The sequence below is a fragment of the Pararge aegeria genome, chromosome 20 (genome assembly GCF_905163445.1).
Source record: "Pararge aegeria chromosome 20, ilParAegt1.1, whole genome shotgun sequence".
NCBI lineage: Eukaryota > Metazoa > Arthropoda > Insecta > Lepidoptera > Nymphalidae > Pararge > Pararge aegeria.
Window position 1 is genome coordinate 13,524,359 of NC_053199.1, and position 60,948 is coordinate 13,585,306.

Sequence of the window (60,948 nt, forward strand, 5' to 3'; positions counted from 1 at the left end):
GGTCGGTGGGAAAACAGGGCCATAGCTAGGAGCTGTCCACGGGTCGGGCTGCCAAGGTCAAGGTGGAACGTTCCTTTTTTTTAGCCCGCTCCGTCAAAACAAGTAATAGCGTAGAACAGAATCAATTTTAGTTTTTTTTTTTTATACCTATATACTATAAAATAAATTGTAGTGAAACCTGTGCTAGGTGACAACCATTTTTATTCAAATAGAAAAACAGCTTCATGTTTTCATAAGATATAATATCTTTATCAAGCTTTATAAAGAATCATATTTAACATACAAAGATCTACAGATGAGATACATAGAAACATGTTAAGCTTCTCTTAGGTTATTTTACATTAACATTGGGTCAATAAATATTAATTAGAACTATAAAAAAATACATATCGAACTCAAAATCCGCAAAGGATTCTTTTTTGTGGACACTCACAACATGAATCTTAATTTACTTAGTAGATGCCGGTTTTATATTTAATATATTTTAATGAAACTCCCCTTTTGGACTGAGTGAAGAGGTAAGAAGTTCCCCCAGAAAACTCAATGCCAATGACGTGTTTGTATACCTTAGGCAGCGGATGAAGTACCGCTAGCAAGGTAAGTGAGTCAATACTATCGGTTCCAGAGTTAAATCTCCCTGTAAAATAATCAAGATTTTGTCAACCCCGAGTTTAAGTTCCAAATCCCTCTCTCATAATATTATAAAGCAGGTTTGTGCAGAGCAGGTTTGTAAAGAATATTAAAAGATTACTTTACTATCAACCTATAATACTATCCTCAGAGTATAAAGGATAAAGTTATCGGATGATAGAAACATTTGAGGCCAAAAGAGCATTCCAGATCTATGCGGTGCGGTGGGGGAGTTTATAAACGACAGGCTTTTTGGCGAACACACATTGGGGGGGTAGCTCGTGCCCTTGCCCAGGACCCTAGCTACGTCACCGGGGAAACGAAATATAATTGGGGCGGAAATAAAATTAAAACTCCCAAGGAAGATTTCCGACTCGCCAAGATAATTGGTCGGGAAAGCAGAAAAACAAGATAAAATTAATGTGCTGCCATCAAAACACTTCAACGGTTCTTAATTAAGATCCTGCTTGGAACGCTTTGTTTCGCCTCCCTACAAAGAAACGGTCATTTCTGTACTTTGTAAGTGTAAGGAAAGTGTAGAGGCGGACCGAGTGGCGAGTACTCGCTTAATACTTGGTGTAAGTACTCTGCAAATTTTAATTACTCTTACTCGACTGAATAAATCAGTTCAATTGCGGAATTAACAAATCCAGATGAAAAGTAATAAAAGCGTAGATATAATTGCATTTTATTTGTTTAAATTACTGAACTACCTGAAAAAGTTTGTAAATCAAAATTCTAAAATTCAAAATTCATTTATTTCGAGTAGGCCCAGTTTATAAGCACTTTTGAAACGTCAAGTGAGTCTGTTTGTTGTGACTTTACCACCGGTTCGGACGGCAGATACCGCCGAGAAGAGCCGGCAAGAAACTCAGCAGATTGCTCTTTTTCAACATCATTTTACTGTTAACAATGAAAAATATATTTAATAATGAATAAATAAATATACTACGACGATACACACATCGCCATCTAGTCCCAAAGTAAGCTTAGCTTGTGTTATGGGTACTAAGATAACTGATGAATAATTTTTAGGAATAATATACACAAATACTTATAGATAAACACCTAGACACTGAAAAACATTCAAGTTCATCACACAAATATTGTCCAGTTGTGGAAATCGAACCCACAGCCTTGGACTCAGAAAGCCGGGTCGCTGAACACTGCGCCAATCGGTAGTCCTAATAAATTTTCTATCTTCTGAGAGATGAGAGCGGAGCCTGCTTCCAAGCAGCCTGGTCATTTAATCATATTTAAATGAATATGAAAATTTCGGAACCGGCATGACTTCAACCTCTTTTTTTGTAAAGGTGGCAACACCTATAAACTAAGAAGCATTTAGTTCATGCAAGGAATACGTCCTACAGTCGACCTACAAAGTGCCGCCTGTGCCCATCAACCGCATATCAATTAAGGCGTAGGTGTTAAACCTAGTCACATGTTAACAGGTACTCAATAGGCACCCGACGGACGTGACGTAGTTGGCACATGATTATTACAAGATACTGTTTTATGTTCATTTAATTATTTGATTGATATTCCAATAAATAATTGGTTATTTATGTAATCATGAATTATTACACTAAATATTAAATGTTGATTTGATACATTGATGAAAATACTTTAATTAATAGGGTAGTAGAATAAATAAGCGGACATTATAAGTGTGAGATTGAACCAGGGTGTTACTCTGCCCGAAGTTTTTGAAATTGTGAGATGGTGATAACAAAAAAAAAACACTTGTGGGCTTCTTAGACCAGGACGCGTTTGGAACCCTCGTAGCTTTAGTTTTAAGTTTACGAATGTGGTTATCGCCATCATCTCACTACCGTGTAATTCTTATGTACGCATCAAAAGTGCCACCTGTGGGCCTACTTGAATAAAGATATTTTTTGACTTTGACTTAGTTATATTTGTTTTATTTTGCGGAAATCCTAGTCCTGCGTAATACACATCAACCCATTACTACATAGCACGGGTCTTCGACCCCCCCTACAATGAGGGGGTTAGGTTATACCTCATGTAGCTGTAATTACCCTTCAGCAATGCGGCTTGGCGACAGAAATCTGACGACCTCCCTAGCGCAACGGTAAGCGCTGTTAATTTATGCAGGAGGTCCCGGATTCGAATTTATAATTTCTTAATATTCTCTGGCCTGGTCTGCAGTGCCGTGCATAGGTATGCACAGGGTATTCAGATGATATAAAATTATGAATAACTCCAGTACAAGTTGTAAAAAACTTAAGGATAGGCATTGTAACTGTTATACAAAGCTTATCCATGAGTTTTATTAATTTTTAAATGCATATAAAAATTTCGGAACCGACAGGATTTGAACCTGCGACTCTCTGGCAATCGCGGCCTGAGCGAGCTATAAAATTGATAACTTATCCTTGAGTATTTATATATCGTACTGCAGATTTTCTTCATTTTATATCATCTGCATACCCTGTGCATACCCTCTATGCACGCCACTGCTGGTCTGATCGGAGGCTTTGGCAGTGGCTAGTTACCACCCTACCGATAAACACGTGCCGCTAAGCGATTTAGTGTTCCGGTGCGATGTCGCGTGGAAACCGATTAGTGGTACGACAATCAAACTCCCTAACATTAGCCCGCTACCGTCTTAGATTGCATCATCACTTATCAGAGAGAGTGAGATTGCAGTCAAGGGCCAACTTGTAGGGGAATAATAAAAATGCTACTTTGCGGTAGAAATAAGCACAGCGGTAGTACTTCCGTGGACGAGCTCTGTCACGAAAAGCACTAAAAAAGATACCTTGAGATTAACGCCAGATTAGTAAAATTCCTTACTTATGCGGTGCGGTAAATAAGGACTTTTTCCGTTGTATACACGAGTTTTTCTGCAGAAGTGTTTTCTCCAGTGTGTATCTACCCTTAAGATATGCTGTAAGAATTATGAAATACTTGGGCATCTCCTTTGTCCGCCCATTATCTTGTACATAACGAATTCGGATTTGATTTGGAAGTAAAAGCTTTTAAGAAGTTTTGCATTCAAGATTCTTTTATGAAATTAATGAATTCCCGTATCCTGAACATTTCGTTAATGTACTTAGCGATGTTAACGCTAATCAAAACGTTGGTTATTTATATGATTTTTGAAATATTAAATAAATTGACATGAAATGACAATCAAACGAATTAAATTAATGAGTTTAAAAATTATCTATGGGCTCGATAAGAAGGCTCAAGTTCACTAAGCGGGCGTTGAAGATTATTATTATTTAACTCTTTATTTGCATACCACATAATTAACATATCCAAAAATAAAATAAAAACAGAAACATAAAGAAAGAACTAGAAAACAAGAGGCGGGATTATCGATTAATATCTTATATAAATAAACATTTACCTATTTGCCAGAATGTTTGTACTAAAGGGATGGTTATAACAATTTTTCATAAATAGATATCATTTAACTAAATTAAAAGTGAACAAAACATTAAAGATAAAAGGATTCTATTTTAAGAATTGGCAAATCACGCACTATGTCAAAATAAATATGTCAAAGATAAATACAACTTTAAATTTCGAAAAAATATATATTAATATTCATTTAGATCGTAGTAACATTTGTCTAAGAGGCTGATGAGAGTCTCTACGTGATCAAACAAGAAATGGGGAGATCCAATGATAGAAGTATTCATGAAAAAATGAATGAATGAATGAATATACTTTTATTGCACACCACCAAAAGTACATAAAAAAAGAAAACAAGTTGTTAGAAATACCAATTTAGCTCAACAGGTTGCGATGCCGAAGTGGCAAATCCGAAGTCTAAATATTACACAGACACAATGGCGATTCGAGTATTTTTTAAAGTAACTTGAGCATTTGCCATCGAAAAGCAACATTTGGGCAAGTGAACCTGATGATGAAGGCGAACGGACGAAGTAATGCACGGGTTGTGGTTCGTAAGCAATTTACGCTCACGCTCACGCTTTACGTCACAATAAAGATGCTGATGGTGAAGTGCCGAGAGAACTCCTCTACTATTAACGCCCTAGGTTTGGGAAAAGAAATATTTTGTGAAAAGTTATGAGCGGTTTACATTTAGCTATCCAAACTTAGGTACTTGCAATTCTAGCCTAAATTTTTTTGAAAACAATACGACTTTGCTATACAACTAAACAGCATGAAATAAATATTTTCTAGGTACCTAGTAATTCTCTAAAAAGGATGGAAGAAATCGGTAAAGTCGTTCTCAAGTTAAGGCGTGATCAGTAGGAGTTAATTTTTATATACATACTAGAGGTCCCTCGCGACGTTGTCCGCGTATAACTCAACCTTAAAAGATAGACATATTATGATGTCGCGGACTTTTTTTTTAATTTTTAAACAGGAACAACTTTGTCACACATGATTTATCGAAACTTTAACTGTTTACGCAGTGGAAATTCTCACAAGGAAAAGTTTTGAAATACACATATTTTTGATGCTTTTCTTTTATTGGTCTCAACTTTGACGGCCGATTGGCGCAGTTTGCAGCGACCCTGCTTTCTGAGTCCAAGGCCATGGGTTCGATTCCCACAACTGGAAAATATTTGTGTGATGAGCATGAATGTTTTTCAGTGTCTGGGTGTTTATATGTATACTCTAAGTATTTATGTATATTATTCATAAAAATATTCATCAGTCATCTTAGCACCCCTAACACAAGCTATGCTCACTTTGGGGATAGGTGGCGATGTGTGTATTGTCGTAGTATATTTATTTATTTATAAAAAAAAAAAAATCAAATCGGACCAGTAGTTCCTGAGATCATTGCGTTCAAGTAAACAAACTCTTCAGCTTTATATATTAAAAGTATAAGATAAGTATAAGATAAGGTATAAGATATAGATTTATAAACTTTATCCGGAATCAAAGAGTTTGTTTTTGTTAAAAACATAAGGTAGCTTTCCATTTACAGATGCATTTATTATGAGTTTAGAGGTCACAGTTTTTGAAGGTCTGTGTTAAATTGTGCAATAAAAACTTTTAAGGCAATATTGAGGTTACAGTTGACTCACAGACAGTTGAGTAGAAAACAAAATTTGCAAGGATTATTTCTGTGGCTTCTTGTACTTATTAATACTCTTATACACACTGCCTTACAATGAGCCGCTTAAACCAGTGGGGCTTAAATGCGCGTTGATATAATCAAAATAAATAAATAAATATACTACGACACACATCGCCATCTAGACCCAAAGTAGCCAAATATACTAGCTTAAAGGTTAAGGCGCGGGCGCTGTTACAAATTTCTTAACTTGTAAGTGCGCCGCGCCGCGCATCTGGCTTAATAAGGTTGGGAGCCCCTGTCCTAGGCGATTCTTCAGTAAGTAAGTAGGTATGAACGAGTACTGAATAAATACAAATTTGTTGCAAACACAAAAAACACCAAACTAAATCACAAAAAAGAAAAGAAAAAAAACACAACAAAGCGTTAACATTTTATCTGTCTTAGCTACAGACCGATCTCTACCAGGCGTAGACGGCCGTCTGGCGCAGGGGCGCAGCGACCCTGCTTTCTGAGTCCAAGGCGGTGGGTTTGATTCCCACAACTGGAAAATGTTTGTGTGATGAACATGAATGTTTTTCAGTGTCTGGGTGTTTATCTGTTTATTATAAGTATTTATGTATATTATTCATAAAAATATTCATCAGTCATCTTAGTACCCATAACACACGCTACGCTTACTTTGGGGCTAGATGGCGATGTGTGTATTGTCGTAGTATTTTTATTTATTATTATTATTACCAGGCGTGAAAAACACATCAGTAGTGGTAGAGCTTTTGATGTGAAACATCTATAGGCGGAGGGTAAACCTGATTTTTGGCGTGGCGACGCAGGCCGTGGCGACGCATCGCCACGCTATATGATTGAAGTTTTGTATTTCGTATGTAAGAAAATTGAATATTAATTTTGTAATAAAACATTCATTATTAACCGACTTACAAAAAGGAGTGGTTATCCATTTGGTTGTATTTTTTTTAATTTGTGGAACAAATATGTAATACTTTATCTTTTCATTATTTTATATTGAAATAACCGTTTTTTACTACATGTACATGAATATCTATACTATACGGTCCATACACATACACAAAATAACATTCTCTGTATGTCTGTTTGTTCCGGCTAATCTCTGAAATGGCTCGACCGATTCTGCTGGGTATTATTTATTTAGTATTTATTGGCAGGTAACTGATGTAATAAGGAGTAACTTAGGCTATGTTTATTTTAGAAAAAATATATTTTATATAATCGTGAGATTAGAAAAATTAAGGAAACCTAAACAAAACTTAATTGGAAAGTTCTATTTAAAAACTACACCAGATTTTTTTTTACAAGAATACACAACTTTAAAACCTGATTTGAAAATAAAAACAAATGTGAACGAAACCGTGGGCAACATATAATTATAAAAAAAAACACATTTACAGAAAGAAGTACAAGTGAAGAGTACAAAAGAGTGGTAAGTATGAGTATCTGATAACTTAATGGAATTCGTTTAAAGATAAAGCTAAAAGCCTCTGTACGTAAGAGCAGCCTCTAGGGCTATATGACCATGTCAAGGGCGCCGAGCTGGCTGCAAAGGGTTTTCCCGTAACCACTGGTTCGAAAGTATATTATCATTGACCAACCCAAAATGAATCAACGCGTTAACATTACATATGGACGCAATACTTAATACTAACTTTTAATGAATACTAACCTAACTAACTATTGTTTGTTTTGTGTTATTTGTTTTCCTATCCCTATCCCTATTAATATTATAAATGTGAATGTAAGTTTGTTTTTTACGCTTTCACGCAAAAACTACTAAACCGATAATCACGAAACTTTGTACACATATTCCTGAAGGTATTGGAAATAATATAGGGTGCTTTCATCCTGAAATTAAGCTCAGTTCTCTTGGGAGAGGGGGCGAAAGTGTTTGTCGATTTTACACCAAGCTTAGATTTCCTAAATACATAAAGTGCAGCCACATTTATGGGGCATATGTTTTTCGAAAAACAAAAACAAAAGCGGATGAAGTTGCGGGCAACAGCTAGTCTTATATATATTTCTTGTGAGCGTGTGTATGTCACTGAACATCTCCTAAACGGCTGGACCGATTTGAATGAATTTTTTGGTATGCGTTTGGGTGTTACCCTTGATGGTTAAGATTCACAAATCAGCCCGACAGATGGCGCTGGGGTCCGCTAGTAATATACCTATATATTTCTTCTGTGCGTGTGTATGCCACTGAACTCCTTCTAAACGGCTGGACTGATTTGAATGAATTTGTTGGTATGCGTTTGGGTGACTGCCTGGATGGTTTAGATTCACAAATCAGCCCGCTAGGGTCCGCTAGTAATATATATATTTCTTGTGTGCGTGTGTATGTCACAGAACTCCTTATAAACGGCTGGGCCGATTTGAAGGAATTTGTTGGTATGCGGTTGGCTGCGTGCGGGTCATCTCCAAGCGACCAATAGACCGGTCGTGGGTATGGGCCCCGAGGCAACGCCTCCTTATTCGCATATTCGCAGGTCAGCTATGCTGCCCTGGTATTTGTTGTTTTAGCCGCTTTCTAGGGGCAAGGGCCCGCCATCATTGGCTTTGAGCCTGTTAGTTTGTTGTGTCCGTGAAATTACCCCACTGTCAGCGTTTGGGTGGCACAGTGTATAGTTTAGATTCACAAATCAGCCCGACAGATGGCGCTGGGGTCCGCTAGTAACATGATAAATAAATTAATATACTATGACAATACACACATCGCCATCTAGCCCCAAAGTAAGTACTAAATCGCTTTGCGGCACGTCTTTGTCGGTAGGGTGGTAACCAGCCACTGCCAAAACCTCTCACCAGACCAGAAAATTCAGAAATTAGAAATTCACAAATGGCCCCTGCCGGGAATCGAACCAGGGACCTCGTACTCAATTTCACAGCGCTCACCGTTGCGCCAGGGAGGTCGACAAAACTAACGTAACTTAATACTAATGTTATAAAGTTTGCGAGTTTGTGAGGTTGTAGGGGTTAAACTCTGGTTCTACTAAACCAATTTAGGAAATACCTTTTCTAATAGAAAGCCACATTATTTGAAAGTGTCATATTAACCCGAAAAACTTAAAATGCCTTAACGGAATGATGTCACGTAGGAACCGATTAGCGGTACAGTTGCCTTACTCCTAACATGTTAGCCCGTAGTTATGACTGCATCATCAATTGAAATTGCAGTCAAGACTGTTGTGACAAAAAAAAAATCGGGCGTTAACCGATTACATCGAACCCGGTAAAACCGAAAACCAAAAACAAATAAACAAACAAATATACTACGACATTACACACATCGCTACCTAGTCCCAACGTAAGCGTAGCTTGTGTTATGGGTACTGAGATAGCTGATGAATATTTCTATGAATACACAGAGATACTTATAAATATACAGATAAACACCCATACACTGAAAATCATTCATGTTGATCACACAAACATTTTCCAGTTGTAGGAATCGAACGCACGGCCACAACTCAGAAAGCAGGTTCGCTGCCCACTGCGCCAATCGGCCGTCCAGTATATCTACATAACAATTATTTGGTATACATATTGTATATTCTATACCATTGTTTCGGTGTTCATTTCCCGTGATTATCTTGGAGCAATAGTCAGTAAAATTTGTGAGTACACGTATGCATTAATTTTATGTATTTTTTTTAGTGCATTTGGATGACCTCTCGTGAACACCGGTAGAGGAGTTTCCGTGTTAGCAAATTGAGTAACGGTATTTCCTTACATAAACTGAGTATTGTTTCGATAGTTGAATTAATGTTTGTTGACGGCCGACTGGCGCAGTGGGCAGCGACCCCGTTTTCTGAGTCCATGGCCGAGGGTTCGATTCCACAACTGGAACATGTTTGTGTGTTGAGCACGAATATTTATCAGTTTCTGGGTGTTTATCTGTATATTATAAATAATAAGTATGTATATTATTCATAAAAATATTCATCAGTCATCTTAGTACCCATAACATAACATAATGTGGCTTTCTATTAGAAGAGGAATTTTTAAAATTGGGTCAGTATAACCGGAGCCAGAGCAGAACCCCCACAACCTCTCAAACTCGCAAACTTTATAATATTAGTATAGTTTAGTCGAGCTCCTTGACGCAACGGTGAGCGCTGTGAAATTGAGTAGGAGTATTGGAGGGCCCGTGTTCGATTTCTGTCAGGGGCAATTAGTGAATTTATAATTTCTGAATTTAGTCTTGTCTGGTTTGGTAAGAGGCTTTGGCCGTCAAAGACGTGCCGCAAAGCGAGTAAGTATTCCTATCATATATGGGGTATGACTACCATACTCCCTAACAGGTTAGCCCGCTACCATCTAAGGCTGCATCATCACTTACCACCAGATTCCCGTTTAGGGCTAACTTAGAGCAAAATAAAAAAAAAGTTAGTATTAAGTATTGCGTCCAAATGTAACACAAGCTACGCTTACTTTGGGGAAAAATAAGAAAAGAACCTGCACAGCGCCCCTGGTGGCCATGTAATGCAATAAAGATCTTCACAATCGGTCTAGTAATATTTCTAACACCTATGACGTAATACTTCAAATCTGTACGTGAACCTTCTGTTGATATGTAAATAATATTCTCCATGGAATTTAGATAAAAGTGGGTAAGTATCTTGTTTCGGATTTCTTCACAAGCGCACAAAATTCATACGTTCGTTCTCTCTAAAAGTTGAGCCCTAAGGATAAATTACAAGAAGACCTTTGACTTCTAACCATCCCTTGGTGACGCTGTTACAACCTCTGTTCCTAGTTCCACTAAACAATTAAACGAATAAAATTTAGACCACCCACAACTTCGATTCAAATGATACTTCGGCATGTAAATAATAAACAAATTAATGGACCTGTGACAGAGTATGATAATATTCCATGCTTCGTTCGTATTCACTATAAGTGTTGGCCATTATCCTTGTCGGATTTAGACTTGCGGACACTATACAACGTAAGAATGGCGACTGGTGCTTCCGTGACATATTACGATTAAATGATCAAACCGAACCGAACCGAATAGAATTGAATACTACTAATGTTCCACAACACTATTATTCTGTCAGTACTTACAGAGTTGAACAGCACAGCACAGCACAGTACAGGACAGGACAGCACAGCTGTCACAGCACAGCTGTCACAGCACAGCACAGAACAGGACAGCACAGCACAGGACAGGGACAGCACAGCACAGCACAGGATAGCACTGCACTGCACAGCACAGGACAGCACAGCACAGCACAGGACAGCACAGCACAGCACAGCACAACACAGCCCAGAACAGCACAAGACAGGACAGGACAGCAAGCCAGGACAGCAAAGGACAGCACAGCACAGCACAGAAAAGTACAGCACAGCACAGGACAGCACAGGACAGGACAGCACAGGACAGCACAGCACAGTACAGCACAGGACAGCACAGGTCAGCACAAAACGGGAACCGAACGGAACGGAACGGAACAGAACTTTAAGTATGTTAGTTAGAAACCTTTTTGTTACTGAGCTCGGCCGGGGGAGTACCTTGTTTATTTCTGCCGCTAAGCAGCATTTTTGCTGTGTTCCGGTCTGAAGGGCGTGGGTGCTGCTGTAAATACAAGCACATGAGGCTTTAACACCTACGCCTTCGGTTGATGGACACAGCGGCACGTTGCAGGACGTGTTACTTGCATGCCTTGCGAAGTTTTGTTCTGTTTACAGGCGATCCTTTTGTTCTTACCATCAGGGCCACCTACTTTGATCCATCAATTATTATTATAAAAAACCTCAACTCTTGACGTCCACAGCTGGATATAGGTGTTTTGCTGGGAGTTCCAACATCCACGGTCGTGGGCCAATTTCCATTGGCGCCAAGAAACTCGCTTGATGTCTTATGTCATCTGTCCTACCCATTGGGGGTCGAACTACGCTGCGCATACCAGTCCGGGAAATTCTGTGCGTTATCGAGATTTAAAAAAATTGTACTTCGTGGGTAAATACTATCTATCCATCATCAAGTGCAAACGGGTGGAAAATTCTATTTCGAGTATTTTATACAGCTTACTAGGAAAAAAAAGTTATGAACTCCAATTCTTAAACCCCGACGCAAAAACGACGGAGTTTTTTAAGTTGGAGGTGTCTGTGCATATGTGTGTGTGTGTGTGTGTGTGTGTGTGTGTGTGTGTGTGTGTGTGTGTGTGTGTGTGTGTGTGTGTTTGTGTGTGTCTGTGGCATCGTTGCGCCCAAACGGGTGAACCGATTTTTATTTTGTTTTTTTATTAGTTATGTTTAAAATCTGTCCAAGATGGCCGCCCACGATTCCTCAACATGGGAATCAAATGAAAGGGCTTGACTAGCAGAGTAATGGAAACGATATAGAAAGTCGGGAGTTTTTTATTTTTTATTTTATATTTAAATATTATGCTAATGACGAAAACATGGGATTCCATAAGTGAATAGCTGATAAAAATGAACTACGGCGATTAAGAGCGTGAGTGCGTAAAAACCAACATATGATCTTGAACAGTATTTCTATAGTCATATAAATGCGGACGTCTTGTACGGTCGCATTCATAACTGAGGTGACTTTACACAGTGCGTACCGTGTCATTGGACTGTTATATTTTATTCTGATATAAATCAATTTAATTAATATTACGCTTTCAAAATTAGAATAGTTTAAGTGTTTACAAGAACTGTTATTTTCTGCTATTTTAATAATTATTGTTTTTGTGTATAAGGAAAAATGTATTTTCTGGTAAGTGAAGTGTTTACTTTTAAACGTTTAGGGGATCTTACTATTCATATTACTAGTAGATTTCATATCGTCATTATTTCTATAAAGTCGGTTAAACACAAAATAAATATCGCATATTTAAACTCAGTTTTTATTCATAAAATATCGTTTTTTAAATGACAACTTAAAATCAATTTTAGAAGTACATGCGTATCCTTTTTACACGCTTTATATTAGCTTCACCTGTTAGTATGTTTGTAACCGACTCCTTTTAGACTTGATTTTGACCCTCTTCAAACAGTCTGATTTCGTTCAAACTTTGTAGATATATTGAGAACCGATGAAAATACACTAATTTGAAAAGATTACTCTATTATTCGATTTGCAAATTTAATAAAATTTTCATCTAAATTCGATAAGGCAGGAATGATGTTAATTTTAATTTTCAACCATTATCTTTAGCAATCTTAGTTTTTTAAAATTATTGTTTATTTTTATTTTGCCATAGTATCAAATCCGTGATCCAATTAAACCTGAAATGTAAACACTGCTAATATTTTGGTTGTCATTGCGTATATTTATGTCAACTTTAGACTACTATGGATATTAATTGACAGCCGGTTGGCGCAGTGGGCTGTGCCCCTGCTTTTTGCGTCCAAGGCCGTGGGTTCGATTCCCACAACTGGTAAAATGTTCGTGTGATGAATGTTTTTCAGTGTCTGGGTGTTTATCTGTGTATTATAAGTATTTATGTACTTATATGATATTCATAAAAAACATTCATCAGCTATCATAGTACCCTTAACACAAGCTAAACTTACTTTGGGGCTAGATGGCGCTGTGTGTATTGTCGTAGTATATTTGTTTCTGCATTAATTGCATTAACTTTTTATTTTTACGATTGCTGTAACACCCCATCGGCTTAATAGAACGGGGGCACCCCTTTCTATCTAGCCTACATAAGGCCAGATAGAAAGGGGGCTATCCAGTATTTTTGATTATATTTATTCTATTCAATATTTAAAAAAAATGATTATGATAAAATTATAATAGATTTTTAAAAAAATATAACACTTAATAGTAAGTATTACATTATATTCGTCTTAGAGTAGTTAAAAAGAACTTTGCTAAGTTAATTAATGTAATACCAACTAAAAGGAAATTTGGTCTTTTTTTATGGAAAAAAATTTTTTCGCCCTTGTCACTGGCTAGGTTTGCAATTGCTCATAACCTTTTTAAATATTGTTTTTCCGGGGACGGTAGTTGTCGAGGAGTTCTCCCGGTGACGAACGAAAATTTCTTACCATCCAAACACTATAATTAAATAAATGACGGACTTCCAAGGTAAAAAAACATATAAAAACAACCGAATTACGAACCTCCTAGTTTAAAAACAATAAAGACGAGATGTTACACATTAGTTAAGTAAATATACCCACCAATCCGCACTGGGCCAGCGTGGTGGACTACAGCCTTAACCGCTTTTCATTGTTGGAGGAAACCCGTGCCCTGTAGTGGGCCCTCATTGGGTTATATGATGATGATGGCCCAAACATTACAACTAATCCTATATACAGGTCAAGGCCTGTTTTATTTATCTATCCTACTAGTTTATCTTTCTTATCTGTCTTTGCTTCCCTATCCTACTTATCAATTCAAAATTCAAAAATTCAAAATTCAAAATTCATTTATTTCAAGTAGGCCTAATATAAGCACTTTTGAAACGTCAAGTATGCATGTTTGTGTGACTCTACCACCGGTTCGGAAAGCAGATTCTACCGAGAAGAGCCGGCAAGAAACTCAGTAGTTGCTCTTTTCCAACATCAACATTTACAATCATTTTGCTATCTTGCGGGAGATGAGAGCGAGGCTGGCTGCTTCCATTCTACCTTGTCATTGAGGAATTCATCAAATGTATAGTAACCTCGCTGTACTAGATGCGTTTTTACACATTTTTTAAATGTATGCATTGGTAGGTCAAGAATTATACATCTATATTGACGGCCGACTGGCGCAGTCGGCAACGACCCTGCTTTTTGAGTCCAGCATAAATGTTTACAGTGTTGGGGTGTTTACCTATACTTATAATAAAAATTAAAACTGTAACTTGAAGATTTCTGTACATTTAATATTTTCTGAAAATTTTGACCGGGGGTTGCTTTATAATCGATACTGAGTCCAAAACAGATTTTTATTTAATTTTTGTCTGTCTGTCTGTCTGTCTGTCTGTCCGGGCATCGCGATATATAAAATTTGGTATCGTGGTAGCTGATATTCCGGGTCAACATATAGGATACTTTCCTACTCGAAATAGGATGAAATTTTTTATCAATTTTACTTCATACCATATATAATAATTTTAACTGATTTGAATAATTCTTTTTTTTTTTTGAAAGTGTATACTAACAAGCATGTATTGTCTAATTTTAATGAAGATCTGATAACTATTGTCGGAAATAAATGTCATAACTCTTCACAGATAGCAAGTCGCAAGGTATATGGGACAACGATCGAATGGATGCTACTAATATTATAAATGCGAAAGTTTGTGAGTATGGATGACTTGGCAAATGGCGCCGCAATTAGTTTCTAGGTTTTTTTTAAGATATCAAAACATGTAATTGATATCATTTGGTGCAGACGAAGTTGCGCGGGTCAGCTAGTCTGTATAATATAAGTATTTAAGTTTTTTTTTCATAAAAATATTCATCAGTCATCTTAGTACCCATAATACTATGCTTACTTTGGGACTAGATTGCGATGTGTGTATTGTCGTAGTATATGAATTTATTCATCTATACATAATTTTTTTTTTTTATTAACAGCACATAATAACACTGCTGTGCTTAATCAACGTGGCAGTGTGTCTCGTGGACAATGACCTCTACACCTCGAGCAGGCGCGGAGGTGGTTACGGGTTGTTGAAACCCGGTTACGAAGGCTCCGGAGGCTATGGAGGGGGGTACGGCGGAGGGTACGGCAGTCCCGGCTACGGGGGCAACTATCCTGGTCAATCTCAGACTGGTTACGGAGGTAAGGTTATCCTATGACTAGCTCTGTGGAATCTGCCTTCCGAACCGATGGTAGAGTCCCTACAAACAGACTGACTTGACGTTCCAACAGTGCTTATGAATTAGGCCTACTTGAAAGAATTTTAAATGTTGAATTTTTGAATTTTAGAGGGGTTTTATAAAAACCCGTGAATGTGCTTAACAAAATTAAAATCTGTATAGGACTACTATAAAATATATACTATAAAATGAGTATTCAATGTTTCTTTATGTAAGGAATTTATAATATAACTCTCTTTAACGGTGAAGGAAAACATCGTAAGGAAACTTGCATGCTTGAGACGTTCTCAAAGGTGTGTGAAGTTTACCGTTCCGCACTTGGCCAGAAAAAAAAGATTACTAACTCACATACAGAACCCTCATTCAGCCATTATTGCATCCAGTGCATTGTGTCCAAAAACAAAACGCCCGGCGCACTTCACACCCGCGAAATGTTGCTAGCTCACAAACGTTTCCATTTTCCCCATTTTATAGTTAACATAAGAGGTACAATTATTAATGTCAACTGCTAAATATAATGTAGTGACTAACCGCCTGTTCGCGAAACAGTACCAAAGTAAAGTGGTTTTAGATGCTTCAATATTAGTCGGGTTTCTGTATGTTCTTAGTTCTGTGGTGGTGGAATACTTGAGGCCGTATCCTTTTTTGAGAGGAGACCCGTGCCTCATAGTGCCACAAGAATTACATCTGTATATGTAAAAATCAACATTAGTACAAGTTACGCTTAAGTTTAACGTACCCTTAAATTCAAATTAAGGCGGCGTTTTTCATCAACAAAGAAAATACATTAGCAACTCGAACCATCATACGAGCTATAACATCTTCTAATTCCAGGCGGATATAACGGATATCCGGGCGGATATGGCGGATATGGACAGAACAATGCCGGATACGGAGGTAAATAAGTATATCTTTCTAAGTCAAAATATTTATTGTTTAACATCAAACATAATCTTGATTTTTGTTACATGCACAATATCTACTTCTTAATTTCTTATTTTATGTTTCTGCTGTTTTTTGTTATTTTTTTTTAAAGTAATAATTAACGTACCAAACAGATGGCCCACCTAATGGTAAGTGGAAATTCATCGCCTATAAACAGGGCAACATTTCACAAGTTAGGCTGCCCGTCCACCGGAGCGGAGCGAGGCAGCGGAGCCGAGAAACGGACTAATGCGGAGCGCGGAACTGTGTCTGGTTCACTTAAGAGCAGCGGAGATTTTGTGCAATCCTATTGGTTAATATTTCTCCGTTTCTCTGCTACGCTGCCTCGCTCCGCTCCGGTGGACTGGCAGCCTTAGGCAAGGGGCACGTTCTGCAAAGTGCCACCTTGTGTAACCAGAGGCGAATAAGCAACCAGAGGTTAAGCCTCATGTGTCTGATTACATCGGCAACCACGCCCTTTAGACTGGAAAACACCAATGCTGCTTGGCAACAGCAATGATGCTGATATAAATGAGCTGGCGTAAGTACTACCGTATGAGCTCTGTCAAAAGAACTAAGAATTTTAAAGATCTTTAGAAGTTGCTATGATGAAATTAAACCAGCTCACGAACAAAGTAGTTACTTTATTATTTCATTATTATGTATTACTAGATTACTTTAAACACCAATATATCGGTCAACCTTCCTCCGCCAAACCACTCTCAGAATGCCCTATCTTTTGCTTTCCCCCCGTTTACGACTTTCCCGCCGCGCCAACTCACGTTGACCAATCGGAATAGAGCTAGGAATTGGCGGTTAACTGACTTGACTAAAATTATACAAAAATACTAAAATAATTTCTTTTTTAAGTCAATAATAATAGTATGGTGTATACTATTATTTACAAAATAATTACGAAATTAAGGATATCATTACATTACATTCTATGCTAGTAGAAGGAGAGCCTTTTGCGACAGAGCTTGTTCGGGGAAGTACGGCCGCCATGCTTACTCCTGCCACCAAGCAATATTGCTTTTCTGTAGGCTAGATTCTCACAACAGGTTTGCGACAGACGTCAAACGTCATTTTTGCATACTCAAGAATTACAAAAGTGACGTTTTACAGCAAAGATTGCAAGATTTTCGCCGGTAGCAAACCTGGCGTGAGAACGTAATAACCCAGCCGATCTGAAGGCCGTTGCTGGTCTAATTACAGGCACATTCGGCTAAAAAAAAACCAGTCTCCTATACAAGATGAGATAACACTAGGTACATCTCCAAGACAAAAGAAGATGGTATCTTCCTACTTTTATCCCTACATCTGGTCAAGATTCTGTATACGCCGTTGCATATTTATTCTTAAATTATGTATTCTTGAATGATTTGATTTATTTGTGTACAGGTTATCGCCCCGGCTACGACAACCGTCCTGGGTACAACTATCCTGGATCAGCCGGTTACCCGGGATCTGTAGGTTACCCTGGATCCACCGGTTACCCTGGATCTACCAGTTACCCCGGATCAATTGGTTACCCTAGCTCAGCGGGATACCCGGGCTACAGGCCCAGTTACCAAAGACCCGGCTACGACAGACCCTACGGCAACAATTACGGTGGCTACAGCGGTTTTGGTGACAGCTTTAGATCTCTAAATGCAAGAGCGGGGGACTCCAAAAAACCTCTCTAAAAGTTTATTTTAAGTTTGTATAAGATTTGTAAAAAAAATATGACTTCTCTGTTAATTTTTGTAGAATTATATTAATTTATGGAACCATTTTTTTTTTTGTTTGTTTTGCATTTCTCATGCAATGCTTTCCGATGACTTGAAAAGATTGGCTGATCACTGAATACAGAGTACAAAAAATAAATAAAAGCATTAAATTATAAAGTTATATCTCTATCGTCTCGAGGTTAATTTGCTACGCTTCGGGAAAAGAAGGAGAATATGTACGGTGTTATACATAATTCCTTCTATCTTTATACCCCACCCCAAACAGATGTTCGGCAATGTACTCTATACGCAGGTTTCGCATAATAACTTTTCGAACAAATATGAATAATTCTTAACAATTATTCTTTGTAAAGTCAACATCTCCTCAGGATACTCCGGTGTCGGAGCGAAACGTGCGTAGAGAGCACATTGCCGAAGATCTGTTTGATTGGAATATAAAGATTGAAAAATTTATTTATTTATTTACAGCAACAATTTACACACACTGTTTATCAATTAATCTTACTAAAACAAGTAGTTACTGTATGTTTGAGAATTACAGGTGTAGGTAACATATGAGATGAATAAAAATATTACAATTGATACAAAAGTAAGTATAGTTATGAATTACACCGTACAGATTCTCCTGCATTTCGCGAGTATAACAAATTAAGCTGAATTTTTATTGTATTTATATAGAATTCCGCAACATAAGTAGATTATCGTAAAATAAATATTATTTGTATTACATTCATAAAAATATTCAACAGCTATCTTAGTATCCATAACACAAGTTACGCTTACTTTAGGGCTACACAGCGATGTGGGTATTGTCGTGGTATATTTATTTATTTATTTATATAATAACTAGCTGTTGCCCGCGACTTCGTCTGCGTTTGATTTTATTTTTTGTTGTGGCATTCAATTTAGTTAGCTGGTGTCCGCTGAGGAGACATACTTCCAAGAATATGTGTACAGAGTTTCATGAGGATCGGTTTAGTAGTTTTTGCGTGAAAGCGTAACAAACAAACTTACATTTAAATTTATAATATTAGTAGGGATAGTAGGGATAGCGATAGGGATTGGTAATGAGGCACTGATAGGGTAAGGCTTCGGATTTACTTTCGTGGAGACAGAGTTCGAGCCCAAGCATTCACCACTGACTTTTCAGAGTTATGTGCGTTTTTAATTTAAGCAATTTAAACATCACTTGCTTTAAACGGTGAAGTAAAACATTGAGAGGGAACCTGCATGCCTGAGAGTTCTCCACAATGTTCTCAATTGTGTGTTAAGTCTACGAATCCGCTTGAGAAGGGTTTGGGCCGTGAACTACGGTCTAAAAACTTCTCCTCCTGAGAGGAGACACGTGCCTTGTAGTGGGCCGGTAATGTGTTGATAATGGAGAATTGGTAGAAGGACTATAGACTATCTATAGTCTATAGTCCTGATCTATCCTACTCTACAGGTATATAAAAAGACAAAGTAATACGACAAATGTAAAGATTGATGATTAGGTCCCCTTAAACACCTATCCCGAGGTTTTTATAAATACTAAGTACAGCTTTTTGTGACAGCACGTCCTAGGAAGTATGCCATGCTTATTTCTGCCACATAGCAATATTGCTGTGGTCTTTGTTAACTGAAAAAAAAAATTAGTTCTATAAGTGGAGAAGCTCTATTTTGAAAATTGAAATTAGATCAAGTTGCCATTTCTAAAAAAAGGATAATCCTTTATAAATGGGGTTTAAATCCATTACATATAATGTGCCATATTAGAAATTACTTAAAATAGGTAGTTGCCGCTGTAATTATAGGAAATAAGGCTTAATATCTGCGTATTGGATAGAAGCAGGCGTTACTTTGCGGATATCCAGGATATATTATGAATGCAGTATTCATTTCGCGTTGTATACCAAATAAAGCTAAATTTTCATACCTATGTGTAATAAAATTATTCCTATATATTGATTGTTATTTAAAACTAAATAAAATCTAAAACGTCCTCGAAACCACCGCAGCGAGGCACAGTTCCTAAGATCCTGGCAGCATTGCCCCTTTGGATGGCAAAACTAATTCGTTGGCCAAGGTAACTGCCCGCTGTGGGATCACCGGTTGACTCGATAACCCTTTTCGATAATTCTTTGAAAAGGATACCTATGTTACAGTAATTTTATAAATTGGGTAAATAACCAAACTTTTGATAACTATAAATTCATATTTGCCTCATATTATATTAAACTAATTAGTTAAAAGATAGGTATCAAGAAACAATTAAAATTATATTTAATTCATAACCAATGTTCATGACATTGAGTTGGTGGGTATTTTGATATAAATACGACTGCATTATCGATAACTCCAGTCCTACATGGACTCGAACGATGCAAAGATACCTCCCGGTGTCTTATTCGTTTATCACTTAATATCTGCGTCTTAGATTTATCGGGGTGTACCTTACATGACCTGCGATCTCTTGCGAGGACTTGAGGACTCTCTCAGGAGAGATGGTTTTCGAGCATAACCCACTACACTGCTGCCAATGGCGTGCACTTCATACATGCACAAAAGCTCTGCCTGCCCTAAAATTTTTGTATAACTCATAAATGCAAAGGATTTTCCATTTTATGACATCGTTCTTCTTTATGCATACCTAGCTGCTGCAATGCGGTCTGGTGGGCTAAAATGATGCTAGTGGGCTAAGCTCGTGTGTCTGTAGTTACACCTTGGTAATAAAACAAACCGTTGATAAATTAATATCTAATAAATAAAAAAAAACACGAGTATATATTATTGCTTCAAATTCTATTTTACACAAATATCTAAAACAAACTGTTAATGCAGTATAAACATAACTAATTAGAATTTTATTTTTAAATAAGCGATCAGCAATTAATGACTAAATAAATTACTATTATTTTATTAAAATATGAAATCATAATGACTCTGGACCTAATAATAACAGTAATTAAGTTTTTAGTCATTTAGTTTCCTTTTACAAACGTATTACGTCACGGATACATCCAACGCACATTAAGGAAGTTTTCGAACATTCTAACAAAAAGTTAATTTTTTTAAAACATTGTTGCAGTAGTTGTGCTCTGAAATTTAAAAGCTGTTGCCTGTGATGGACTGCGACTTTATGCCACGCCATATTTATTTGTAAGGCCCTGTATGTCTGAAATCTACTCGTACTAATCAGATAACTTACGGCTAAGAAAGTTGTATTAGTTACACCATTTATAACTCAAGAACGGCTTGACCAATTTTTATGATATTTGATTTTTTGGATTCCTCTTAGGATAATATCCTCTAGGATAATAGCATTAAAATATAACATTAATAAAAAAAAATTATCCGCGGTACGACGTTCGCCGGGACAGCTAGTTTCTTATACAAGTAAACACTTAGAATTTTTTTAAATAGTTTGTATGGAAAAATAAATATGCTTCTTTATATTTTTGCGGGGTGATCTCTTATGAAATATACTTATGCACCCTTCAACAATTCGTATATGGAGGGTAGAGGTAAGGAGAGTCATCTGTGTATATGAAAAAGTGTCGTCAAAATGTCAAAATGTATTAAATTAGGATGGCGCCACATTTGCATCAGGGTAACTCTTAAAAGAAGCGCCAAATATAAATATTGTTAGAGTAGGCTTGAAAAATAAACAAGAAAGTATGGAGATACAAGGAAGTAAGGTTATATTTACCACAATATTTTGTACAACGTAAGTTGTTGAAATTCTCAATAATTAACTACTTTAGTCGATAATGACATTAATTTTTTTAACTCTGCATACTTCAATTCATCTACGAATGCTACATTCATACCATACCCTGTGCATCCACCAGCGCCATTGTGGAGGATTTTTGAACTGTTATTTAGCGCAACAACTGGACACTTTTTCAACTTCTTTTAATAAGATGACTCTCCTTACCTCTACCCTCCATAAATTCGTAATTCCGTTACACGTTGTATATGACCGACTGACAGACGTCAGGTGCATACACTTTCAGCTACCGGACTGAAAATATCAACCGCTGAACCAATCAGACGTCATGGAATTGAAGAAGGACGCCGCTCCACTCCTGGCGTTCGCAAAGTTGATGGGCAAAGAACTGGTCATCAGGTCCGATATTTCGCGCGACTTGTTGGGACTCGCGGAAACTGGTTTCTTCTTTATCTATAAATAAACAAAGATTTAAGTTACTGACTATATAATAGTTGGCAAGGTTTTTTTTTTTTTTTTTTTAAATAGGTGAATTAAAACTCATCGCCTATAAACAGCGCAATACTTCGCAGGGCATGCAATGTACACACAGGTTCTAAATGTAAAAGAAAAAAAATATATAAGTAGATATGTAAACACAAGTTTTTTTTATTAATGAAGTTCCTTTTCGGTTATTTATCTATAGATTAGTTAAGTGAGTTGTTTACATCTGAATTAGCAGAATTAGTAGTCATAAAAACATGATATTACATATATTAAGACCACTACAAGCCACGCTAGGGTTTACCAGAATCAAAACATGTAGCTATCGCGGGGTCGTTCGCTCTGTATAAACAAAATCATAACTAAATAAAATAAACCTTATATATTATTTTTACATAGATTCAAACATAATTAATACCTACGACATATATTATTCTGATACTATTTGTAAACTTGTAAAATGTTGAACATTCAGTACGTTAAAAACATTGACCTACAAAATTTATTACCTGTTGATTTTCCAAAAAAAAAAAAAGTAGTTTTTAAAACTCAACTCTGGCTTTTGTTAGAAACTCAGCATCATCGTCGATGCCTATAGCAGTGGGTTAAAGGCCTCTCCCAACATGAGAATTTGCTCAAAATCACCACGGTAGGTAGACGTTACGAAGGAAGAAGAAGACGTAAGGAAATTTTGAATCTCAGTAGCGCCCGAAATAAATACTCGACCAAATCCAAAATCTTGACTGAAAGAATGAATTTAGTAGTGCATCATGTTCCTACTGCTCCCTTTAGATAGATAGCACCACTGAATTCAATCTGCCATCTGAAGATTATGGATTGGATTAATAATCAACACAGCGTAGCGGGCTTAAGGACTAAGGGCTTTTCCAACCGTAAACAAAACAATTGACGCTCCGGTGATACGCTGCTGACACCATTTAACGAGTGTATTCGTTAAACGGCGCCAGCAGCGTGTCTAACAGAGTAGCGTGTACGTATATATTTTTAACAGGATGAACTTACAGTTTTTTCCTGTTTCTTGTGCACGTTCGCTGGCGTTGCCACGGGAAGTATCGAAAACCAGTGAGAGTCGGCTGATGCGAGTAGAGAAGCTGCCTTGTCTCCCGTACCGCCGGATTGAACTGGTTTAGTGCCGATTATACCGATCAACTGACCGTGGTGGAGGATCAAACTGCCCAATAGTGTCTGAAAAAGTTAAACATTGATATAATTTAATATATACCAAATTCAAATTCAAAAATTCTTTATTCATCACGAGCACTATCACGGGCACTTATGAAGCCTTCATACATATATATTTACATAATTGTAAGAGGATGCTGATAACCTCGTTCGCCAACGTAAACCTAAAGCTACGAGGGTTCCAAACTCGCCCTGGTCTAAGAAGAGCCCACAAAAAACTTAGCGGGGTATTTTTTTGTTATCACCATCTCACAGTAAATTATTATTGAGCTATGAAGTTAGAGCAATTCACACCCAAGCTTTTTTATCGTTGTAAGTAATCATTAACATCTTCTTTTTCTTTTTAACCTATATCACTGTCCATAGCCTATTAAAATCCCACAGTTGGCCTATTCTCGCAGATAACAGATTTAATACAAGATATTTACTTTTTAAAAAGTATAAAATTTATGAGAAGCCGGTTTTTTGAAGTGCTACTTCCTGGCGTGTTAGGGTGATGAGAGTAATTTTTTCGATGCACGCGCACACCGTCACGAAAAACCGTCAACATTTTAGTTTTTCAAAAAAAAGTTTTGACAGTGTACCTACACTTCCAAAATCTCAAATTTGAATTAAACTAGTACGATAATGAGATAACTAGATAATGCGTTATAATAAAACTTACAAAGTATTAAATACTAAATCTAGTGTTAGTGTGGTCTTTTCATCAAACGTTAGAATAAGGCGAAAGATAAAATTGTATCTTGTTACTCCAAAGAAGTATTACTTTTAACGCGTCTACATAAGTTCACACACGTTCTTTTATTTAAAAAAAATTATATTCAAATTCAAAATTCATCTATTTCAAGTAGGTCCAGTATATAAGCACTTTTGAAACGTCATGTCAGTCTGTTTGTAGTGACTCTACCTATATCCTGTATTATGTCGATATAAACAATCGACTTATTAGAAACGGAGATAAATTAGTGATATCTGCATATCGTCTGAGAAAAGTACAGAAATCCTTTGTGGGGATGCCTTTATAACATGATACCGAAAGTAATATTAGATCTACCTTCACCTAAGTTTACACAATATGATGGCACACGATTGATGAATTCCTTAACTCAACTTCGCTCTCATATCTCACAAAACAGAAAAATTCTAAAGATTGCTAAGCTATAAAATGATGTTGGAAAAGAGCAATCTGCTGAGTTTCTTGCCGGCCCTTCTCAGTGGAATCTGCCTTCCGAACTGTGTGTAGTAGGTGGTAGAGTCACTACAAACAGACTGAATTGAAGTTTCGAAAGTTTTTAAAAACTAGGCCTACTCGAAATAAATGAATTTTGAATTTTTGAATATGTGTACGTACCTGCACTCTTTGAACAGATCTCTTCAAATTAGTCTGTATGTACGGATAGAAGACGTCGTAATCAAACGGATCTATCTTCTGCCTCAGAAACTCGCATACGTCTTGCGAAAACTCCATAGCTCTTTTATTCTCTCTGGGCACCATCAACAAAGTCATATGTCTCACATCCATTAGCAATTGAAGTGCGCATCTGAAAAATCGCAAAAAATTTTAAAGTATTAAAACACAGAAAATTCGGTGTGTGTACGGCATTCATAACGATAATAAAACAAGTCGAAATATTCGTTAGTGCAGAAAAGAGTAATAAAACGTGTAGTCTATTTTTTTTCTTACTCGTGTCCTAACTAATTTTTATAAATTTAAAATGCATATAAAAATTTTCAGACGTACGTCGATCCCGAAAATGTAGCTACAGTCGCTATAAGACTGATGTAAAAGGCATATACTAGTAGGAGAGCCGTAGCTTAATTGGGAAAGCGCTCAGGCCGCGATTGCTAGAGAGTCGCAGGTTCAAATCCTGTCGGTTCCGTAAATTTTTCTATGCATTTTAAATTTATATAAATTGATAATTCCTCCAAGTGTAGGTAAAAACCCTAATAAAATTATAAAATTATTTTCATAGCTATAAATTTATATTTGCCAGATACTTTATTAAAATGATTAGGATTTTACACCATAACTCCGACAAATTATAACCGATTTAAATAATTATTTTTGTATTATAGAGGTTAAACATATATAATATGTGTTTAATTTTGCCCAAACTGTGGTTGGAGATAGAGGACAGAACTCCTCAGCGGACTACAGCAAACCCTTCATTTAAGGCTTAGCGATACTGAATACTTTATTTTTTTTAGATCTACCACATCATAAAACAAAATCAAACGCAGACGAAGTCGCGGGCAACAGCTAGTCAAAAATAAAAGTTAATATTATATGTATACCTTTGGTTTATATCAGTCTCTTTCTCTCTTATGACTTTGTTATAATGTGCGAAGGTGATAGATATAGTTTTCTCTATAAAAGCAGTATGTATCTCTGCCGGCAAAGTATGTGGGACCACGTCGTCCAGTATCCGACTGACTGAGTAGAGGTACTCTTGTAGTTTCATTGAAGGAGCAGCTGGTACTTTGATTGTTGATTCTATAGAGTTTCCTTCCTCGTCTTTTTCTTCGATTTTGATGATGTCCCATTGCTGTTGACAATTCAACAATTTATCCATACATTTGTGTCATTATTAACCTATCTATCCCATAAATATTATATACATAAACGTGAAAGTATGTGTGGATGCACGGGTGTTTCATGTTGGTTAGGCAGCGACCCTGCTTTCTGAGTCCAAGACCGGGTTTGATTCCCACAACTGGAAAAATGTTTGTGTGATGAACATGATTGTTTTTCAGTGTCTGGGTATTTATCTGTATATTATTAGTATTTATATATATTATATTCATAAAAATATTCAACAGCTATCTTAGTGCCCATAACACAAGCTACGCTTACTTTGGGGCTAGATGGTGATGTGTGTATTGTCGTAGTATATTTATTATTTTTTTTTTTATTTATATGTATATTATTCACAATAAATATTCATCAGTCGTCTTAGTGCCCATAACACAAGCTACGCTTACTTTGGGTTTGGATGTAACGCCTGCTTCTAAATAATATTTAAAAAAACTGTGTAATAGGACAAATAAAATATTGGGAACATGTGAAATGCTCGTAAGCGGTGATAGCGCATTGGGTAGGAGCTCGACTTCACTTTCGGGGGACCGAGTTCGAATCCCTGCACGCACCTTTAACATTTCTAAGTTGCGTGCGTTTTAAGTAATTACGATATTTTCTTTCACCGTTAAAGTAAGTATCACTTGCTTTAACACAAGATACCCTTACTTTTGGGCTAGATGACTTGTGAGTAATGTAGTAATATATTTATTTAATTATATTCTTAATGCGACAGTTTATAACCGCGTATTTGTTTGTTTGCTACCTATCTTTGACTGAATTGCATTGGATTGGAGATGGACTTAAAATACTTTTTTATCCTGGCAAAGCATCAACTTAATGTTATCCGGGCGCTTTAAAAAATTTATAGCCTTTTTTATTCATAGTTTTACAGATAAAAGGGTCTTGTTAAAAATAAAAATATATAGACTGAGCCATTGTTATCCATAGCTTTACAGATAAACGGATCTTGTTAGTAAACTAATATGGTACGGAGATAGCTTGTAAGTATGACTTGCTTTAACGGTGAAGGAAAATATCGTGAGGTAACCTGCATGTCTGAGACTTCTACATATATTTCTTAAAGGTATGTGGAGTCAATCGGCATTGGGCCAGCGTGGTGTAATACGGCCTTAACCCCATCTCATTGTGGGAGGGACTCGTTTTCTGTAGTGGGCCGGTAATGAATTGATGTGATGATGAAATACTTACCATCATCAAATAATCGATATTCGCCTCTAACGTGAATTCTTGAGGCAATCCCTCAGTCAACTCCCTCATTTTCCCATCAACGATAGCCAACCACTTCTCCCAACACAGAACGTAATTCTTCTTCAGTACAACACAAATGTCGTTCCAGCGTTTAACCTCACTGTCATTGAGGGAGTCATCGTTGATGTAACATTTGCGTAGATTGGGCATAAGGTTGGTCGTAGCTTGGATGAAGCGCGCTGTATATATCGCGGTGGTTTTCTTTTGGAGTTCTGTTGATTGGAGAGTTGGCTCCTCGAAACAAGCCTTTATGTAGAGAAGCATGCTGTAACGAGATAGATTTTTTTTTTGGAAGAGATCGCCACTAAGCGATAAGGGCGCCCTTTGTACCCTACTTTTTAAGTTTCTTCTTGTTGTGTCCATTGTTTTTTTTTCTGTTCGTGGTGTACAAATAAAAAATAAAATGAAATATTTTTGATATAAAAGAAAACCGACTTCTGATATATATACAACGTGTAAATAAAAACCAAAATAATGCTCCAGAGGCTTTAGAGGTACATTATTAACTGTCTCTGAAACTTATCTGTGCAACCGAAACTCTCATAGTTTTTGAGTAAACCACTACAGGTTTTACTTAAATAAATCAGATACAGCCCTAACAGCTCATGCAAAAGTAAAATGAAATGATTCCTGTCACTTTATTAGATACGCGTCGCGTAGGTGCTTTACACGTATCGGTCTTTTATCTTCGATAGGGTTGTCATAAGTAAAAATTTTTATGGAAAAACACATATTCTCCTTTTGATTTAATATTGTTACAGGGTGATTCCTTATGACATATACTTACGCACCCTTCAATAGTATTTCGTAATTCCGTTACACGTTGTATATATAATTTTAACGGTCGACTGGTACAGTGGGCAGCGACCCTGCTTTCTGAGTCCGACCCAAGGCCGTGGGTTCGATATACACAAATGGAAGATGTTTGTATGATGAACATAATTTTTTTTCCGTTTTTAGGTGTTTATCTGTATATTAGGTATACGAATTTATATATGTTATTCACAAGAATATTCATCAGTCATCTGAGTACCCATAACACAAGCTATACTTACTTTGGGGCTAAATGGCGATGTGTGTATTGTCGTAATATAAATTATAAAAATTATTTACAATTTTCCTGTATACTGTATTTTTTGTGGTGTACAATAAAAAGTATATTCATTAATTCGTTCATTCATGCATTCATTAGCTATATGTTTACAATATTTTTCACATATAAATTGAACGAAAAAAAATCTCTTTAAAAATGTACCTTTGTATATTTTTATCAGACGTGTCCCTCAAGTACTGTTCAATTTCAACTCTATCTATGAACACTTGATCTAACTCTTCCTCTTCCTCAAACGCGAATAACTTCTCTTTACACCTTCTGTCCTGGTACAGATAATCTTTTAAGTCTTCCAGAAGTTTCTGCAGTTCGTCGTCTAGGCTTTGGCAGAGTTTCTCGAGGTTTGGTGTAAAACCACGGTCTTGACGGGCCATACCTGCGTAATTATACTAAATTAAACAGTCATATTGAGGAGTGGAAAAGGTTATAGCGAAGTGACTTTGGCTTCAATTTTAGGGGCTGAGTTTGAATCCCAGCACGCATCTCTAAATTTACCAGCTTATGTGCGTTTTTGTGTGCTTCAACGGTGAAGGAATTCATCGTGAGGAAACCTGCATGCCTGAGAGTTCTCCATAATGTTCTCTAAGGTGTTTGGAGTCCACCAATCCGCACTGGGCCAGCGTGGTGGACCTTAACCGCTACTCATTGTGGGAGGAGACCCGTGCCCTTCAATGGGGCCCCGGTTATCCGCGCCATTCGGCCATCAAAGTTATACATACAACGTGTATCGGAATTACGAAATACAGTTGAAGAGTGCATCGGTATATTTCATAAGGAATCACCCTTTTATGTATCGACTTAGAATGTTTTGAATTTAATATTCAAAACATTTACCCTTTACATTAACCCTTTTATGTATCGATTCCTTATGAAATATACCGATGCACTCTTCAACAGTATTTCTTAATTCCGATACACGTTGTATATAAAACTTTGATGGCCGAATGGCGCGGATTGTGGGAGGAGACTCGTTTCCTGTAGTGGGCTGATAATGGGTTGTTTAAATAGTAACTGACGGTCTGGAACTTTGATAGCTCCATACTCCGGAAACCTGTCACTTTTTTAGCAGTAGTAAAGCTTTTTGTGACATAGCACATCTCAAGGTGTACAACCGCTACGCTTATTTCTTCGTCGCTTAAATTAAAAACACACATAGATCCGAAAAGTCAGTGGTGCGTGCAGGGCCTCGAACAAGGTCTCCGCGAATGGAAAGCTGCTTGCTTGCCCACTAGAACTAAAGTAACATACCTTTCATCAATCTGTTCATAACGCTGATAACTTCATTCCTGGACTCAATAATCGTTTCGCCGATAAGATCCTTCCACACGAACCAGTTTATATCCGCCTCCTTCTCCACCTCGCTGTCTGAAGACACCTTAGTCAAGTCTATCAACAGCTGTGTCTTGAAGGAGTCATAGACTTTCTGCCAGCGGTTGTCTATGATCGTTTTAACTCGCGCAGTGAGCAAGGGTTGGAAGTAATGGCACCAAACGTGCACTTCCGGGATGTCCAACGACTCGCATATCGAACTCCAGTTTGATGGGGATTCTGGAAAATTAGCAAGATATATCTTACTAAGCCAAGCATCGGCAGAAGACTGCCAGGGGATAAAGGAAAAAATGTACGTGTCCACCTGCCAAAGCACGGCTAAAACAGGGTATAGAAGTTTTTAGTTCAGAGTATTGTGGTTACCCCCGTTTATTATAACACGTAATACGTAATATTTGGATATTATTTTCAACCGTGCGTTCAGAGTGTTGATAAAACTGTGTGAGAAGATAAAATGTTGTCCTTTACCCGAGGAAAATATCTCTTGCCCATGCTAGCCGAATGCATCCTACTGAAGCAGTGATGGCTCAGATCATACACTAAAAATGCTAAAGACTTCAGCCTTTAATTCGGGGAACTGAGAACGGGTACATTATGGGTACCCAAGAAAATCTGTGCCGTTTTTATCCCTCCACACCCCACGGGTGTCGTACGGAGACACTATATAACGGAAGCGACAATGGTATTAGTAGCAAAACAGTCAGATTAACGTCGAATCGAGCCGAAATCCGAGCCCCCAAATGGTTATCGGCAAGTTTCCATCCGAAAAATGAATAAATGTATTTGTAGCACAGATAACCCGCGGGTGTCGTACGGAGCGACTAAGGGTATATAGCACAGAGTGTTCCTTGCTACTAATACACCATTGACTGCGATCACCGAGCCGTCTGCCAAGCGTGGGAATTATTGGGAAACCCTCCCGCTTTACTCCAGCAGTGGAATGTTATAGGCTGTCGACGAAATTATGTCGAGACGCAAATCTTAGACCTTCCACAGACTTATATCCTTGTGTCCAACAAGCGGGACAAGACTGTGGAATTTAGAAATCCATGTAAAAGACTCGTGTACTTGAATGACTACTTATAAATCTATCCATGATGAATGTGGATTCATAATTCATTATTCTTGTTCTTTTTAAATAGCAACAAATAATAGAATTCTATTAATTTGTTTTCATTTTTAATATTGATTAATTGTTTTGTTTTCGTTTTTTTTTTCTTAATGTTATTGGCTTCTGACCATTCTAATTAATGGTTGATATGATTATGATGAAAGAAATATTACCAATTTTGAAGGTTTCCTCCCTTATCTCGTGTAAAACTTTGACGCGCGTGACGTTTTGTAACAGTGCGTGCACGTTGTCACTTATGAAAGACTTCACCCACACGCTCCATTTCTGAACGCTGTCCGTTATTTCCTTTTTAGCTAAGGGCTGGAGTTCTTTGCTTGAAGATAACCTACAAAGAGAGATTTATTTACATCATTTTTTTAAAAGAAGCGGTGACAGCCCATTGGGTTCACTTTCGAGGTGCCGAGTTAAGATCCCAGCACGCATCTCTAACTTTGATTAGTTATGTGCGTTTTACGTAATTAAAATATCACTTGCCTCAACGGTGAAGGAAAACATCGTGAGGAATCCTGAATGAGAGTTCTACATAATGTTCTCAAAGGTGTGTGGAGTCCACCAATCCGCACTGAGCGAGCGTGGTGGACCACGGCCTTAACCCTCTCATTCTAAAACGAGACCCGTGCCCTATAGTGGCCCGGTGCCGGTAGTGGTCTGATGTTGCTGATGGTGGTATGAATTCACCCTAATATAAAAATGCTACGTGAGTTTTAGGTCAAATTAAGCCATCATTAGTAATAATGAATAATATAGATGCTTTATGGCAGAATAAGAAACCCAACTTTTGGTTCGACTACCACAACAATCTTGATGAAATCTGGCACATATATAGCTCATATCTAGAAGAGCGGAAGTCGAGTAGAGAACGAGTCTACATCTCTATGAATAGACTAACGTATGTTAGAAACGCACATAACTCCGAAAAGTTAGAGGTGCGTGCCGGGGCTCGAACTCGGTCTCCACCGCGTCTTCACATAAAAATAATGAATGAATAGTTACCTGTAATTAGTCACAGCTGATGGCAACAGTCGTATGGCGCTGGGGTCACTAAACTGCACCAATTCTAAAAGCGGCTGTGAATTTGGTCCGTAGAGGTCCCTTAGTTTTCCTAATACAGCACCCCCATCATTTTCTGTATGAATGAATGAATTAATTAATACATAATATTACAGCACTACATTACATTATGGCGGCCGAATGGCGCAGTGGGCAGTGACCCTACTTTCTGCGTCGTGGGTACGATTCCCACGTTTGTGTGATGAATAAATAAATAAATATACTACGACAATACACACATCGCTATCTAGCCCCAAAGTAAGCGTAGCTTGTGTTATTGGTACTTAGATAGCTGATGAATATTTTTTTATGAATATAATACACATAAATACTTATAATATACAGATAAACACCCAGACATTGAAAAACAATCATGTTTATCACACAAACATTTTCCAGTTGTGGGAATCGAACCCACGACATTGGACTCAGAAAGCAGGGTCGCTGCCCACTGCGCCACTCGGCCGTCAAATACATGAATAGAAATGTTTCTTAATGTCTGGGTGTTTATGTGTATATAATAAGTATTTTTGTATCATCATATCAACCCATTACCAACTAAAGGGCACTGGTCTTCTCCCATGTATACTTACCAACGAAGCATGCATAAACCAACTCCACAGTCTTCAAAACAATTTTGACACCGTTTACAATCTTCTTCTTGATCTGTGCTTTGACATCGCCCTCCAATATTTGTGCTAGGTCGAATTGCAAGGTGGTTTTCAAACTGGTATTGCTGTGGACGTCTATTAGAGTGTTAAGTAATTGAACTATGGGCTGTGGGTCCAGCAAGTATAGCCCCACAAGACACGAGCAAGCAATCTGAAATAACAATTGTTTTCACATTTATCTATGTATGTAAAAGGAAGTTGTGTTAGTTACATGATTTATAACTCAAGAACGGCTTTCTCTTAGTCCGAAATAAGATAATAAGTATTCAAATATAACATCCATAAAAAAAAAAGATCCGCGGTACGGAGTTCGCCGGGACATCTAGTATAGTATATATAGTAGGTTTTTTTTATTGTTTGACTATATTTAATTGATTTTTTGGCAATTATATCATACTTTGTATTAGCAAGAGACGTTGATTAGCAAATAGACGTGCTCGCTTGCTCGTTACATTTTTTTCAAGTTTAGCCCTAACCGATCATTATCGAAAACTTTCAAAGTTTTCATACACACACTGCATTGCATTTAAAAAGATGAAAACTGAATTCTTTATTCTTGAATTTTATCTATGATATTTTCATATTTGCATATGAAAATATCATCATATCATATTATCATATGAAAATATCTTTTAAAATATATTAGGTTCATATCATATCTTTTAAAATTAATTATGTATAAAAAGTATATGAGGTTGAAATAAAATAATATTTTAAAGAATCAAAGGCATTTTTTGTTCCCGTTGCCGTTGATTTACGGAACCTTTTAAAAAAGCTAGAATTTAGATTTCCCACGTCTTTTATCATAGACGAACTTGATTTTATTAAATTGCGCCTAGATGATGATGCAGGTTAAGATAAAGCGCTTTGCCTAAATGTCTAGAACTTGATTCCTTTTTCACATTTTTATAGATGGGAACTTTACCTCAACGCTTATATCAACATCCTGCAGTCTCTGCCTGCACATATCTGTAATTGTTTGGCTGAGATTGGCCACGGAATACCACTGCTGTTGAACTATCCTCAGTAATGACTGCATGCCTGGCTTCTGACTGTTCCCACCAATGTGCAGTTGTAGACCTAATTGAGTAAATAATAAAGTCTTGTTAATATTTAGTACTATTTGGCATATGTAATTATGCCTTCTCGATGCTTATTATGCATTTTTCAAAAAAATTACAGCAAGTGTCTTTTATACTAGTTTAGTATGTCTCGTATGCAGGTCATAAGTGTCTTTTATGCAAGTTTAGTACGTCTCGTATACAGGTCGCAAGTGTCTTTTATGCAAGTTTAGTACGTCTCGTATACGGGTCGAAAGTGTCTTTTATGCAAGTTTAGTACGTCTCGTATACAAGTCGAAAGTGTCTTTTATGCTAGTTTAGTACGTCTCGTATACGGGTCGAAAGTGTCTTTTATGCAAGTTTAGTACGTCTCGTATACAAGTCGAAAGTGTCTTTTATGCTAGTTTGGAATGTCTCGTATACAGGTCGAAAGTGTCTTTTATGCAAGTTTAGTACGTCTCGTATACAGGTCGAAAGTGTCTTTTATGCTAGTTTGGAATGTCTCGTATACAGGTCGAAAGTGTCTTTTATGCAAGTTTAGTACGTCTCGTATACAAGTCGAAAGTGTCTTTTATGCTAGTTTGGAATGTCTCGTATACAGGTCGAAAGTGTCTTTTATGCAAGTTTAGTACGTCTCGTATACAGGTCGAAAGTGTCTTTTATGCTAGTTTGGAATGTCTCGTATACAGGTCGAAAGTGTCTTTTATGCAAGTTTAGTACGTCTCGAATACAGGTCGAAAGTGTCTTTTATGCTAGTTTGGAATGTCTCGTATACAGGTCGAAAGTGTCTTTTATGCAAGTTTAGTACGTCTCGTATACAGGTCGAAAGTGTCTTTTATGCTAGTTTGGAATGTCTCGTATACAGGTCGAAAGTGTCTTTTATGCAAGTTTAGTACGTCTCGTATACAGGTCGAAAGTGTCTTTTATGCAAGTTTAGTACGTCTCGAATACAGGTCGAAAGTGTCTTTTATGCTAGTTTGGAATGTCTCGTATACAGGTCGAAAGTGTCTTTTATGCAAGTTTAGTACGTCTCGTATACAGGTCGAAAGTGTCTTTTATGCTAGTTTGGAATGTCTCGTATACAGGTCGAAAGTGTCTTTTATGCAAGTTTAGTACGTCTCGTATACAGGTCGAAAGTGTCTTTTATGCTAGTTTGGAATGTCTCGTATACCGGTCGAAAGTGTCTTTTATGCTAGTTTGGAACGTCTCATATACAGAAAGCAAGAGTAATTTATGCAAGTTAAGTTCGTCTGGAACACAATATCCTTAATGCAAGTTTATCGGGTCTTATATGCAAGTCTAATAGGTCTCGTTCACAGCCCAAGTGTATTTTAGGCTAGTTTGGTACGTCTTGTATACAGGTCGAAAGTGTCTTTTATGCTAGTTTGGAACGACTCTTATAAAAAACCAAGTGTCGTTTATGCAAGTACTAAACTACATCTGGAATACAGGTTCAACGAGTCTTTTATGCAAGTTTAGTATGTATTGTATATAGGAAGAAAGCGTCTTTTATGCAAGTTTGGTATGTATCATTTACAGGAAGAAAGAGTCTTTTATGCAAGTTAAGTAAGCCTCATATAGAGGTTGCAAGTGTATTTTATGGAAGTTTGGTACGTCTTGTATAAATGTCACAAGTGTCATCTATTCGTCTAACGAGAGAAAGTATTATTTACCTGTATTAATATGCCTTGCCACAATAAACAACTGTGCCGCCTTCACAAAGTCATTATTGTTGATGCATTTCCAAATCTTCTCTGGTATTTCCATTAGCAATTTTATTTGCACTGATATGGAATGCACTGGATTCACATTAAACTGTGAACTAAAACATTGTCATTATCAGCCTGTTATATTTTCTTCTTCTCATGAGATAGAGTGTTACATCACTTCTATGTGTTGGCAGTGTCAAACGATTATTATCATGTTAGTAATGATGACAGCTTATCCATAATCTAATCCATAATCCAAATATCATATACAGCTAACAAAAAAGGTGTTAAATCATTTGCTGTTACAATGAAATCACAACCCAGAGATACATGAATTTTAAGGACAGGCTGAAGGCAAGAGTCTGTTTAGAGGTGCATACAAACATGCTTGACTTATAACAAAATATCCCTTCATTATCACTCAACCCACTCAATCAATACTCCAATTTCATCAAATTTGGAGTATTGATTGAGCTGAATATAGATAAAAAATAATCAAATAAACAAGCAGACACACTTTTGGTTTTAAAATAATATTATTACGGATTGGACCAAGTTAGTATTCTTCCATTTTTTTCCAGGGGCTGGAAAAGGTAGTAAATTTGTTATAGAAAACTAAACGTTTACCTCTGTGTTGGCATGTGTCTCTCCTGTATCTTAAAGCCAACTAAATGCGTATTGTGCAAGTTCTTACATGCCACCATCATGTCATTGATGTGTTTCAGAGTGCTGCCAGTTGTGACTTTCATGTCCTCTATAGTGTCCGCTGCCTGAATCAAGTCTCTGTATCTTTCCCTAAACACAATATATATCTATAAATAAACAAAATAGAAATGTATGTCTGCAATTTTATATTAATGCGCATAATTGATTATGGCATAGAAGAGATAGATGGATTGTGTGAAAGAGGAAATCCAAGAGGATTGCATAGTGTGATGATGTCTAACAGTCAGTGTACGAGTCAGATATATGATATGTGCTGACTCCATAGCATTGGAAGAAGAGTATACTCATAACATTTCTTAGAATAGGAATTATAAAATACCCTATAATACGGGACATAAATTGGTTGATAGTATACTCATAATTATTGTAATTTTAGTGGTTTCGAAGACTACGTTGAACCAAACTGAATGTTGAATTGTTTATTTATTTTAATGTAATTGTAAAAAATATGAAAGGTTCGGACTTTGATTAAATGAAATAACCATAAGTTTCCCCGTAAATGTTGATTTGTTCTTGCAAAATTTTAGTCCAACATTATGAATAGGATAATGTTTTTACAAAACCATAAACATACCCAACCATTGCCCGTAGTTCTTCCCGTTTTCTTTCGATTTCATATTGTAGTTTCTTTTGCACCTGATCTATGTCACTAATGGAATGTGTTTGGAAGAGTTGTTCAGGTACAATGTCTAGCAAATTTGGCTGTTGCATTTTTATTACTTCGAATTCATTAAAAAACAATATTAAGATTTTTATTAATAAATAAACAAAATCGAAGTCCGACCTCCGAAATCTCCGGGTACGTCAACAAATAACTGCCAATGTCAATTGTTATTCTGACAACTGTAATGTCACTGTCAGTGTTCATAGACAATTTTATTTCTTTAGGAATTGGAAGCAGACTGGGCCAAGGTCTTATCAATTTATGCCTACTAATTGTAGAATACCAATTGTATTCTACAATTATATAACTAGCCGTTATATAATTTTAATGTATTCAATAATAAAATATACTATTTACTAAAGTATACTACACTGATTGAGACTACTTTGGCTTGAATTTTTAAGATCAGTCCACTCTTCCCTCGTATCACTGATGATTCTCATTGATCCTCACCACGTTAGAATTAGACGAAGTAGATTTTTAACTAAGAATGATCGGCATTGTCTGCTATGTAATTTAAATAGACACAGCAAAATATATACAAATTCCAATGGAGTCGTTCTACCTTTTAGTAGTTAGTAATTAATCCTATAAGGTTAAAATAAAACTGCTTTACATGTAATAGACCATTTATTTGACCCACTGTTGCACCCACGGGTGCAACCTCCACTGGACAGTATGAAACCCGTCTTTACCGCCTACTGAGATTTTCACTTCACTTGTACCACTTCACTGTATCAGTACATAACTTCATACACTGTTGCTTTCTTATCACCTGAACCAGTCACTATAAACTTATCGTCCGCCGATATATCACAACTGAGCACCGATGATGATTCTTTTGTCTGGAAATAAAAAAATAATATTAAATCAAAGAATAAACTAAAGGGCAAAAAAATTTCAGCTAAGTGCAAGTAAGACTTGCACACTAACGTGACGAGGGTATGCATAAAGCAGGAAGTGGCATAAAATGAAAATTCCTCTTTCCTATGCCAGTTAATAAAAAATTAGGATAGGCAGTACTTTTGTGCATGTATGAAGTGCACGCCACTAGCTATCCCCGATTTTTCTCACCCACCGATTTACTTATGACGTGTAGCCAATTTATTACCTGGAATATACTAGCTCCGTATGGCGTTCGCCACGCGTTCAGTAGGTTGTCCTTGCCCGTAGAGACGAACCATTTACCCGCGGCCGCAAACCGGAGGGAGAGTACACAGGACTCGTGCAGAACTAACTGGTAGCGGTCCGGTTTGCCCGCGTGTAACACTTCCACGTGGGAGTTCTCCATACCCACCGCCAGCCATGAACCTAAGTGAAAATGTGATTGGATTTAAAAATCAGGGTTCCATACCGAGGTGCAATATGAAACACTACATAGTATTTAAGACTAATAATTATGATCGAGGAGAAAAAAAAAACAATTTTGTTAATTTTTTTATTCTACATGTTAAACCTAGCCTGCAAACTCGGGTACGAAAATTATTATATTAAACCAATACCCCTAATCGGTTTCTACACGACATCGTATCGGAACCGCTTATAGTAAAAGGGCTGATTGCAGTTAAAAATTTAACAAAAATAAATTGAATCATATATATTTAATTATAAACTCGTATTTAATTTACCCAAAGTTTGGTCCCTGAATGGCTAAATATTTAACCAAAACACTGACTTCGAAATAAATGTTATACCAACATACATTTTTGTTCATTAATATAGTTTTCATTTATAGTCGATAAGGCAGGAATAATGTTAATTTTAATTTCCAACCATTATCTTTAGTCGATTTCTCTTTTCTGATATTAACAAATTTGATGGTAGTATTGTTCACCGATTAATTATGCTAATAAATTGTAATAAAAAATAAAAGTAAAGTAAAGTAAATATTAATTTTAGTTTGTTATTATTATTTCCCTAGAAAAATATATTTTACGTTGGTTCATTAATAAATAAATAATTAACTTAATAAAAAATAATAGTTTAAGAAAAACTAAAAATCACGCTTTCACGAATAAACTAAACTAAAATGTAAAAATGAGTTTGTTCCTTTATAGCAAGCGTGTTTAGTTTTTCTTTTTACTATTAATTTATTTGAAGCCGGTTAACAAAATGGTGTAGCTCACCAGTGGGACAGTATCCTAGCGAGAAGATCTGACTGTTGAAATCGTGCTGATGTAACTGCCTGCCCTCTCTCAAGTCCCAGGATCGCACTGTGTTGTCCAGCCCGCCAGTCCACAAACGCGTGCCGTCTGGACTTATATCTATACACGACGCGCCATCCGTGTGACCTGGAACAACGAAATATAATTCACATTTTCCTTTTAAGGCCTTAATTCAGAAAGTGCGAGTCGGACTTTCATGAGATGGGTTCTGTACCAAGGTGAAGTTTGTTTTCAATGTAGATTCCTTAAAAACAATAATTTTCTTACTTGTATAAGCTTGGATTTGAATGTAGAGCAATCATTAACGTATACTTATACATGTACTAATAATTTGACTTGAACAAACTATGTAGACTGCACTTAGTTTAATCTATTCAAAACTATTGTAGTAGGCTCCGTTTATAAGTTTCTATTCAAACAATAAGACTGAATCTACTACTGTTTCGGTAGGCAGATTCTACATAGAGTAATCAGGCGAGAAACTTTTGTTTTATAATTTCACAAGTTAGCCCTCGACTTAGCAATCTCACCTTGTGTTAAGTGTCGATGCAGTCTTACATGGTATGTAGCGGTCTAACCTATTAGAGGTATGCCTCTAATTGGTTATACCAGCCTATTAATCCCAAACGCGGCATCGTACTGGAACACTAAATCTCTTTTGCGTCAGGTGTTTGTCGGTAAAGTGGTAGCTACGGCAGAAGCCCACCAGACCAAATCAGAGAATAACCAGAAATTATAAAATACCACATTGTCCCTGCCGGGGAACGAACCTGGCAACTGTCACTTGGTAGTTGCACTTTTCCAACATCTTTTTTTACAAGTTATCGTATTTAAGAATCTTACAAAATGTATCTCTTGGACACGAAAGTGGAGTGGAATATTGTGGAATGTGTAAGTACGCTATAACTTATTGTTTTTTGATTGGCGAAGTGGGCATTGACCCTGCTTTCTGAGTCCAAGGCCGTGGGTTCGATTCCCACAACTGGAAAATGTTTGTATGATGAACATGAATGTTTTTCAGTGTCTTGGTGTTTATCTGTATATTATTAGTATTTATGTAATTATTCATAAAAATATCTCATTACCATCTTAGTACTCATAAAACAAGCTACGCTTACTTTGGGGCTAGATGGCGATGTGTGTATTGTCGTAGTATATTTATTTATTGTAGTACATGTTTACTCTATGCATAATATGATAAAACTTCTTACCTTGGAATTGCCTAACTAAGGTTTGATTGTGTAGATCCCATACCGCTATGTTGCCGTCTGAACAACAGCTGAAGCAGACCTGTAGTTACAAAAAAAAAAGGAATAGTTATTAAACAAGAAATAATCATATACAGAGTTCAATCCAAAAAGAGAGAGGGTTTAATAGCAGTGACCAATGTTGCTCCAATGAGGGTTGTAGGACTTTATCAACTTTTATCCGCACTCCGCACTGGGCCAGCGTGGTCTACGGACAAAACTCTTCTCATTGACTCTCAGACGTGTTCAACTATTATCACATCATCATCAATCATCAATAGCCTATAACAGTCCACTGCTGCAGTAAAAGCCAGGAAGGATTTGCCAATAATCATCACCCTGGGCAGACTGGTTGGTCTTTTGGAGCGAGCTCGGCTGGCTGGAGTGATCCAGCGGGGAGCCGCATCAGTGGCCATACGTACAACGGACGGTCCCAGACCAACCTAGTGCGGAAAAGGCCCAGGAACAGAAGAAGAAGAAGAAGACTGGTTGGTGATTGCAGTAGATGCACAGAGGATCTTGCTCTAACCAGGTTGCTTCTTAAATATTTTCTAATGACAATGTGAGATGGTGATAACAAAAAGAACACCTGGCTAAGTTTGATGTGGGCTTCTTCTTAGACCACTCGCGCGTTTGGAACACTCGTAGCTTAAGTTTTAAGTTTACGAATGTAGTTATCGCCATCACTACTCACGTCTATGTACACATTTTGTATGTAATAAACGCATTAAAGTGCCTATTTGAATGAAGAAATATATGACTTTGACTTTAAATTTACCTTGGAATCTGGACTGATGGCTAGAGCGTAACACGCAGGCGCTGATGAGGTGAGCTCCGCCCTCATCCTCGGAGTTGGTGACGACAGGTCCCATATTGACAGGTTGGACGCTTCACCCCCCACTAGTAACGTTCGTCCGTCCGGTAAAAGCTTCACTGATCTTATGTAGTTGTCCCTTTGCTGGAATAAGAACGGTAAGTACAATAAGAAGGAATGTAAGAAAATTTTATTTGGTCATTAGAATTAAGAGTTTAAAAAAGACAATAATAATAAAATAAATTTTTATACGGTCCCAAAACTGTTCGGCTAAGAGCAGATTCCGTGAAACCAGGCGTAACAATTTTTATAAGATGTGACAGGTAATGGTATATCTTTATGGTATATATTTCTTGTGTGCGTGTGTATGTCACTGAAATTCTCCTAAACGGTGGGACCGATTTGAATGAATTTTTTGGTATGCGTTTGGTGGCATCCTGTATGGTTTAGATTCGCAAATCAGCCCAACAGATGGCGCTGGGGCCCGATAGTATTATATATTTTTCTGTTATAATCATTGTGGATATTACAGGAAAATATATATGGCTACTTTAATATATAACTATACGATAAGTGTAAGGTAGTGGGCAGTGACCTTGCTTTCTGGCCCAAGGCTGTCGGTTCGATTCCCACAACTGGAAAATGTTTCTGTGATGAACATGAACATTGTTGAGTTAGTTAGTTTTTTAAGTTTTTTTTTTTTTAATAGTTCATATTTACAATACATCTAATTATATAACGTAACGTATGTACACACAGTTAGGGCGCAGCTATATTTTTTAAAACATTATTTTTCTGTTAAAACCTTTGTAGATATTATCGCTATTTTAAAATATAATTATACAATAAATGTATAAAAGAAATAACGAAGTACTGTAACAAATATAAAAAAATTTAATAACTTTAATTATAATGAAGAAAATGACCCCCCCCCCCCCCCCCCCAATTAAAAATCTCACGTATTTTATGAACGCCCCGTAAGACTTACTAGACAATCCAACTGCGACAGAGGTTCCAGCGTGGTCGGCGAGCCGGGGTTGGTGATGTCCCACAGTTTCACACAGCCTTTGCCGCCCGTGTACGCGTGTCTCGCAGTGCTACTCAGCGATAGGGCCACGGCGCAGACCACCTCGCCGTGCGGCAGTGCGGCCACGACCCGCGCTCCCCGCGGGATCCCTGGCCCAACTAGTGCGTCCGCGGGGAACGGCACGGGCTGTAGCGGACCGCCGCACGTGTGGTACGAATACGCGCTGGAAAATATTAAAGTTCCCTTCTAAAACTAAATGTATCATATTTTTTAAACAATGTGCCCAGAGCATTGTTGTTGTTTGACAGCCGATTTTCGCTGTGGCCAGTGACCCAGCTTTCTGGGTCTAATTCCGTGGGTTCGATTCCCACAACTTATTAAGCACTATTCCAGATGATCTTTAGAGAAATTATATATATATTATTTTTTGTGTGTGTTTCTTTTTTGTTTCAACTTTAATTTTATCTTAACTTTTTGTTTAATTTAATTCCAAGTTGTGTACACATACTTTGGGTTGTAGCTTAGAACAAAACTTGTTATTACTTATATTTAGATCTACTTTTAGTTATTACCTGTTTTGTGTACCTAATAAAAATAAATAAATAAACTGGAAAATGTTTGTGTGATGAACGTGAATGTTCATCAGTGTCTGGGAGTTTATCTGTATATTATAAGAATTTATGTATATTATTCATAAAAATATTCATCAGTCGTCTAAGTAATAATAACTCAAGCTACGCTTACTTTGGGGCTAGAGCGATGTGTATTGTCGTAGTATATATTCATTGTTGTGAATAATAATATAAAAATAAAAAAAGCAATACAGGAAACAAGTATAATGCACTGTTTACATTCAATTTACTTATAACGTAGGCGTTAAATAAGGCAGAACTCGTTACTCTCAACCTTTCCCAATTTAAAACATATAAAATACGGTAAAAATAAGAAAACATATTTTAGAGTAAAGAGAGCGATTTATAGTTTACTAGCATAATGAAATATTAATCTTTATTTATTTAATTGAGACAGAGGAGAAAAAATAAATTAAATTTGAAATTAAGCGTGCATTCGAGTACCGTTTATGTCTACTAGTACCAACGCTTTTAAAAAACCAATCGTAATACTTTTTTGGGTTTTTGGTTACCTGGGCTAGCGGGGTTTTGGTGGGTGTTTTTTGTCAACACCTGTGTATTATTATAATGTAAACTTACGGTTTAGCGGGTGGCATGCCGTTGGTTCTCGCCATCGCTCCGTCGTACGGCAGCGGTGGTCTGTAGGCCGCGTAAGAGGGGAATGCGTATCGCCCCGTAGGCGTAGGGGCACGGTTTTTACTACCTGGCGTACCGGGTTTTTCCTAAAAAAATTAAATCACCATTAACATCTTCTTCATCATCATCATTATCAACCTATTACTGGCCCAACGTTGGGCACAGATTTTCTCTCAGTCCACCACGCTGGCCAAGTGCGGTTTGGTAAACTTCACACACCTATGATCGCTCAGCCATGCAGGTTTCCGCACGATGTTTTCCTTCACCGTTAAAGAAAGTGTTATTTTAATTGCTCGAACGAACTCGGTCACCCCGAAAAGGAGGCCGGTGTAGCGGTCTCCACATTACAGAACTAGATGGCGCCACAAAATCCTGCATCCCGCTAGCGAAGTGTTCACTAAGAATGCCTATATATACAACTTCCAAAAATGAATGTTCGGACCTCGGTCCCCGAGCACGATCACCCGCTCGGTGGAAGATCTTCCTATTGTTACGGTCGAGCGTATCACCATAGCTTCCGTACACCGGAATTCTAAACAGCAAGCTATCACAGGCTGCAACCGTATCATCATCATCATCATATCAACCCTTTACCGGCCCACTTCAGTGCACGGGTCACACACCTTTGAGATCATTACCAAGAACTGTCAGGCATACAGGTTCCCTTCACCGTTGAAGCAAGTGATATTTTAATTACTTAAAAATACGCATAAAAACTTGGAAAAGTTAGAGGTGCGTGCCGAGGATCGAACTCGGTCACCTTGAAAGTCAGTTTGAGCTCCTACCCACTGGGCTATCATCGCTTCAACCGTTAAAGGTGAGCAATCACAATAACATTAAAAAAAAATTGTACATAAAAACCCAGCAAAAAAAAACGGTCGCCTTCAACCCACGAATAATTCAACAGCCAATAGTCATTTAACAGTCGAATACTCATCGCAAATTTTGTTTGGAGATCAAGACAAGATCGCCACTAATACGTTTACAGTGTGCAGTTTTTTTAACTGTCAGAAAGGATACTGAATAGGTGTAATGGCTGACCGCTGCGAGAACACTATCCTAAAAGCATATTGTTAATACTCACGTCTTTAGAACTTTTAGGTGTTGAGCGACTTGATGAAGAGCCAGACCTTGAAGGCGGTCGGGGTCCGTTCTCTGTCCTCTCACCACCTTCCGTTCTGACACTTGGAGATCCTCGTTCCTCCTAAAATAACGCCGGATATTGGTGCTCAAATGGTCTTAATTCTTTATTAAACAAGCTCAATTGTAAGCAACCCAAGCCATGCTTGCCTATATGTATATTCTTCCTTTGATTAAAAGATGATTTAATTTTGCATGTGATGTAAGGGCTGTATCTGATTTCTTTCAGTTTAAACTATTGCAATGGTTTACTAAAAAACTATTGACGTTTCAGTTTCTCAGATAAGTTTCAGAGACAGTAAATACCTCGAAAGCCTATGAAGTATTATTTATTATACACGTTGTATACAATTTAAAAGAGATACTATTTGCTTTTTTACTAACGTCGAACAAAGCTAAACAAAAAATAATCAAAGTAAGTAACGCCCAAAGAATGAAGATTTCTAGGCATACAATTACCTTTCACCAATCGATTTTCACTAGCAACTCATATAAATTAACTTGTCTTATGAAAATTGCCACTAGGTGTGGCATTTTGTATTTGTATTATCATATTATTCATTTTTCGTATGCATTCAAAGTTTAAAAAAAAAAACCAGATTTTTTTTCATCTGTCAATTGTCAATTAACAAGTACCCTAAATATTTCCCAATGCCGAATCGGTGTCGTAACTTTAAATGGCGCCTTACGTTGCTAGTCAACATTCAAGAGTTGGTGAAATGTAATTTTTCTATGTTCATCCCCTAAATCATCCGATTTAACGTTTCCTAGGTTTCGTGAAAACGGCTATAACTCTCATAGAATAACTAACTTACTGATTACAAAATATTCCTCTAGTTTCTCATGTGGTTCCTTACCTCATTCGCTACATCAACAACCAGGTCCTGGTCGCTTTTCTCCGCATCACTGTCCTAAAATATGACGTTTTAAAGATGTGTTAGTAATTTAGATTAACTTTCATGTTTATTTTCTTAATAGAATAGCAATACAGTGATTACAGCGACAAATATACAGGTCATGACCAATTTTTTTACAAATGCAGAGGTCCGTTGTCATCTTACCGGTGAGATTTCGTTCAAGGGCTAACTTGTAGTAGAATAAAAAAAAACCTAGTTTATGTTTGAATACTAACCAACGATATTAAAGTAATATATAATATAATCTTTCATATATATAACTGATAATAGGCTGATGATGACAGTAACAAAGAATCGCTAAAATATTGTTTAATTGTCAGATGATATTTAATTCATGTATTATGAAAAAAGTATTTTAATTTATACAAGGAGTGAGATTGGTATTTATTTTCAATAAATAAAACTGCAAATTCTAGCAATCCGCCATGACAGGTGAAACGCCAAATGCAAAATTATGACATCACTTCTAAATAAACATAGTTGTGTATCGCTTGAACTTCGAAAATCTCTGCGTGTATCTAGTATTTTGTGATTTCCAACTACTATTAATTAAAAAGAAAATTGGTTAGTTTTTTGTTGTGTATCATTACCAAATTTAAATAATCTTTAGCTATGGTACAAGGACATTCCAAAGCTCTTATTTGCTGATGACGTCACGAGTACAGCCATAACAGCCGGCGAACGTTTTCGCGGAAAATTATTTCTTTAAATATAATTTGACATTTTTATCAACAATACTTACCAAAAATAAGATATTTATTTTTTGGATATAGTAGATACTTTCGAACATAATACTGCAGTCGAAAAATTGGTCTACATGCCTATTCTAAGATGTTTGTCTTAGAATGGGCATGATTCTAAGAAATTTGTCTTACAATAGGCATGATTACTTAGTAATACCGTGTAAAAAGGTTGGTCACGTACCCACAAAGCAACAATAATGGAACATCCTGAAAAGCGTAAATCTCAAGCTTTGGAAATTAGTGGGCAATTGTTGGGCAACAGATCAAGATTACCAATTTGCGAAACGGATTCCTTTTTTTATTTTATACTCACTGTTGAAACGTTAGAGAAAAATAGACCTAATAGCTTCGCCTAAAAGAAGAATTTATCCTCCATTTACTTCAAACATTCTTCTCGTTAAAAGCGTGATGAAAATTAAACTTTTAAACAAGGTTAACAACCGTCTAAGTGCTGATATGTCTGTCGATCGTGATCATTGTAATCTATATATAAAAAAATGAATTGCTGATCGTTAGTCTCACTGAAACCTGACAACGGCTGGACAGATTTGGCTAATTTAGGTCTTGAAATATTCGCGGAAGTCTAGGGTTGGTTTAAACGGCGAGAAAAATACTAATATATTAGTTTCGGGAAAAAGTTTCTTCGCATTTTTTAAGAAAATTCAAAACATTTTTTAATACAGTTTATTTACATTTAACTAGTATGTAGGTACCATTTTGTTCGATAAATTTTTGCCATCTTGTAGGTAGGGACATAATCTCATTGCTACAGAAATTTTGGGGCTTCTGATCAAAAAACCGCGACAAGTAGTTTTGGCAGTCCGCTCGTGATGTTAACCTGACACTGCCTATAGAATTCTGAAGAGACCGAAACAGGTGGAAATCTGAAGGTGCGAGGTAAGGACTATACGGCGGATGCATTAACACCTCCCAGCCAAACTCTCTAAATTTTTGCTGAGTGGCCAAAGATGTGTGCGATCTAGCTTTATCAAGATGAAATTTTGTGCGTATTCTTCAATGTGTGTGTGTTTATATAAAAGGCAAATTGGACTCGGTAGGTGGCGCTGCTCCCCCAGACAGGGCGACGTCTGCCGGGTCCGCTTGTTAAGAAATATTTTTTGTCAACGTCCATGGCGCAATGGTGCATTTCGACAAATCGTATGCCCAACAAGTAGCCACCTGTAACCACACAATAAGCGGAGTGGAGTAGGGAAGCGACACATACACTACACAGACTCACATGGCCGACCTTCTCCTCCTTGCGCCGTTTGGCGTCCAAGGGTTCTGGTTCGTTGGGCGAACGAGGCCGGTACTTTTGTTCGCGCTCGTGCGGTGAAACCGAGCGCCTCTGCTGCTGAATATAGATAAAATAAGATAAATAAAGTCATCACCATTATCATTTTGACTTTGAAAATAGTTTTCGAGGTTTAAAAATATTGTCATAAAAAAGTTGATTACCCAATAGCAAACGAACACTAGCTCTCAAACACTTTTTTAAATCCGATAACATTAGAGGGATAGGTTAAGAATACATAAAGAAAACATTTATAGTACCAAAAGATACGAATTTATAGTACCAAATAATAATCCTCCTACTTTTTTGAGTCACTTAAAAATAAAATAAAACGGTGGTCACCTGTTGACTCATGCCACGTGAGGAGATTCGCTCATCTTCCCGAGGCGGGGGTTGTCCCGGCTGCAAGGGGGGAGGTGCGGGCCCTCCTGGTAATACGGGCGGTTTTACATCCGTGGGGGGAGGCAATTCCACCTGTGTACATAAATAAGTCAAAATAATGACAGCCCATAATACAAACAGGAATGAGGAATGTAACGTTGACAAAAAGATCGAATTTTATGTGAAACTGTGACAGTACCTAGTAATCTTTACATTAGAAACAGAATTAAACTTTTATTTTCCTTGAATAGGCCAATTTAAACGACGTTCTCCAAGATGCTAGCCATGTCTTTGCAAAATTACGACAAGTTCGATTGCAGTACCGCTGTGTACAGGAAACAAAAGTTTTTTTTTAAACCCGGAAACGTTATTCCGGTGCTATTCTGGGATAAAAAGTATCTCATCTCTCGAACGTAAACTGTATACGCACCCTTAAGCATTGTCCTTTGAAAGGGCGGAGATGATAGATCTCCGTCCTTTTAACTAATAGGCTACTTTTTATTCCAGGCAAACGGTTCCCAAGATAAACCGTAATAAACTTGGATAAAGAACGCGGGCTTGATTCCCGCTAGTTATCACTATAAAATAATCTGTTGTGTATATACAACGTGTAAATTAAAACCTATATAATACTACACGGGCTTGAGAGGTGCATTATGTTCTGTCCCTGAGACTTATCTGTGAAACCGAATACCTAATCGTTCTTGAGTAAACCACTGCCGTAGTTTTTCTGAAAGAAATCAGACAGATATCACATGTAAATTTAAAATCATGTGACTCCTGTCACTTTATTCGGCAAGCGTTGCGTAGCGCAGGTACTATGCGCGCGTCGGTCTTTCATCTTCAATAGGGTTGTTTTAAATTCGTTTGTATGGAAATATAAATATGCTTCTTGATTTAATATTTTTATGCATCCTTCAATATTATTTAGTTATTCTGTTACACGTTGTACAATGAAATTATATTAAACTGATTGCTGGTTAACTAGAATTTTTATTTTGTAAGTATGCCGATGCGTGAATGCGGATCCGCGCTACGTATGTTACGCTTGAGGGCCCTCCGCAGAGCCCGCGACCCGCGGACCGATTTCGATGGATAGATGTGGACATCGAACAGAAGCTATTACAAAAAATTCCATTACCTTATGCGTGGGCGGCGGTAAATGTGGGGCGGGTGGGGGCCCTGCGCTGGGGAACAAGAGGCCTCCCGCGCCCAACAACGCCCCCGCACCGCCGACTCCGTGAGGTAAACCCGCTGAAGCGTGGATCTGTTGCTACGACAACACACGGTCCAGATAAGACGATTTATATGACACTCTTAACGGACCCAGCAAGGGACTTCCAGAACAGGCTAGCACGGACAGGAGACATTTTCTCATTATCTCTCTCCTTCAATCATTAATCTCTCTCTTCTTCAATCATTAACCCATTACCGTCACACTACAGGGTACTGGTCTCCTTTCAGAATGAGAAGGGTTTAGGACGGAGTCCACCACGCCGGCCAAGCGCAGATTGGTAGACTTCACATGCTTTTGAGTACATAATGGAGAACTCTCAGGCATGCAGGTTTCCACACGACGTTTTCCTTCACGGTTAAAGCAAGTTATATTCAATTCCTTAGAAAAACACACATAGCTCCGAGAAGTAACAGGCGTGCTGGGGTCGAACTCTGTCTCCAAACTATCAATACCATCACAATCATCCATGATACAGTTGTCACCACCCCTCGTTTTCCCGCGGGTGTCGTACGAGGCGACTAAAGGAATATAACGGAGAACTAGTATCTACTGCGATCACCAACTCGTCTACCCAGAGTGTGGTGATTATCAGCAAATCCTACTGATGGGAGTCCAGCAGTAACTGACTTAGTATTTTTTTTGCATTACACACATCGCCATCTAGCCCCAAAGTAAGCGTAGCTTGTGTTATGGGTACTAAAATGACTGACGAATATTTTTATAAATAAATACTTAGAATATACATATAAACACCCAGACACTAAAAAAACAATCATGCTCATCACACTAACATTTTTCAGTTGTGGGAATCGAACCCACGGCCTTGGGCTCAGAAAGCAGGGTGGCCGCAAACTGCGCCAATCGGCCGTCAAATAGACGTATACGTTTTGGCTAGCTGTAAGTATACTAAGGATATAAATAAATAAATAAATGATAAATAAATGGACTTATAGGCTGTCGATAACTGATAATATTAAACAGTGTTAAACTTTTAACGCGGTGATAGCCAAGGCTTCAGCATTCGGGGGGACCGAGTTAGATCTCCGTAACGCACCTCGAACTTCTCGAGGCTACGTGCCTTTTTTAATGTATGCAATCAACATATCACTTTCTATAATAGTTAAGGAAAAAATCGTTAGGAAACCTGCATGCCTGCTTAAATAACTTTCTCAAAAGCGTGTGAAGTGTACTAATCTACACCTGGCCAGCGTGGTGGGCTACGACCTCATCTTATTTTAAGATTAGACCCGTCACCCCGTGCCGTGAAGTGTGCCGATAATGGATTGATAGTGATGAAAATTTTGTATTGTCAGCGGGATAAGTAAACTTTATCCCTTAGTGGATATAATCGGGGGATAAAATTGTTGTCCCTTCCATATGCTAGCCGTGCTGCCCGGAAAAACAGTGCCACATTAAATCTGATATTTAATTCAAATTTGTCGATATATCGACAGCTGCGCAACCTGTCGGGTCCATAATGCAAAATTAAAGAATAACACAAAAAAATATAAAAAATACGAAAAAAAATCTTGATAGTGACAGTCTAATCACCTATAGGTATGTAATACTATACGACCTATTCTCATACGTACCAAATATACATTGAAATGCTCTGAGTGTTTTTTTTATTTTTTTTTATTGTTCTGTGCAAAATAACTTTAAAAAAATATACAAAAGTAATGTGAAAAGAATTGAACAATATGATAGAGGTATATATAAGTTTCGAGTGCATAATAAATACAATAAAGGCTACATACATAATATGATATGGGTATAATACGCATATACATTCTACATCATTTGAATAAATGTAATTAATGTACTAAGCATACTAAGCCTCATTCAGAAATTAATTCATAAAAAGGAAAACGTATATTTTAAGCATATTATAAATGTGGCATTACGTCGAAATAGCTCTTCAGTGTTTTATCACACAAAAACTTTATTGCAACACAACAAAATAGGATAAACACAAGGAAAACAGTAATAGTAGTTAGTGCTAGGCTGCAAATCTGCCTTATCACAAAAAGTGGTCTTTTGAAGGCAACCTAAACGTGCGTAGCCGATAAAAAGGTGGAAAGCGGATGGTCCATAAAGTATGTTTCAAAAAGATTTTTGTAAGAGTTTAAAAAACGTTTCAACAACACTTAGGTGACACTTAGGTATGCCTAGGAATTTTCTTAAATTAGGAGTTACTTATTAAGGCATCGCTTTGTTTATCGTTAATGAAAACGGGGAATATAGTATTAGGGGGCGTTCATAAAATACGAGAGATGTTTAAGGGGGGAGGGGGTCGAGTCAAATCTCATCTATTCTTACGCTTGAGTGAGGGGGATCTCGGCACGCAATATTTTTTCTGATTGAAACAAAAAAAATCATACTTTTTTGGTCCATTGGCCTTTTTACAATAACAATCCAACGCGTAACGTAAGAAACCCACATTTCGAAAAGTCTCCCGTGAGATTGAGGGATGGGGGAGGCGGTTGAATAAAATCTCACGACATTATAAACGATTTCGTTAATCGTTATCACCCCACAGTAACAAAAAAAAGTAAGTTCGCTTCATGAGCCTTAATAAATGAATTATTATTTTGATTAGTTATAGCTTTAGATTCGTATTCTTACACTCCTTTGGGTATGTAAGGTCGTCTATCAATTACGTTACATTACGGGACGACGTGTGATAAATATGTCATAATGACACTATCATTATTGATGTATGATACACCCGTATGACAGTTGCCAAGTTGAGAGCAACACTTGTATTTTTATATATACAATATTTGAAATTGTGTCACGGTCAATGTTATTTTATTTCGGTCAGAGCTATTACTACGGTGCGATTCAGTATCAACCAATTACCAACTGCAGGCCTAATTTGTATCTTGGTGGATATCAAAACACGTAAAAAAAAAATGCAAAGGCATTGATGTGATATTAGTGGCCAACCGAGATGAGGTTGTTGGAACTGTATTTGGGTTGGCAACTAAGGTATTTTTTTTAAATTACTAGACGAAAGATTTTTTCTTTCGTCTAGAAATCTTAATATTCTTTTTTTGATTATTTGATTTCGTACCTAACCATCCGTTCATACATAATTTCTATTCAAAAGAGGTTCGAGGATCTGTCTGTCCTTGGACTGCTCAGTTTTATATTATATGCAAAAAATAAGTTAATCATTCAATGAAAATAGTTGGCTTAATTTTAATCCATGTACTGAATTTGCGAAAAAACTAGAGTAACAATTATGAACATATATTCTAATGGGTCTAATCAAAACTTATACGTGATATTGGTGCAAATTCAGTTATATAACACATAAATATCAGAAAACTAAAATGACTTGTCTAAAAATAGTGCTATCCTTTTTCAAGGGGCACATTGTCATTACTTTTAAACCTGTCAATTTAGTTAAGTTAACTGTATACAATAGAATCGGGACTATAAGAAACGTAAAAAAAGAATGTGCAAAAAAGCCATAAGGAAACAGCATGTCAAGTATAAGTGCGTCAAAACTTAATTAAATGTGAAGTTAGAAGCTATAAACTATGCGATAAAACTTTATAAACAATCCCAGACAATAATTGAATTAACTCAATAGCCATTTATATTTATAGGAAAAATTTACTTTTAATTAATCACAATATAAATACATAAATAAATATACTACGACAATACACACATCGCCATCTAGCCCCAAAGTAAGCGTAGCTTGTGTTATGTGTACTAAGATGACTGATGAATATTTTTTAATAATATACATTATACATAAATACTTATAATATACAGATAAACACCCAGACAATGAAAAACATTCATGTTCATCACACAAACATTTTCCAGTTGTGGGAATCGAACCCACGGCCTCAGACTCAGGAAGCAGGGTCGCTGCCCACTGCGCCAGTCGGCCGTCGATATGAAACGCAAACATTAAATATATTTGTATACTTTGTAGTATTTTACCGAATTTATGAATAATTCAATTAGAAACCTATTTTTGTACATAGAGAACAGCTTGACTGCAATCACATGTTATTCATTGGCTGTGGTAAGAACGGAACACAAATTTGCCTTTTATTGCAATAACTTGGCAGAGCTCGAAGTACTAACCGCGATGCTTATTTCTGCCTCTAAGCAACATTACTGTGTCCCGCAGGGTGATTACGTATCTCGCGACAGCAGTGGCGTGCAAAGAAATTTAACACACACACGCAGGGTAAGAAGCATAAAGAAGTAAAATGGCATAAAATGGCAAAATCCTCCTCCTTTGCCAGTTATATGAAAACGTTAGGGTATGCGGTGCTTATGTGCATGTATGAAGTGCACGCCACTGCGCGACAGGGTTGCCACAAGCGAGAAACTTGCAATCACTTCTGTCATGTGCATTTGTTTGGAAAAGTGACGTTTCACAGCAGTAATTGCAAAATGGTGGTTGCCAGTTTAATCACAGGCACGTGAAGCGGTGATAGCCCCGTGGGTACGACTTCGACTTAACTTTCGTGGGGCGTAACTTAGTTCGAAACCCAGCACGCACCTCTAACTTTTCTAATTTATGTGCGTTTTAAATTAATTAAAATATCACTTGCTTCAACGTTGAAGGAAAACATCGTGAAGAAACCTGCATGCCTGAGAGTTCTCCACAATTTTCTCATAAGTTAAGTCCACCAATCCGCACTTGACTTCCTTAACTTAGACGGCCTTCAATTCTTCTCATTATGGGAGGAGACCCGTGCCCTGTAGTGGGCCGGTAATGAGTTGATATGAGGCTTAACACCTATGTTAAGTTGATGCACTTAGAGCTCACTTTGTAGTACGTGTTTCCTGCATGCCCTACAAGTGGTATATAAGTTTATAGGCATTCGTTTTCCAGTCAAGTGGGCCAAGTGCCGGGTCCGTCAATTATAAATATTATATTATAATTGAATATTATATTAAATATTATAAGTACATACTTTACTAGATTTCTAAACGATAGTCGAAGTTATTTGCGATTGCAGCCAAGCACTAGTCTATATATTTGAAATACTGACTTGTAACGTGAAAAGAACTGGGACATCGATTTGCCTAATACACGCGCAGTCATCGTTTTACAACGATTCATAAACAAGTGTAAACATCAACAGCATTTATCTAATCTTACAATAAAACTTTTATTAATAGCGTAATAAAACTAAGAATAATATAAAATATAACACCATAATTTAAAAAAAAAAATGTGCTTAGAACATTCGAGCGTAATGCACCGTTGACATACCGTTTGCACCGTACACTTAGCGCCTGACAGTAAGTATACAACGTGTAACCTAATTACGAAATACTGTTGATGGGTAAATAAGTATATTTCATAAGGAATGATCCTGTAAAAATATTTAATCAAAAGAATCATATTTATTTTTCCATACAAAGTAATTCAAAAGATTTTAAGTGTTTACTTGAACCTTTGTTTGAACTTGAACTTAAACTTGTGTTATAACAACCCAAATCAAGATAAAACATCGACACATACATAGTACCTACGCTACGCGACACGTATCTAATAAAGTAACTGGAGTCACTTTAATTTTGCATGTGATGTTAGGGCCTTATCTGATTATATTTAGAGTAAAAACTATGGCAGCAGTTTACTCAGAAACTATTTCTGTTTTACAGTTAAGTCTAAGAGACAATAAAAAATGTTCCTCTATAGCCTGTGAAGTACTATTTCGGTTTTCATTTACACGTTGTATAATTATGTTTTCCCCAATATAAAAAAAACTAAAATATTAATGACTATGATATACAAAGTCTACATTTTAATAGCCTTTTTGTAAGAGATCGAATGCTAAATAAATATGAAGCAATTGTTACTACACTTCTTCAATAGTGCCGCAGAAGGATACACGGGACCGTAATGAAGCGCGAACAGTGGCAGGAGCTGTATGTAAACGGTGCATTACATTCGAAGATCTGATATTAAAAAAAAAACAATAGTGACAAATTAAAGAGTGTTAATCACAAAAAACAAAATAAAATACAAGCACAACAATAATATTGTTGTAACTTACAAGCAGTTGCTGGAGGCCATGTTGTTGTTGTTGCTGTGGACAACATTAAATAAAATAATGCTGAATTAAATCTATTTTTGTTAATTGCTTGTTGTTAACTATTTCTATTAGTCTAGGGAGAAATCTTAGTGAAAATATCGAAGGAATTTCCGCTCAGACTTCCGCCTATCGACGAGCGGAATCCCGAATCGCATCCTCATCACCTTCATATCACTCTCCTCATTATCATCAACTAAATGCCAAATATCTCCGCAACCTTATCACGTTGGTCCGGAATTCCGCTCATCAATTGTTATTTTTGAACATACTAGCAATGAAGTTGATTTGTGTATCATAACGTCGAATACGTCGAAGCAAAATAGACCTAAGCGAAAACGTGGAAAAACGTCAGAACAGTCACAATCAAGTTTTTTGTCACACTTCAACAGAGCGCCTTTCAAATGTCAGAGCATGACAAAGCACTGAACAACCGATGTTATCTGTACAGCCCCTAATGATTATTTTACCATAGCAACACAGATGTTATGGTTGTCACCGCGTAAATTTTGTCTACAGTTATTTATCCAAAGTATTCGTACTAAGAAATAACTTTTTTTGTATCTTAAATATTGCAATATGCCATTGGCATTGACAAGATCATTTACCCCCCGCTAGCCTTCTAGAAAGTTCTATTTCACTTTGACGTAAATTTTATGATACTCTAGACGATGCGATGGTTCGATTACTAGCCTGCAAATCTTATTTTTTTATATCTGAGATGCGTTAAACATATTAAAAAACCGAAAGCTAAAAATATATCAATTATTTCTTTATGGAATTGTATTTTCGTTACGTATTAATGTATACTCAATGATCAATTTCTTCTAACCAATCCTAAAATTTAAACAATCTTAAGAACACTTTATATTGTGAAGTACGTTTTAATAACTGAAAAAAGACGGTTTGTGTTAAAAAATACAAATAAAATAAAACGATATTTTTCATCATCATCATATCAACCCATCACCGGCCCAGTACAGGGCACGGGTCTGCTGCCATCACAAGAAGGGGTTCATGCCGTAGTTCACCAAGCTGACCCAGTGTGGATTGGTGGACTCCACACACCTTTGAGAACATTATGGAGAACTCTCAGGCATGCAGGTTTCCTCACAATGTTTTCCTTCACCGCTGAAGCAAGTGATATTTGAATTGCTAAAAACGCATATAACTTAGAGGTAAACTTAAGAGTTTCTTGCTGGGATTCGAACCCGCCCCCTGGAAAGTCAAGTCGAAGTCCTACCTACTGGGATATCACCGCTTCAGTCATCACCGTGTTGAATTCAATGTGTGTATTTATTTATTCAAAATATTTTTACACTAAAAAACATGAAAAAAATTGTTGTAACAAAACACAAAAAAAATGCAATTAAACAAAGATATACATAGTGTTATGGCGCGAATTTACATGAAGTTATCTTTTAATGGCAACGTAAGTGTAAGAAGCTTAAATTAAAAATAAAATACAACAAAAACATAATACATTATATATTTAAATAACATATACACAAGATTAAAAAACATAATATAAATATTAAAATACATATATAAAATATAACATATGTCATGTTATAAAAACTTTCAGATTATACAATTGCATGGTTAAATAATAGTTCTTAATCAGTGTTTAATAGTATTTATATTTGTTCATATACTTTGATTGTTAAAAGATTGAAGAATTCGATTATAGAATATGCACTATTACTTTGTAAAACTGCACTCTTTACCAACTCTTACTAACACCTTAACGTTTTTAACTGTAGCGTTATGAGCGGAAATCCGTGTGACGAATTTCAGCTAGACTTGTCTGTAAGCCTACCTATTTACTTAGTCCATAGATTCAATCAATTTGCAAATATTAAGTTTTCATTTTTTAAGAAAATTATAAAAAAATATTAGCAAGGCAAGATAATAATATTCTAATTGCATTTTTTCGCCATATTTCGCAAGAATACAAATTAACAAAAAAAAAAAAAGGCAAAAAATCTTAAGTTTTTACATATACATATACTATTTTATCCATATCATTTGAAATTAAACAACAAACACTGCACCTATAACATAAATTTTGAACCCTTTTATAATCTGTGGGATCTGCCACCCTCATCAATTACTACACAGTATTTTACTGGAACTAGAGTATTGAATAGCCTCGCATAAGACAAAAAAAATCACCTACGCTGACGACCCCCTTATCCCAGTGAGATTGCCAAAACTCAACCTAACGATGTCTTTCTGCCCAACTAATCCAGTTAATTGCTTTAAGTTTGCCAGTAACTAAAGTGTGAAATAGACACTATGAGTCATGGCAGTACTAAACTTACCCCGATAATAGCATTAAGTTCAGACATAGTGACCTGCTTAGCTCTGTCCACTGCTGTTGCGACCTGCTGCTGGTGCTCCTGTGCCAAGAACGGCAGCACCTGCCCGATGATGCCGTTCAGACGCTTCGCTATTTCCGTCTGGAAACGAAGAAGATGAGAGTAGTTAGTGACGTATTCGAGCTATACAAAAATATTAGTGTAGGCAGTGCTTTTGCATATAAATGAAGTGCAAGTTACTGAGAGTGCATGGTTTATCTATTCTAATAGTAAGGCTAAAGATTTTGTTATTTTGTTGGTATACAGTATTCACTGGAATTTTAAAATCATTTTTACATTCAACAGCCCCATTCTTGAGGAAGATTATGGGCTATTTAACACCACGCTACAACCCTTACAGAGCAAGATCTAAATAAAACCCAAACAATTTAATAGATTTCTTAATCCTTAACATGCACCATTAGGTAATGGCAGCTCAAATAATGGTTACGACCCCACCATTTTCTGTGGGTGTTAGGAGTACAAGGCTAATAAAGAAATATAACATCTGGAAGCAACATCCTCTGTGCTAATACCATCTATTGTAATCACCAAATGTCTGCCCACTATGGTGATTATGGGCTTAGCTGTTGGGAGAGGCCTTTGAGCTTGGTGGACTATTGTAGGCTATTGATGAAACCTTAACAAAAATGTGTAAATATTTTGAACTCACTTGTTTGTGCATCTCAACATTTAGGCCGTACGACATTTCATAGTACTGAAAAAAACAGCAAATTTTAAATTATAATTATGATAATTTATAGCAGTAATTAAAAAAAAATCTTATAAAAACATTTTACCATAACATAGTGTCTTTGCATTTCAGTTTTCTCATTGGCCAACTTTTCACACTCTAGCTTTAACCTGCAACAATAACTACAAAAATTACTTATAAACTTTTATCTTCTACCTGAAATTAAAAAAAGACAAAAACTAATAATTCAAATAGGCCTAATACAAGCATTGAAACGCATGAGAAATGTCTGTTTATTTGTAAAGAATATTCCAACAATTCGGGAGATAGATTCTACTGAGAAGAAGCCAGTAACACAAACCTCTACAGTTGCTTCTTCTAACACCAACTATTTACAATCTAAATTCTGTTTTGTAAGAGACAGTAACAGTCTATTAGTTAAAGATTGTATATATTGTTTCTTAAATTTAAATTAAAAAAAAATTGTTTTTAATAATATCATTGTAAAGGCCACTTAGATTAAGGGAAGGAGATTTTCCGAGAAAAGCTGCAAAAAACTTAAACATAAGGAAAAAATAAACTTACGTGTGATACTGTGCTTGTAAAAAGTTAAATTCTTCTTTTATACGCTCTAAGTTGTCTGCTATAGTGAATTTTATAGCTCCACCCGAAGGCTGGGGGCCCTAAAACAATCACCAATATTGAACTTTGTAAATTTCTACATGCAAACATAAATATGTCATGACATACAATAACAATCATGTGTTCTGGAATGCACATTTTAATACATACTTAAACTATTTCCCATGCTTGTCCTACTATATAAACAATGGTTCACATTTTGATTACTTCATTACCAGACAGCCAATGGATGTTGGGGTTTAAAAGTGCTCGAACACGCTCAAACTGGTATGCACAGATTTGGTAGACCCTAACAATATGTACACACAACAAACAATTCACAGGTAGTGGCTGGACCCAAACAGCACAAAATCATGGTATTCTGAATGTGACAATGATCATGATAATAACTCTTGCATAGTCAAACCACAGAAAATAACTGTAGCCATAATTCCGGACACTGATATTTAATATTGCATTTATTTTAAAGATATTGTAAATTCTTAATAAGGCTAACTAATACACATTAATATGGCAACATGTACATTTATCTTATTCAAAATTCAAACTTAATTTTTATTTCAAGTAGGCCCAATTTATAATCACTTTTGAATGTCAAGTCAATCTGTTTGCAGTGACTGTACCACCGGTTCGGAAGACAGATTCCACTGAGAAGAGCCCGCAAGTTATAAGTGTCTACTATTAGATACCCAATAAAATCAAAGTGCCATTTAAATATTAGTATAAGCAGGGGCACTACATATTTTGAAGCACTTATTTTATCATTATTTTGTAGTTGCTCACTTAGTAAAAAATTTGCTCCGGCAGTATTTCTATTTGACTGCTTGCATTATTATCACTTCAAATTAAATTCTGCCTACTACTAGCAGATCATTTTATATTAAATATTTCTGAACATATATTGCTACTAGTTTAGTTTATATTTGAAACCATAATTTAACATTGGTTGGGTAAGTATTACAGTATCTCATTAGCTGTCTTCACATAATTATTATAATTTCACATGATAAATAGACCCTGAACAAAATTCTGTGAATGGTTGCAATTAGAATCAGAAACCAAAGCTTTACTTCACTCCACAGCTACAGCTTTGTAACCCAATCAACAGGTAGTTTACTGGATGCAATAAATTCTAAATCATTATTAATTATTATTGCATTCACAGACAGGATGTTTTTTAAGTGTACAAACAACCGTTTCTTTGATTACAGACACAAATATCATGTGAGGTTGTGGTCCACAACATAAATATACCTAAATGGGATTTGTGGAGTAATAATGTATGAATACACGAACCCTCACAGCAGAAGACGGGTGCCGCGCCGGAGTTGGATACATCTTGTAACTTAACTAAACAATGTTTTTGTTCCAAACAATCAAATATAGTTCTCTTTAGATCCATACAAAACTAACACTGACGGCAACATTTCCACCTCCTCATCCACTGCTATAAACCACGTAGCGTAAGAAACCCACGGCTGAGCGCTAAGAACAATGATATGCATAAACTTTGTCTCAAAACTTTTGAATTATCACACATTATCTTGACATACACAACTTTTAGCGCGATTACTGGCCACTGTAGCAAATCCCGTGAAATATTAAGATAAAAAGTGTATAATTTTACAAGCAACAGTTGTATGTTGGAATTTTTTAACCATAAATCCACGCCGCAATTTTTGTTGCCTGTCAAATCAAATCCATCCATCATTCATTCACTCTGCAAGGGTCAAAGATTTCAAGAAGCAATAAATTTAGAATAAACTATAAAAATTGTCTATGGTTTGACGCCGCACTTTCAAAATATAACGTCAAAACAGAACGTTTAAGCCGTTAGGCCTTTTTCTTTTCTAAACTGAATAATAATCTAGAACTACAGCTGAAGCTTAGGCTTAACAAGTTTATCGGTCAAAAAGTATTTGTTATTGTATCTGCAAAAAGTACAGTACTGTGAACTGTTCCTGGCAACAGGTCTTTACTTCTTTAACTGAGCTGGCAACACACCTGTATCTGAGTGGCAACTATGGAGGGTAGAGGTAAGGAGAGTCATCTTATATGGGAGAAAAGTTGAAAAAGTGTCCAGTGTATGCGCTAAATAACAGTTCAAAAATCCTCCACAATGGC

General features: G+C 36.7%; 4 protein-coding genes across 25 annotated transcripts; 2 read left to right on the plus strand and 2 right to left on the minus strand.

The window, feature by feature from the left end:
• The first annotated feature begins 10,721 nt into the window (after positions 1-10,721).
• LOC120632897 (sperm acrosomal protein FSA-ACR.1-like) lies at positions 10,722-11,546 on the plus strand. Its single transcript, XM_039902935.1, has 2 exons — positions 10,722-11,154; positions 11,467-11,546. Exons 1-2 carry the CDS (start codon positions 10,722-10,724, stop codon positions 11,544-11,546), a joined length of 513 nt encoding a protein of 170 aa, XP_039758869.1.
• Positions 11,547-12,223: 677 nt separating this feature from the next.
• On the plus strand, positions 12,224-18,150 carry LOC120632622 (glycine-rich cell wall structural protein-like). The gene is made up of 4 exons (XM_039902566.1): positions 12,224-12,416; positions 15,221-15,428; positions 16,301-16,363; positions 17,792-18,150. The coding sequence occupies exons 1-4, from the start codon at positions 12,405-12,407 to the stop codon at positions 18,073-18,075; spliced, it is 567 nt and encodes a 188-aa protein (XP_039758500.1). The 5' UTR covers positions 12,224-12,404; the 3' UTR covers positions 18,076-18,150.
• A 3,843-nt stretch (positions 18,151-21,993) lies between these two features.
• LOC120632725 (conserved oligomeric Golgi complex subunit 1) lies at positions 21,994-36,943 on the minus strand. Its single transcript, XM_039902709.1, has 14 exons — positions 36,726-36,943; positions 36,053-36,220; positions 35,390-35,538; positions 33,581-33,735; positions 32,578-32,806; positions 31,928-32,060; positions 31,087-31,259; positions 29,722-30,021; positions 28,618-28,849; positions 27,303-27,627; positions 25,811-26,061; positions 24,867-25,056; positions 23,336-23,518; positions 21,994-22,282 (listed from the first exon to the last, which is right to left on the minus strand). The coding sequence occupies exons 1-14, from the start codon at positions 36,860-36,862 to the stop codon at positions 22,133-22,135; spliced, it is 2,775 nt and encodes a 924-aa protein (XP_039758643.1). The 5' UTR covers positions 36,863-36,943; the 3' UTR covers positions 21,994-22,132.
• Positions 36,944-37,432: 489 nt separating this feature from the next.
• Positions 37,433-60,523, minus strand: LOC120632580 (protein groucho-like). Of its 22 annotated transcripts, none has more exons than XM_039902494.1 (18): positions 60,121-60,523; positions 58,768-58,865; positions 58,289-58,352; positions 58,162-58,206; positions 57,486-57,590; positions 55,093-55,125; positions 48,953-49,084; positions 47,773-47,904; positions 47,362-47,490; positions 45,334-45,387; positions 44,421-44,540; positions 43,280-43,422; positions 42,030-42,291; positions 41,006-41,185; positions 40,192-40,270; positions 38,942-39,106; positions 37,927-38,126; positions 37,433-37,660 (listed from the first exon to the last, which is right to left on the minus strand). In XM_039902494.1, exons 1-18 carry the CDS (start codon positions 60,160-60,162, stop codon positions 37,553-37,555), a joined length of 2,091 nt encoding a protein of 696 aa, XP_039758428.1. In that variant the 5' UTR covers positions 60,163-60,523; the 3' UTR covers positions 37,433-37,552. The 22 variants fall into 22 exon arrangements, with proteins under 22 accessions (XP_039758428.1, XP_039758418.1, XP_039758434.1 ...); XM_039902484.1 differs by having other exon boundaries at positions 48,953-49,078; positions 57,453-57,590; XM_039902500.1 differs by having other exon boundaries at positions 47,386-47,490; positions 57,453-57,590.
• Between the last annotated feature and the right edge of the window lie 425 nt (positions 60,524-60,948).

Coding starts and splice junctions, on each gene's coding strand:
- LOC120632725 (XM_039902709.1), bottom strand. CDS start 36,862: ATGCAACAGCCAAATTTGCTAGACATTGTACCTGAACAACTCTTCCAA. Junction 30,022..31,086: donor GGAGGAAACCTTCAAAATTG/GTAATATTTCTT, acceptor CTAATTTTCCAG/AATCCCCATCAAACTGGAGT. Junction 25,057..25,810: donor GAGACTGATATAAACCAAAG/GTATACATATAA, acceptor GCGATTTTTCAG/ATGCGCACTTCAATTGCTAA.
- LOC120632580 (XM_039902479.1), bottom strand. CDS start 60,162: ATGTATCCAACTCCGGCGCGGCACCCGTCTTCTGCTGTGAGG. Junction 43,423..44,420: donor CACCTAAAAGTTCTAAAGAC/GTGAGTATTAAC, acceptor TAATTTTTTTAG/GAAAAACCCGGTACGCCAGG. Junction 39,107..40,191: donor CTTAGTTAGGCAATTCCAAG/GTAAGAAGTTTT, acceptor TCGTTGTTCCAG/GTCACACGGATGGCGCGTCG.
- LOC120632622 (XM_039902566.1), top strand. Junction 15,429..16,300: donor ATCTCAGACTGGTTACGGAG/GTAAGGTTATCC, acceptor TTCTAATTCCAG/GCGGATATAACGGATATCCG. Junction 16,364..17,791: donor GAACAATGCCGGATACGGAG/GTAAATAAGTAT, acceptor ATTTGTGTACAG/GTTATCGCCCCGGCTACGAC.
- LOC120632897 (XM_039902935.1), top strand. CDS start 10,722: ATGTTCCACAACACTATTATTCTGTCAGTACTTACAGAGTTGAACAGC. Junction 11,155..11,466: donor GGAACGGAACAGAACTTTAA/GTATGTTAGTTA, acceptor TGACGTCCACAG/CTGGATATAGGTGTTTTGCT.